The sequence below is a fragment of the Haliotis asinina genome, chromosome 9 (genome assembly GCF_037392515.1).
Source record: "Haliotis asinina isolate JCU_RB_2024 chromosome 9, JCU_Hal_asi_v2, whole genome shotgun sequence".
NCBI lineage: Eukaryota > Metazoa > Mollusca > Gastropoda > Lepetellida > Haliotidae > Haliotis > Haliotis asinina.
In genome coordinates this window covers 50,158,263-50,230,351 of record NC_090288.1, presented here as the reverse complement: position 1 = coordinate 50,230,351, position 72,089 = coordinate 50,158,263, and the positions used below count along the sequence as shown (strand labels likewise).

Here is a 72,089-nt window from a genome sequence, read left to right as displayed (position 1 = left end):
AGTAGGCAAATCAAGTGGTTTCAAAGTGCTTTCTTGTCATGACAAGGACCTGGGATCAGTTCCCTACAAACTGCTGGAATGTTGTTAAAAGAGTCATAAAACCAAACTTCAACTCACTCATTCACTTTTCTTTTTAAAATCATGATATACTTGTAGATTGTAGCAAGATAATATTGGTTGTCCCAGATTCTTGAACTGTCACAGGGGCCAAAGGTGGTGATATGATTGTCTGCCGCAGTTTGCTGTTTGCTGAGTTATGTCTGGCAATACCAAAAACCTACCATTTCAATCTCTATTCAGCTGAATAAATTTCAGTGTTTGTTAGCACCAAACCTGTGAGTTTCCTGGGACAGTAGCCTAGTTGTTATAGTGTTCGCTCGTCATGCTGAAGACCAAGGTTCGATTCGAAGCTCTGCTGTGGTGTCCATGATATGGCTGGAAAGTTGCTAAAAGTGGTGTAAAACTGTCATTACACTGTGAGTTTCCTTAATAAAGTGATAAATATCAGATCTGCATCATGCCTAGCTACCTCTTTCTCCAACCCCCCAACCCCACAAAATAATGCATAAATTAAAATGGTAGGCTATGATGAATGCAATACATTTGAAATAGTCCTTAAGCATATATTAAACCATTTAGTGGCATTTTCATAGAATTTGAAGAATAAGTCCTTTATGCAGCATTTATGGTATTGTTCAGCCATTTTCTATTACAACTGCCACCTTCATCCAAATAACCCACTGATCAAGCTGACACAAAACAGTCAGATTTGATAAGATTGCAGCACTTCAGCATGCAAGGTGACAATAAGTCCAAGATATACCCCCAGTGATACAGTGAATTAAATATCGCTTACTTTGTACACTGGACATACACTGAACCATTCCACTGTACTGGGAGTTTCTGAACTAGTTGTAAACTGTAAACCTTTGATACCATCCCATTTTGCTTTTGATTTTTACATTGTTTTTGACTTCATGTATTTTTTCCACATACATGATATGTGAAATCTGTAATCCGTGCAACTGTTCCTGCATGTTACTTATTAATGGCACCCACATCGTTTTGGTTTTGTTCAGGTGTTAAGACCTTTGTCATTTATGTTCATGTAATATCTACACTCATAATCCCCCAGTGACTACTGACACTTAATATATTTCATAGTAGTGCCAAAAACACTCTTTATATTTGTTTCACAACAAACCACAAGTTTTCTGAGTAATATATTATGTCTGGTTGTACACACCCTACCTACTGCTGTTCGAATCTTGGATCGTCTTCCTAACTGCTAAAAGGAAATATGATTTACCTCCCTTTGAAAATATTGAATCCTTGACGTCTCTGTATGTATTCCCTAATATGAAAGGAATATTTGCGCTTTGACTGACTGACGAAAAAATATTAATTCAGTGGTTGCTAATGGTTACATAAAGTACACAAATATATATTTTTTGCCCACAGGTTATTGGTATAAACATGCTCAAGTATATCAAGTAGAGTTGTCTGTCTCAAGATCTGGAACTGCTGAACCGTATTGCAGATCTGTCACACCACCATTTTATTCTGTACTATCCTCAAGAGATCAGACTGACATTCAGATTTTGTTATATTCCCAGTTTTCAATTGATCAATATGATGACTGTTCTAAGGTCATCTTAGTGCTTGACACTTATCCTAAACTGCTCAAGATCTTTTTGTATGTGCAATATCAATGCACTTAGATTGTACCATATTCATCCTGTCTGTACTTTCTAGATGAGCAAAGGGCAATCAATTGTGCATATTTCGTACCTGTATGTTTTGACCAGGTGAGGTCATCTTACCGTTACTGCTGTTACCTGAACAGAACAATCAACCAATCAGTAGGTGTACTAAGTTGTTGAGTTACCACTTTTTGTTTGACACACATCATTGTTTTGATATTTTACCTGGTTACAAAAAACTAAATATGTCTTAAACTGAGATACATAATGCTGCATAGAAAATACTTAAATGTTTCTCGGGCACATTAATGTTAATGAGTTGTACATTTAGTCACACCAATTCTTACAGACACACATTCTTATAGACAAATGGATGATTGGGATGCGGCAAAGTCAAAATTATCTTTTTGAAATGACAATAAAAAATTGATGAGCGCACAAGTAGAAGTGACGCGCCGAAGCCCGATAAACATTTCACTTTTTTAATTTAGCCTAAGAAACCATACCATATTTTATTTAGATGAAATTTGAAAAAAGTTTTGTAAAGTTGGATTATGTGTCTTTATTGTTTACTCATTCTTGCATAGACTTGCAAATAAAATAATATGACTGTGGGTCAAATGTGTAAACAGTATAGGTTATTGAAGATGGGATAAGAAATGAATTTGATTTAAATGAAAATTTATGCAGAAATAGTCAAAAGGTTGGGGTTTTCTTTTTAAAACATTAAATCAATGTGAGGTGTTCAACTTCTTGACTGAAGGTCACACAATTTGACTTTGACATTTGTTAAATTAGCCTTTGTGTAAGAGGTTTTTTTTATCAGTATAATGTTATCACGTGTAGCATTTCACATATTTGTATTTTGTAAGTTTACAAAAGTCAAACCAGTTGTTTGTACAGGTTACTGCAAAGCATGTAGTATTATGACCTTTTCATAAGGTTACGTTCAGTCATATTGGCAGGCTGACAGGCCTGAGGTGACGGAGGCACTTATCATACTAATCGTTACGAAATTATGACAATAATCAATACATGAGTTGGCATGTCTTAACATTACATCACCATTGAAAACAAGAAAATAAGTACTTCCTGAATTTTGCATATATTCTTAGAAATAATTTTACAAATACAAACCAAAAAAGTGCCAAATCAGTGTTGTTCAATATGCGCATCAGACATATTTTCAACTAATGTTTTTTGTGATTTCTTTTCAAATATTGAATTTCATTTCCTCTAAGGGCTTGTGCAAGCCACTGAATTATTTATCTGATTCTGAGGACAATAGGACCTTGATCTTTGTTTTCTGTGACCTGGTCCATCCTTTTCAGGTCAGGTCACTTGACCTGACTTTAGTCAAATCAGTTTGAGGTCCGTGCTATAATATGAATTGTATCGACACATTGTTGCTTTTGATGTACACATACCTAAACATATTTGTGCTCATTATTGTAGACCTATCAGATTTATTCATGTTAACAGGTAGAAACTTTACTAACTGGAATACATCCTGTTGTGATATTGACAGTTTCTTTATTATATATTTTGTGAAGTTCTATGAAGTTCTTGTTAAATCATATTTTGTTCTTGTTGACTTTTATCCAACATTTTGTGGAATACTAGGACATATATCCTATAATCAGCACCTATATATTACAAGTGGCCTAGAAGAAAGTGTTGTCTTTCATTTTGTATCTCATACTTATAGCCTTCACAGGAGGTACACCCTCATTGTTCAATGTATCGGAATAAAAAGCATTGAGTTCACATTGAGGTGGGTTTTTTTCAATGCCACACTCGTAATTTTCTCTCCTACGCAGTGGTCAGTGGTGATCGAGTCTTGACCAAGCAAACCAGTGATCTACGAAGTTGGGATAGGATGACATGTCAAACAAGTCATCAAGACTGACCTCCCAATTACGTTTGTTGCCTTTTACGACAAGCCTGGGTTGGGTTGCTGAATACCAAATCTAACTTGGACCTCGAGGGTCGAGTTGACATGGAACTAATATGCTGTGTTTTTACCTGTAGGGAAACGTGTTATATTAAATTACCATTCATCAACATTGTGTTCACGTGGGTCAAAGATACAAAGTCTCAAAGACCATCATGGTTCAAGTGACACCTTCTGCTTGCATATATATTGGAACTGGTAGAAGAATCGGGTTTTACTCACAACCCGAGCTAAGAGTGAGGCACAAAGTGATGATGATGATGATGATGATGATGATGATGATAATGACGACGACGATGATGGATTCGTTCAGCGCCTGGTTGCCACCATTGGGTCCTCACAGCGCTGACATCACAATCTGATCAATCTTTATCCGGGAGAACCCATGCTGCCTGTGAGACGCTTAAAGGTTAATAGTGATATCACTTATCTCACCTGGTACTCATTTTCTGTTGGGTAAACAGAGGCAATTTTGAACAAACTCAATTGCCTAAGGTGAGATCACGTACTTCGTTGTTGGCCAGGAGTGAAGTCTGCTGAAAACTTTCAGGTGTCAAGCTGCCTGACACGTTCCATCAATGGACACTCTGAGCCTTGTTTAATTTCAACTGATTTGTGAGCTGAGCTCTATGCACAGGATCACACGCCACCACAAGTGGCTGTGTATTGCACGGGGATGCATCCCTTTGGCACCCAAGGATCCAGTAACCAAGATGTAACCTCGACTGAGGAACGGGGACCCCCAGTTATTAGTTTTTGAGGTCCTTGCAGGCGGTATGAATGCCCTGTGAAGTAAAGGTGCTGAGAACTGTAGATTTTGATAATTTCTTTACAACCTGGAATGGATCATTGATCATGTGGACTGATGGACGAAATGATGTAGGGAACAAACAAACGCTTATCAAAGTTATAGGTATGATGACGATACAATGGATAATCCCTAGGGAGACAGTGATTTTTTTTTCGGCGTCCAAACACTACTTTTGTTTCATGAAGAAGGAAACGCGCGAGATCTTAACGGGGTGAGTGAGTGAGTTTAGTTTTACGTCGCACTTAGCAATATTCCAGCTATATGGCGACGGTCTGTAAATAATCGAGTCTGGACCAGACAATCCAGTGATCAACAACATGAGCATCGATCTGCGCAATGGGGAACCGATGACATGTGTCAACCAAGTCAGCGAGTCTGACCACTCGATCCTGTTAGTCGCCTCTTACGACAAGCATAGTCACCTTTTATGGCAAGCATGGGTTGCTGAAGGCCTATTCTACCCCGGGACCTTCACGGGTCAGATCTTAACGACTCACTGCTTCCAGACTTAACCGGAAGACTGGTCAAACTGGAGTTTAGAGTGAAACATAACCGAATACATAAAAATCATATGTTGCACACGTGTAATAAACCCTAAAACGAATTTCATTGGTCAGTTATCTGACCATGACCTCCATGAACTTTTTACTACAAATTTACTACGAATGTTCAGTCTCGCTAGTACGAGAACAAACCAATGAAATGCGATCAAATACAAAACGTTACAAACAAACAATTTTTCACACACCATGTTTATTGGTATGAGATTTCAAGAAAAGGTAAAAATATACTCGTCTCGATAAAGAAAAATGGAGCACACGTCACTGGCGACAAACGGCTAACTAATCACAGTGATTTGTGAATTCACAAACATTTGATTCAGAAGTTGGAGACAATAACGTAGCGTCAATGCAAATCTGGACATAAAAATGTACGGAGTGTGAACAATTATCCACGCCTTTCTGGTGCACAACACTGGGGAAGTGGGAAATCTGTTGTCCTCGACCGGAAATCAGCCTGCCATGTTTCCATGCTCGCGTAGCGCGTCTTCAATCGTTCCGTCATCGTCAGTTTGTCCGAAATATGTCTAACATCCCAATGCATGTTGTTCACAAACACAAGCAAAACTACTTTGTCTAGTGCTGTTGTTCTCACTATCTTCGGACGTCCAATATACGGGCAGACATTCCACATCAAACTTGACAAGTCTTTTCTGGCAGTGAGGGAGACCCTGCCGTTACATACCGTCGCCGTGTTGCTCGCTCTCCTCTCACTGACTCTTCTGACGACGAAACACGTGCCTATTAACAGTGTTTCCAGCTATACAATTTATTCTTACAGTTACTTAAGTTGATAAAGATTAAATTTGAATTCAAAATGTGTTTGTAGTTATTGTCTTCGTGCAAAAGTAGCTAGTCAATATGTCGCGCTCATTTCTTAGTAGCATTACACAAGGAGTTTACGTCCATAGTGCCGTACCACTGTATTGTTACGCGAGATTGACCTTAACGTCAAGCGACAACAGTTGATTTCGTGTCAGAAAAATCCATATTTTCTGACACTCGTTTCGTAAAAACAATATGAGACACTCTCTCGTGTATTAATATCTATATATCACACCCACATAAAAAAAATACATGTTTATTACTCATCCGTTGCATATACTGCAGTGTAATATATATATACGGCAATATTTCACTAGTGTAATACCGCTTGACGTATGACGTCAAAATGGTTCAAAGTTGTGACGTCACAATGCTAATGTCGCTGTCGCAATTTTACTAGACCTTGCTTGACTCGCTGAAATCCTCACGCTGTAGGCAATTTCGCCTCAGTTTCTGTCTATTTATGTTGGCGATTAATAAACAGAATACTAAACTCCCTTCCATGAAATACCATTTTTATTAAACTCGTTAAAGATTTAGTATCAAACGAGCGAAAGCAAGTTTGATACCAAATCATTGACTCGTTTACTAAAAATGGTATTTTACGGAAAGTCGTTTAGTGTCTATTTCTGTTTATCTATGGGATAAATATGTTAGTGGGTGTAATTTAACACGGCCTTTAACAAAATTCCATCAGGGTATAGCGGGTTAGATGGACTTAACATATTGGCAATCAATTCAGCTGACATCCAATAGTTTCGTAGTGATTAAGGTATTCTAAATGCATCTGCACTGTGTCAGAAACAAGGGTTTTAAAAAAAAACCCAGTAACCCAAAACATTTTCTGAAATGCCTGGGTTTTTCACGAGGAAATGGACCCGAATGCGTGATGCTGAAAGGTGAAAGAGTGGTCTAAGCTTGAGATTTATAAAGAATTGACACAATGTTTTTTTCTAGTCGCACTTTTGAGCTGACACGGAGACTGTTGAAATTCCAAGATTGGGAAAAGAAGATCGAAATATTGAAATTTGCCGTCCAGAGGCCAATTCCAGTCACAGTGGTACGTCACTTCCATTTTCACCGTGACACTATTTCATGACTTTGGGGTCGTTGCTAACAACTTGGATCCGCCCGTGACTGTCCGTGAACTGGTAGGCCATTGGTTACCACTGCGGCACAGGATCGCCACATCCGGTTGTTCCATCTGGTAACAGAACTGTGGCAGCCACAGAAACGGCAAGAAATGTCCCAGGACTACAGAATGTTTCTGTCCCGACTATTAGAAACCGCCTACGACAGTGGACTTCGTGCAAGGAGACCATACGTTGGATGTGTACTACGACGTCATCACCGCCTTGCTCCACTTCGTTGATGCAGGAACGTTCAAAGATGGAACTGAAGACAGTGGCAAAGAAATTGTTTCAGTGACGAGTCTCGTTTCAAAACAAAAAACAAAAAAAACAACAACAAACAAAAAAAAGAAAAGAAAAAAAAAGAAACGCAATGCTGAATTCCGATGTTCAAAGTAGATTGTATCGAAAAATATGGCATGGGATGACTGTCAATGTTAATGTTAAGTGTGAATATAGCCCATACAGTCATCCAACACACACAAACTTTTGGTGATTATTCGCCAAAACACAGCACCTTGAAAAAATCCCCCGTATAATCTGCATGTAGAAAAATCTTGATACTGATGGGTATTAAAAGCCAGCAGTCCTGTTGCGATTCATTCTCCGAAATTCTGTATATGCGACCCTCAAGACTAAACGAAGAAAGCAGAACTTGTTTGAGTGGCATTTTAGAAGTTGAGGTGTACAAATACGACAAATTGTATGGATAACAACATCTTTATTGCGTGATAGCGACGTTTCGGTGCAGCGGTACAAGAATCTGCACCGAAGCGTCGCTATCACGCAATAAAGAAGTTGTTATCCCTACAATTTGTCCTATTTGAAGAAAGCAGAAACAGAGCCATTGGACACCTGGAAGCTGGAGAAAGCCAGTCCTCAGTTGCCAGACATTTATACGTGAGTCACAGTATGATTTCCTGTCTCTGGCAGCACAACTCGACCAGTGACCGTCCAAGGAGTCAAAGGTGACAACTCTAGCGCAACACTGCTTCATCCGGGTGTTACATCTGCGAAATCGGACCATCACTGCAGCGTACACCGCCGACAATGTCCCAGGGCTGCGTCGAGTCTCTGCACAAACCATCAGGAATCGCCTAAGAGAGCATGGAGTCCGACCGGTGCGACCACATACAGGACCTCTTCTGCGACAACACCATCGTCGTGCACGTCTTCAATGGAGCAGGAACGTTCGACCATGGGCCCTCTTGAACAGGGGCAGAATCTGGTTCAGCGACGAGTCGCGGTTTATGCATCGACATGACGGCAGGATGCGGATTTACAGACGTCGAAATGAAAGATATGCCCAACAATGTGTTCGTGAGGTCGACAGGCACGGCGGCGACAGACAGAATGACAGAACAGAGCTGGTGCATGTCCAAGGGAATTTGAATGCAGTGCGCTATCGTCATGAAATCCTGGTACGTCATGTTATTCCCGTAATTGACGCTAGAAGAGAATTTGTTCTGCATGACAACGCAAGACTGCATACAGCACGCATTACAACAGATTCCCTTGCCATCAATAACATTATAGTTCTTCAATGGCCTTCAAAGTCTCCGGTTCTTGACCCAATTGAACATTTATGGGACCAATTGGATCAACGTGTACGACGCAGACAGACGCAACCGCAGACACGTCAACAGCTTGTCGATGCGTTGCAGAATGAGTGGAAAAGAATCCCAAATGGCGGATCCGACGTCTTTTACATCCAATGCCCAGGCGATGCAGAGCATTGAGGCTCGTGGCGGTCACACCAGATACTGATTTTGTGACCGTGCCATCAAAAACGGTGACTTTCAATACCACCGTGATTGACTGTATATTTTTGGATACACATGTCCCAATACCTGTGTGAATTTTTATTGCTCTATTATCATTACCTTTTCTGTAATTTTATTTATTAAAGCATCACTGATAACACTGGATTTTCACCTATGCGTTTCTTTCTGGCCACTGTATATGTCCTGTTTCGATTTTGTCCTAAGGTGGAGACATTTTTGTCAAACTCTACTATCATGGGTTTGCGCGGATTCGTTGAAAGTTGTTTGAAGACGCCCGGGGTACATTATGAATTTTTACATCAGGCATCTTAATTTCTTTGAACAAGTCTCGATTATCTGCAGTTCCGTAGACCATCAAATTCTGCTCCCGAAAGTACACTTCTTGTTTCAAAAGACTGTCTTCATTTTTGACGTATGTCACCTGTTCTCGAAGTCTATTGGCTACAACCTCGTTGGTAAGGATGGTTTCGCAGTTAAAGTCTGCTGATTTCAAAAGTTCATCTGTAGTACCCTTGACCGATTTCCGTTGTGACGATTCACCGTACTTCTAGTCTATTTCACTCTAAACTTGTACCTCTAATGCGGTCGATGGTGTAGATGAAGTTCAACTCAGTTCTGTTTCTGAGCGTCCAAGGTGACATTCATCTGCTTGGCAGGTGACCTGGCACCTGGAGTCGATTTTGGTTACCTGGGTTGATTCATATTCGCATTCCGGTCGGTTTCTCGCGACATTGCAATTGGTGTCCAGTAAAGTCTATTGAAGAAAATAATCCGGTTTTCTACATCATTTCTGCCCCTTCAACCCCGGGCCAGTTTGAAAGATTACTACGACGGGAACTCATTGATACACACTGCTCGTCGCGTCACAACCGAATGTTATGTGATCGTATGGTTGGAATATTATTTGACTTCAGTGTGATATGAAGCCAGGGGTCATACGGCAATTTGGAGAACGGGTGTCTTAGCTGAGAATTTTGATCCCATAAAAAATGGAGAAAATCAAAATTATACTATCCAACAAAGGAAACTCATAGACGAGAAATCTGTTGCGAAAATGTATTTTCAAGCATATATAATTCGTCAACAAATAGACTTTAGTGCACATAGAAATCGCAGATGTTCTGATAAAACTGCCCCCAGTTATAACCACTTGAGGGTAATATTTAACATCAACTGTAGAGTTACTTCTACTGTAACCAGTTGGTGTTTTCTTTGACAACAGTTCACTGAACATATTTATCATTTCCGTCATTTCATATTTCTGATGTATTTCATAATAACAGATAGTTAAAACCTTTAAACAGCTCACGGTTTTATTGCTTGCCTTTCACTTAATTTGTTCACGATATTGTTGGGTCGGGCACATTTGGGTGCCCTCCATCAATGACCTGTTGTACCGTGAATTAGGGGGCAGTGACGTAACCTAGTGTTTAAAGCATTCGCTCGTCACACTGAAGACTCTTTGAAGACTCTCTGAAGACACCTCATATGGATATAGTTGGTGCGACCGGCCGTGATATTACTGTAATAATAATACTAGTGCTAAAGGCGGCGTAAACCCAAACACACTCACTTTGACTTACGTGTATTCACTTGTTAGGGGTGGTATAAGTGTTTTTAAACATCTTGCCGTGATAGGCGACTAACGGGATCTCTTGGACAGACTCGCTGACACATTTCGTAGTATCCCAGTTTTGTAGATCAATGTTTATGCTGCTGATCACTGGATTATCTGGTCATGACTCAGTTATTTACAGACCACCGCCATACAGATGGAATATTGCTGAGGGCGTTACACAGTGAAACCCACCGACCATCCTCATTATAATTAATCTATTATTTATTCTTTCAGGTACATTTGGGGCTAACACAATTCGTCGAAGAGTTGGTCAATTATTGTTAATGTGTAGCGGAGAAAGAACACACCCTGGGCTTGTCTTTTCTGGCATGGTGGCTGGATGGAGAGGCACAACGTCCATATGTACAATGATAATATATTCTTCTAAAGTTTCAGTTCCATTTGAGAGGCACAACATCTCCATGTTGTTAAATGATTTAGTCTTCGAATGTTTAGCTACTGTTGTGCTGTTGAACAATGGATTGATTGACCGAGTCACGCCAATATCGACTCTAACTTGTAATGTTTGAGATTCACGTGCGTGCGGTATAATGAGTTATTCTTGTAATATTTTTGAGTTTCCGTTGAGATGCAATGCCTACATGTCAAAAATGATTTAGGCTTGTGTACCAGTTACCCAAATAATGAGCGTGTTTTATATTTCCCACTTCTGACAGAGTCGTAATTTTCAAATATAAAGATTCAGTCTTTTGATGTTTCAGTTCCCACTGAGAGGCACAGATTACTCCAGACATAAGTTTCATTTTAGTTTTGCATTTTCAGATGAAATTCGCTATTTCCTAAAATTTGAATGGAGCTAAGTTCCGTTTATGTTCATATATAATTTAATCTAACAATAATAGTAATAGTGTTTATTTCCGTTTGAGAGAGGAGTAAAGGATCTACATCTACTTTCATTATTCCGTCTTTGAATGTTAAGTTAATGATGATGTATCAGTTCCAGTTCCTGTTCAGAGGCAAAGCTTCTCATGCTTAAGCGTTAGTATCCATCATCTTAGCTCCAATTGAAAAGTACAATCGTTTGATGTGAATTAGTTTCAGATGGTTTAGCTCTGGTTGAGAAGTGGCGAGTTCGGCTGTTGTCTTTCAGGTCAAGTTGGGATGCATCAAGTGCTATCACAATCAGTAATTCTAGTTGAGATGAGTGGTATCCTTTGACTTTATATGCGGGTCATTTTGATGGTAAGTCTCCAGTTTGCGACATGCCACTTTCCATCAATCTGTCAAGCTTGATTTCAGTACTAAAAAGGCCTGTAGTACATTTAGAGTTCACATGAGTAGATAGAAGTCATTTATAAATTCTGTTCTGTAACAGTACATTTTCGTAATCCCATAGGGGAGTAAATGTGCATTGCCAGATTCTGTAATAGTGATGTGGTAGTATCTGTTAATGGTGAAGTTAATTTTCTTACACTTGGATGCTTATAAAAGTATCAAACGTTACGATATTCAAGGCTTGTTTTGTGTGTTTAGACCAGGGAAGGCTATAAGAAAAAATACAGACCAAGGTACTTATAAACACTGGTAGTTTGGAGTAGTTGCCCTCTATAATACCATTTTTCTAATTGAGAGAGTTTTCCTACTTTCTTAAAGACGATAATTTTAGTTTTGTCTCTGTTTACACACAATTCATACTGGTCAGAAAATTTGTCTAATTCGTCTATTTGTGTCTGTGAACCATTAACGGTACTAGAGAATAATACAATATCATCGTTGTAGTTTTATCTTTTCTGAAGGAGGGAGGAAATTACACCGTTCTTTTTAAAATGATTACATTTATCATCATACCAGATATTCATGTTATGTTTTTTCTGAATAGGCACCTAGACCGGAGGCAGCTGGACACAAGTCTTCTACGACATAATCTACACACTGACTTATGAATGCTACATCAGCAGATTTATCAAATATGCCTTGCATATCTTACGATAGTAAATTATTTCTGAAGAGCGACAGCATACAAATTAGGATCAGGTTTAGATTTACCATTCATGGTCTTTGGCTGTACTAGTGAGTGATGCGCACATACATCTAGGGTTAACGGGAGGTGGGAAGACTCTGCCTAAGTGGTTATAGCAAAATCTAATACTTTGTCAAACAGATGTGCAGAAATTAGGACATGGTTTATGACGCTTGTGCCACGTGTACCTATAAATGTAAAATAAATGTGAAATCTTGACCACATCTGCCATTCATAATATGTATATTTAAAATGCTGAAAGGCATGTACCGAAATGATTGAAGACTTTGTCACAGGAGAATCGTTCTAAATTAAAATAATCCAACATGAAATCCCATATTGGACTGATCTATACTTTCCATATGATATATTATATCATCTCATCAACAAAGTCGGGAAGTGCAGCTGTCCACGCATTAAAATCACTCCCACGAAGCAAGTGTACATTTAGTAGATCAGACATTATACCCAACGGTTTCTCCTGGAAAAGTGAAATACCATTTTTACAATGTCCACTTAATTTCTCATAACATGAGTATCCCTCTGGTATACCATTTTTACAATGTCCACTTAATTTCTCATACAAAGAGTATCCCTCTGGTTGTATATATACACAGCTACATAAAAATCTCCTTCGATGTCAAACAGACTTCTCAAATAATATGAAAACTGCATTTTCTGTGATCTCGGTACTTATGCTGTATTTAGTTAGTGAATGTCTTACCAATACAGTTTACCTCCGGAGAGTCTCCAAGATGAGGTTATCTTATCTCCATCTTTATTTAAACAGTCAAAATCTGTAAATACATCATTTCCACAATGATCATCATTCCAAGTCTCTGTTAAACCAATAATATCAAACAATTTAAACAAGTTAACAAAAACGATGTCCTGAAGTTTCTGAGTAATACCTGAAATGTCCCGGAATATGAATTTTATGCTCTTACTAAACTACTCAAATAATTTTTTTTAAAAAGAATGACAATAACAAAATATAGAAAAGAGAAACGCATAGGCAGTATTTTTCCATGTAACGGTTCGAATTTGAATCACTGGTGTCTGTAATCACTATAAGTATGGTGAACGCTGTCTGCGAACATTTCCGAGTTGGAATCCATTGTCGTTGAGGACAACTCGACAAAACACACCAAAATCTGTTTTCCTCAATAAATGCAATAAATTGTGAACGGGAAGGAATTCGTGCGTTTCCTTTTGCACTCACATTCCATGCATCATTTCCAATAAATCGTCGGGGGTTTCAATGCTCTTGCGACAGCTGACAATCTTAAAGTTAGTGTTGACGTCATGCCTAGACTTACAGAGGCTCAGTGCAACAATACGATTGGTCATTTGGAGGTTGGGGAGTCTCAGTCTGCGATTGCAAGACAACCGAATGTGTCACAGAGTACCATAGCAAGACTTTGGCATCGCCACCAGCAGCAAGGGTCAACACGTGATCACCCAAGGTCAGGTCGACCCCGTGTGACCACGCCCGCTCAGGACAGGTTTATTTGGCTTCGACATTTGCGGAACAGGTTCACCACAGCATCCTCCACAACATCGGTAGTACCAGGACTCAGACCAGTTTCTGATCAGCCTGTGAGGAACCGCTTACGTGAGACTGCTATTTCGTTCCAGAAGATCTTTGGGAGGACCTGTCCTTACACGTCAACATCGGCAACAACACGTGTATACCGACGACGTAACAAACGGTACGCTGCAAATTGTGTCCAGGAAGTAGACAGATTTGGTGGTAGAAGGGAAATCTGATACAGTGGCTGGACAAATCTCATTCAGGTACAGGGCAATTTGACAGCTCGACGTTACTGTGATGAAATCATCAGACGTCATGTCCTTCCTTTCGTGAACTGCCAGAACGTCATTTTTCAGCATGGAAACGCTCGGCCGCATCTCGACTGGCCCCGGTTCTCAGCGGGTATACCACATAGAATCATATTGGTTCTACGATTTCGTCTCTCTTGATCCACCAAAAGTCACAGTGTTCTGAAATCTGATTGGTTGAAAAACATGATGAAATGGTATTAGATGCCCGGAAACTGCAAGACTATTCACTGCGTATTGACACGTAAGCAACTAATATTGTTTTGTTGTGTCATCAAAAGTGGTCAGAATGATGTCACAAATGAGCAGCTCCAGATGCTACCATGGGAACCAGCTGAAACGGTCTGTTGATGATACGTCACTGCTGTAACTTTACTCGATGTAAACGAGTGCAAACAGTAAAACCCTTTGGTTTACTTTTGTGCTTACAATGTCCATAAACACCATGTGTTGGCCACTTTCCGGGTGTTATTGAGTATTTGAAGCACGGGAATATTTCATTTGAAACCTCCGACTGACGCCGTCTGTTCCAATGCATTCCCGTGCTTTAAATACTCAATAACACCCGGAAAGTGGCCAACACATGATGTTTATCTCCTAATTCTATCCACTTATAATGAAGTTTGGTTGTTAATGCTTCAGTTCATGCTGAAACTCTTTACTGAACAAAAACAGATTGCTTAACCTCACAGGAGCGTGTAAACATACTGCTACCTTAATTCGATCTAGCTTCCAAATCCTGTTGACTTTGAATATGAAATATCATCCTGTCATAGAACATGTAGGTTGTACCTAGACGGCCAAGGCACCTGCACATAGGTTACTCGTTACAACTGTCCGTGGTCACCATTCCGAGAAAGCCATAGTATGTTGGACTTTCCTTTGAAGAAAGTCGGTAGTCAGTATATATAGGGTGTGTATTTTGCTTGTCCAAATGTTCTGAGCAGCGGTGAAGGTATTACCCTCCGCATGCATAGTGAAGCGTACGGTGTTGTTGCGGACACCCAACGATACCCCAGTTACCATGGATGGGCAGTTGCAGTATCAGCTGAGGAAGTATGATGGTATTTAAACATGTTTTTGTAACTATCGAATAGATCTAAATATTGAAAGGGTATTTCGCCTTGAGAAACAATTTACACAGGAGTCAGTGCACAGCGTTTATGTTTATCTTGCGTAGTGGTAAAATATTCATTAATTATTGTTGTAACTTTTACAAACCAAGTTAGGACATTCCACTTTTCTTATTTAGTTCCGGCTGAGAGGTACAACTTCAACATGTGGTGCAATGATTTTTTCTTCTGTTTATTTCCGCTTGAGACTGACAAATAAATGATGAGGAAAAAGGTTTTCAATTTTCCATTTCCAGTTGAGTTCCTGAAGTTATGGATGAATACTGAAATATTTCATTTCAGATTGAAAGGTAAAATGTCTGTATATATTATAATGAACTACTCTCTAAATGTTTCAGGTGTGGTTGAGAGGCACATCCTCACAATATACAAAAAGGATTTAGTCTTCCGTTGTTTAGCTGATACTAGAGAGGCACATCCTCACAATATACAAAAAGGATTTAGTCTTCCGTTGTTTAGCTGATACTAGAGAGGCACAACCTCACAATATACAAAAAGGATTTAGTCTTCCGTTGTTTAGCTGATACTAGAGAGGCACAACCTCACAATATACAAAAAGGATTTAGTCTTCCGTTGTTTAGCTGATACTAGAGAGGCACAACCTCACAATATACAAAAAGGATTTAGTCTTCCGTTGTTCAGCTGTTACTAGTTCCAACTGAGACTTGCCACATTAGAGCTAGACTTCCATGTTTCAGTTTCGGCAGAGAAACAGAAAATTCTACGTGAAGGTTAATGGTTTACTCTTCTGATTTAGTTCTGGGTGGGAGTAACGACTTTTATATTTACAATTATGATTTATCATCTAATGGTTTAATTCAGGCTCAGAAGTACCCTTTCTTCATGTTTCATGTTTCTTGTTTCATGTTTCTTGTTTCATGTTTCTTTTCCGGTTGAGAGGCACCACTTCTACATTTGCTATAATACTCCCATAATGCCTTTCGGTTTCTTCAAGAGGTACAACGCCAACGTCTACAGTAGTGTAATGATTTAGTCTTCCGAGACAGTCACCACGTTAAAAAATACACACCAACAGTACAGAGGCTAGTTTCAGGTATTAATGGTTTAAATATCCCTTGCTTCACCTGAGAAATTAGTTCATCTGTTTGCAGTGGTCCCACCTACCGTTGTTATCCCAACTCCCTCCCTGTTGAACATGTCAATCTGTGCACAAACTTTTACCAATGATGGGTTTAACATAAACAAACAACAGAGTTTGTTGGATATAATATATCCATTGCCATTTAACAAGGTTTCTATTCTCATTTGGTAACAAAAGGGCCGCGTGCTATTCTACAGATATTTTGTTGCATATGGCGTATTAAACATTTCCTTATATAATTTGAAATTATCTGTTGATACAACGTATGTTATATTTGGGATTTCACTTCCTTAGTAAATTACAAATTCTAGTACTTTTTTGGTTAAGTCCCATCTGGGAATCGAACCCGCTCCACCAGAATCAGGTACCTAATGGCCAGCACATCTGTAGATAGCTCTACACAACTGATGCTCTGTAACGCAATGTTGTATGCAATCCGCGTGAAAGAGCATGCGCATTGCAAATATCCATTAGCCCCTCATGTTTGTTTTGCCTCTTCTTCATATGAAAGTAAGTTTTATCATTTTGATGAATCAATTGAAGCATTCGTAATATATTGTCCTATTGAATAATACCCTATAACCTAGCGTTTGAAGAGCGGTCTCGAAGGTCATACGGAGAATAAGTTCATGTAACGTCCAGGCACGAAGGATAAATTCAGATACCCCATAGATGAGAGTGTGGTAAGTAGTTAAAGAACAGCACTGCTAGAGTGTATACAAGAGAAGAATGCACGAAATGCACGCAAATGTTTCTTTCGTTTCATTTCTCTGATCTTCAGCAACCCATGCTTGTCGTGTGAGACGATTAACGGGATCAGGGGTCAGGAGTGCACACGCCATCGTACCCCAATTGCGAAGATCATGCCATCGATCACTGGTTTGTCCGATCGAGACCCGATTATTCACAGAACGACGTCATATAGCTAACATACTACTGAGTGTGACTTTAATCAAACGGACAAACTAGTTTCTCAGTCAGTATGCGTAGATGAATTGTTTTTAGACCATTGAGTGACATACCTTTCACTGCGCCATGGGTTGCATGACACGTTTTAACCTCGTGAATTTCATGCAGCACATACGCTCCAGTCTCTCTGTGGATCGAGACCGTTGACGAAGTGGCCTTACCTCACTTACCAAAACTGGACGGAAAGAAAGGTTGGCAGTCGAGATAGATGTGGTACATGGAATTAACAAATTCGATTGCGGGAGGGCAACCCTAGGGAAAATTTTAGTTCAAAAGCCTCCTAGGACTATTTGTTATAGTAATTCTTTTCTTGATATTTCAGATGCTATATGGATGTTTCAACTAAATGTTGCCTGGAAATTTCAACTTAGTAACTTGAGTTTTCAAGATAGCATGTTAAACTTTCAATCTAGTAAGTCGAAGTGCCCTGGACAATTTCTGTACTAAAAGACTTATGTATATTATTAGTGTAGATTCATGTTCACACGGTCGAAGACCCGTGAAGATCCGGGTTAGAACTGTTCTCCATGTCGTAAGAGGCGATTAGCATTATCGTGTGGTCAGACTCGTTGACATGACACATGTCAAATTAGATCGATGCTCATAATGTCGATCACCGGATTGCCTGACACAGATTCGACTACTTACAGTTGGAACAATGCAGAGTGCGGCGTAAACCTGAACTCGCTTACTCTAATTAAAATCCAAACCAGCCAATCATGCGGTATGAAAATCTCGCAACTCGCTGGCACAGCGTTGTTGTGGAGCTTAGGTGTGGAGAGTTGCGTCGAGAGGAAGTGTTTGTCAGGTTGTTAATATGTTGGTCTGAGAAGTGAGCATTGATCTGATCATCATGGCCTGGTTGTAATTGTATGCGTCTTTACAGGAGTTATGGTTTCAACCCATAAATCTAGCAAGCCTAGTAATGTGGTCTTCATAGCATTTAACAGTCACAAGATCACCCTGATTCCGTTTCCTGGTTTGTCTGCATCATAGCAAACTCGATTAGGAAGGGTGGTTTCTAAATGTTGTCTTTTTGTCAGTCTGCTTCTTAATAAGGATATTTTTCTCAAAAAGTGTTCAAGTGGAGAACGCAGATTTTTCAACCTGATGTTACTGGTCACGATCAACAAAAAGATTTGGCCCTTACTCTGTGCTTCTCAACTGTATGCAAACTGCCACAAACTCTCAGATTGTACCCAAGTTACAGAATGGAACTTGTAGGCGTATCGGAGAGATGGTTATCAAGATTGAGCTCGATAAAAGTGACATAGATGTCTTATATTCTAGCTTGACCGCATACAGTCCTCGGTTGATGTTAGTTTTGCTCAATGCATAGCTGCTGTAAATCACTGGATTCCTGGTGCAGACTACAGAACGCCACCATATGGCTGGAATGTTTCGGCGTTAATTAACTAGCAAGAAAAAAGAGTGCAATAGTGTCTGAATAGAGACAAGTAGTAACTGGTGCCATTAACACATTGGCCAAGTTACCTGTTCGTCTGACAGAGCATACTGTGCCTCAATCTTTTTGTCACACGTTTGTCCGACCTGTATTATAACTTGACAGTCAACAGTCATGTGAGTGCTAGATTGCTGACAGCGGACCTTCCTCACTGATTATTGATTTCTTCAAGTAATCACCCATCTTGGTACCTGGCGTGACACCTGTCGAGGCCAGTCAATCATGCTTTGATGTTGTACACAGTATCTTCCCGCATGTCAGATGGCTCGGCTAATTAAGACGTATCACTCTATTTTCTGACTTGGTTCCGGTGATAAGGAGCTTACTGCACAACGCGTCTGAAGACGGTGTATTCAGATGGGCAGATATCCTCTTCATCAATATTAATAGCTTGCACTCGCACTCTTGTCGGTAAAACGTATTGATGAAACGCCTTGAAGCTGTCGTGATTTGCTGAAATATTCCATTGACCAAACTGTATTGTTCCATTAAAGCCATTATGTCGGGTAGACAGTTCCAGTGTCCAGCAGAATCATTCACACTATGCGTTGTTACTACTATGCTTTCTGACCTATCGTTGGAAAAATACAAGGGGTGCTTAATTAAGTGCATTGTGTATTTTATCTACAGTTACTGCTACATAGGTAATACGTTGAGAGGTGGTGGTATTGTCTATGACTGATACAAACTGGGCTCATTGTACATATCGTGCAGTCCATCCCTGGGGAAATACCTGCCAACAAAAGGTGTGAATGGCGTCATTTATTCATTGATAGTCTGCATTATATATTCCTTTTACACGATAAGACGTGTGCTGTAAAATCAATGACTTCACCCATATTAATATTATTCTGAAAGCTTCATATGTTTTACGTCTCTGTTAAACCATGTTCGAGAATGACTGCAATTTTACGCCGTTTTAGCAATATAAAAGCAATACAATATATCCGCACATTCGAAATGGGCTCCATTGTACCCCGATAGGAACCGAACCCGTGACCGTAAACCAACTAACGCTTTAACCACTAGCTATATTCTACCCCACCGCCTACACACACCATTGTCTTGTGTGTGTATAAATTGAACAATAATTATATTATAGAATAGCATATGAGTGTAATTGTGACTGTTATTGTTTTAATACATTAATGTTATCAGTATTGTAGTAATGTGTTTCTAGATACATCCATCGGGGTAGCTGGGAATACCGGTGTGTGTGAAGCACAATTTTGGTGTTGCGTAATTACCGAAAGTTTTACATGCATCATAACATCACATCCACTCTAAAACACATACTGTAAAACTATATTTCCAATTCATTATACAGGGTTAGATTGGTCATCAGCGACTCACGTTTGTCGTCAGAGGTTTCTAACGGGATCGGGTGGTCAGACTCGCTGACTTGGTTGACACATTCCCAGTTGTGGAGATCGATGCTCATGTTGTTGATCACTGGATTATCTGGTCCAGACTCGATGATGTACAGATCGCAGCCATATAGTTGGAATATTACTGAGTGCGGCGTTTGACAACAAACAAAACAATCAAATTTATTAAGTTGTTTTTGTGTGTGTGTTAAAGTTAAAATAACACCTCAGTAATCTTGATACATATGTACCAACGCGATGTTTCACTCTAATGCTCTCATAAGTGCATTTGCAACATAATGAAAATAAACGAAAAGTTTCTAACTAAATACTACAACTTGTTGCAGACAATGGCAGAATTTCTGCCCTTTGTAAACGATCACAGTCTTTTGACCCTGTAAGCTTACAGATACCCGAGCAGTAAGCGTGACGTCTACCTTGCCACTTATTCTTCCATTATAATACCTACTGAGATCCTTTCTGCTTCAAAGACTCCGATTAGCTTCTCCAGCGCTCTCCTTGATGCTGTAATCGGCACAACTAGCTTTCTCTCCATCCGAGAGGATTGCTTCAGTTGCTCTGCAAGTACGGCTTCCCTCCAGCTATTTTTAGCCCTGACTGTCCCCAAGGGCCTTGATCGAACGTGTTGACTTCCCCGGTCAGTCGATGAGATTACCGCGACCAAGCAGCACGGACTGTTAGCATCCACCTCGCTGAACAAGGTAAACGATTTTATACAGTTCACACACACTGTTTTGAAATATCGTCATGCCCAGTCGACACTTTAGGGGTTAAGTGCGGTGAGGCAAAGCAGTGCGTATAGATAGGTGAGTTGACGGGTTGATGTTACTGTACTGGGACGTACTGGGGTGCGGTTGTTGGCATACCTCAACAGTGTCACCCACTGAACAAGGATCGAGTACCAATTCTGTTTTGAGGATAGGATGTTCAGGTAGGGTGAGTATAGATCTATGTGTCTAGTTATTGAACGACTGATGATGCATCACAATGCGTGTTATCAACACCCCTTGAAATGATATTACAGATGAAGATGTATATGTAGAACTGCATTCATTGTGAACTGCTATACTGGCAGTACTATTCATGCATCACCTGGCGCGTCTGTATATGCGTGTCTTCATCAAAGTACAACCAACCGACAGCTTGCGTGGTGATATGACAAGCGTATTATCCAGTATTGTTCAGACCTTGTTTAAGTCCTTCAAGGTCGGGTTTTAAAGGTGCACGATGCTTTTATTCCTCGTGTTTAAGGTCGAACATGTGTCTCAAATACAGGGTAGTTATTCTAGGCATTAGCTAGATCCATCTATCGTAAATACAGCAACCATATCCATTCATTCATTCATTCATTCACTTTCATTCATTCGTTCATTCACTTTCATCCATTCATTCACTGTCATCCATCATTCGTTCATTCACTTTCATCCATTCATTCACTTTCATCCATCATTCATTCACTTTCATCCATTCATTCACTGTCATCCATCATTCATTCACTTTCATCCATTCATTCACTGACATCCATCATTCATTCATTCACTTTCATTCATTCATTCATTCATTCATTCACTCATTCGTCCATTCATTCAAAACTCTTGAACACGATATGACAATGCAATACGAAATGTCTGTACTGAATACAACATGCTGATGGAGTGCAGTAGTAGATGGTTGTGTTAGGCTAGAGGCAAGTACATCTTGATCAGTCATGTCAGAAATATCTGTCCAAAAAAGAATTGTTGTGCAACGTTCTTTTGGTTCATTTTCTCAAAATAAATGTGTTTTTTCAAGGACAACGGATAAAACATGAGTCAATACTCACCTGTCAAAACATCACTTAAATTACCCTAAAAATTGCAAATAATCTGCCAGATCCATAACGGTTAAGACACCCGTATTTCTCCTTTACACTGACATGCATGAATACATCATTAGATGTATTGGTCGAACATGGCGTCGGGAAAAAAGAAACAATAGCCGATTCATTAACACCATTGTCAAAGACGCCGCCCTTTCTCAAATTATTCGATTTGTATAACTGGATGGATTATTTTGGCTACCCCAAATGACAGTCTGTGAAACAAAAGCGACAACATTACTATTCGTCCAGGGATGCCGTTTATAACAATAGCTCAGTGAAGATGGATTTAAACTGTGCGTCATAAATACTCCCGTGTTCTTTCCACCATTCACTGAAAATCTAGATTACATCTTATATGTCACAGTGTCTCCCTGTCAATCAGTGACCCCGAGGCTTTACAATACGTGTCGATAAGGCATTACTTATTGTGAAAACAGTCGATGCACATAGTACAACTTATGTTGTCAATTTCACCTCGGGGGAGATTTCGCAATTCCTTTTCCCCCGGAGGCAATTAATAGTATTTTTTGTGTTTCATTTCCTGAAGTGTTTATTTCGCACCATCGTAGAAAACACGCTAGTTCTATCCAGTGGAAGCATTTCCTTACTTAATCAATGATAAAAAAATTTTGGACAGTGCATTTTTTTCAAAGTTGTCTACCGGTTGTTTTCCTACCAGTAACGTTTCCACGATAAGTTGTCTCCCCTTTGCATGTCATCTATTTCCTTTGCGGGACGAGCCCCACATTCTCGATTGATTCGAAGCGACACGGGTTTCCTCTTGACAGAACGACACGTAATTTTGGATGAAAATGCATGAGATTTATCCACAGCATGGGATTTCTTTTTCCGTCTCATGTGCCCCGACTGTGGATATCCTAAATATTTTTTCCCACTTTTTTCTGCAATGTTCTTGCATAATCGTTATCCGTTAAATGTTTAAACATCCGAGGGAGGCAGGTAGCTGGTGCTTATCGGAATGGCAAGCTCGGGGAACAAAAGACTTCACCATTCCTTAACCAAGTATAACCTGTTGTTCGATACTTTAATACTACCTTAATGCTTCACTGTAATCCGTGTAACCACAAGCCTTGAATTTAACATTGGAGTGAACATCAGTTGGAGGTGGTGTTAAAAGCATGCAAAGCTTAACTCCACAGCCTAATCCAGTTGAAGTCGATCCCGCTCTGCCCCTCGAGTAAGATGCATGTGTAAGATATTTTGAAGTTGTTGTGGTTTAGGAATGTAGGAGTGTTCCGGTTTCTTTCCTGTAGTATCTGGATAGCCAAGGTCGTTTTGGGGTCGCGGTGCGTCCGGCGTTTTACGTCATCCTACGTTGAATCAAAATGGATGCGATGGGCTGATTATGAAGCCGAAGTGCTGAGATGGGTGAATTTTTGAACTAGGCGTAGATATTCACCAGTTTAAGTTACAGTCATCGCATGGATTAACCGAGGCACAGTAGAACCCTTTATGTTTTTTCTAGAAACATACAAGGTAGTAGAATTAAAACCCTTTAATGCTGGGACAAAAGGGAGACGTTGGCTTCTTTTGAGTGCCCACTACTAGGATTAACAAGTGTACGAAATAGCCACTTTCCCACTTGCCCGTGGTTAGTAAAAATCCAATCGGGCCAGTAAATATCCATGCCACTGGCCGCTTAATATTCATGGTGTGATATTTTTAACATATCACTCTCTCCGACTTGTTAAGCTATAATGCAATCTTAAAGCATGCGGTATTATGGCTTGATAGATGATGGTATTTAAAGTTAGTGTTAGTGCTTAGTTTCGACATTACGATTTTGAGCTAGTGAATTATTTTGTGGGCTGGTGCTTTTCAAGCATAGCTAGGACAAAACTTGGGAACTTCATGTACTTCCAACATTGGGTTTAACACGAGACTATGTGGTTAACAACACAAGGTACATAGCTACATATTTAACACTGAATATAAGGAGACGGCTCGATGTGAAATGGTTTTACTTATGGCACAATCTTGCCTTGTCTAGGAGCACAGTGACGTGCCTTGAAACACAGTCCTACATCACGTACTAGTTGGACATGAGACGCTCAACACTCGCCCAGAACGGGGTTACTGCCGAGACACCGAAACACAATAACTTATATAACAAGTATTCTGGAAACGACAATGCGGACGTGTTTACATTTTTCCTTAGGGCACTCTGGTGTTACAAACAGCAGTTTTAGAATTAGGCCCTATCGTACGTTAATAGATGAATCACTTGAAATAATATTGCAAGTTCTGGTGTGCCGTCACAGATACGTGTATATCCAAAGGATCCAAACAAGGAACAAAGTTTTCAACTTTTCTTTTTAGGGGTATTTTTTTTACTTAGGTTACTATAGCGTTCGTTCGGGTTTGATTCTCCATAACGGTACAACATTGCGAAGCCCATTTCTGGTGTTCCCTACATTGATATTACTGGAATATTGTTAAAAGAGACCTAAACCAAACTCATTCGCTTACTCTTTCCATTTGATTTTCAAGAACAAGTGGTTCCTGGTAATTATAATTACACTGGAAGCTGTTTAATCCGGCACTCATTGGAACTGAAACAAATAATCCATTTTAGACAATGTGCCAGATTGTAGAGCTGATGATAAATGCACAAGCCACAGAAGGGACTTAGATTTTATGCCAATGTTGACGACTTACTGGATTAGACAGATGCCGATTTTGATAGCTTACGCTGTACATGAAATCGCTATAATATCATTATTTTGGTGGTTCTATTGTAGTGATCCCATCGACAGGGCATTTTCAAGAACTTTCTACATATCTACACACGGTCGGTTTTACAAAAGGGAAACCTTCAATTAGGTGCAGGTCATTTACGACAAATAGCAATACTATGTTTTCAATGTATCCATTATAGCAACTATGCGAGTCATGTGCTTGTGATGTCGTTATCAAACTGCGGAACTGCTCGCCTGTTTCTAAAAATACTGCTGAAAAAAGCGGACAAGGATACTAAACAGAAGTGACACCATAGTTACAAAATGTGCATTCCTCTTGAAACATGACAATGACCTTACCAGAAATATAACAGCTGCGATTGTGTAACGTGTCCATTTGTTTAGATGTCGAGGCGCCATCCAATGCCTTTGGTGGTTACATATATGTGGAGAATGCAACAAACAACATCGTCGTCATCGACCCCGGCCCTCACCGCCTCACAGGTGTATTGACAAGAAGAAATAAATAACAACAACGGACCTATGACACAACCTTGTCACTTCCCAGGAACTGTTTAAAACGGCAATCGAAGACATCAAAGCGTTTTCATTAGCTAATATTTGTTGTATGTTCCCAGGAACCTGACACGCACGGCCCCGTTTCACAAAGCTATCGCAGCGCTACGACCGTCGTACCATAGACTGTAACATGGACATGTCAGAGTCGTAAGTTACGACAGGGTTACGAAACAGGACTCGAAACCTTTGAATATAGGACAGCAGTCAAAACCACAAACGCGTCTTGTCTTACTTGTCTTCCGGTTATTGCTATCATTTAAATAATATGATGATGGTGCGATGTCAGATATATTCAATCATGATAAGTTAAGAAATCGTTATCTAGAAGAAGTCTATCTGTTAACAGTCTAAGCCACACGTTACACTCGCGTGGCCTCAGACTTAACAGCGTTCAACATGAAACGGTCGCGTAGCTATTAAGGTTGATGTACGTCATGCACCACGCATCGGGATGAATCAGCATCACCAGTTCTTTCAAGAAGTAAATTATTCCCCAGAACATGAATTATCCTGTCAGTTATAGTTAAGAATTAATCTTTGTGAATGTTCTACACGTCTATTAGAGACAAGAGCATAGACCGCCACTCAGCCACTTGTGTTCCCGTTACAAAAGGTCAGGAACAGGTTATAGACCCAAGTGATAGCATCCAAAGTTTGCCTGTTCGTATGTACCGTTACACCACCCGGCACGCTCGACTGCCACAGAAGCTAGATTAGGGTTAGATCACCACTTCAAAGGAACCGTCAAACGCAGCGTCGACCTGACCCGCCACAATTTCCATAACACCGAGTGGTCAAACAGGGTCTGGGATCTGAGTAAGGTCATTGTTGAATCTGTGTGGTCTTATCACTCATTCATGGTTGTAATGAACATGTCTCGGTTTCTTCATGCGTGTCTTCTAGGCGCAGTGTATTAAACCAGAAGAATTGACGATGTCGATGAATTAATACTACAGACTTCGGTTTCTGGCATTGACATGAGATTGGGCTTATTCAAGAATTTATATGGCCTGATATTGGTTAAACTGAGAGTAACTGACCATGTTGTGTGACATGCGTTATGTCGTATATCAGATCACTTTTCTCAGATGGTAAGGAAGGTAACGATGTCAAGTGAACATCTCGATGTATCCACTCCTTTATTTTATAATAAACCAGTTTGTCTAATAATATTGAAGGATAAATTAATAGTAATATCTGTAAAGCAAATCTAGTATGTGTGAATAGTATCTCGCTTGGGCAAAGGTTTCCAACCGCTAAGGCATACATTTGCTGTTGTGTGTAGGTATTAGTATTTAAAAATACGGACACGTTGAACTGCAGATACCTTTACGTTGTACCAATTGCAGCTGGGGTTACTTTAGTATTAGTGTTGTGATCCTGAGCAATTTCCTCTATAAACACGATGAAATCGCTTCATTGATTGCCACGATGAAATCGACTAACAGTGTATGTCATATGAGGCTACCATTAAATTAGCGTAATTAAACCTCCACACAGCCCAGTTCTACAATACACCGCCATAATCTCTCGGCCAGTCGGGTTGATGGGGTGACCGAATCCCTAAAGTGTTCTCTCGTCACTCCAGCAACATTACTAAGTGTGTGTAAGGATGTAAGGATATGTTAGATCATGTGCAGACATCCTCCACATTCGAGTTTAGATTTCTGGATATGCTATCCGAATAGGCTGCGACACAGCGTAAACTTTATAACGTATGGAAACATTGTTTACAGCGTTAAATGGACTTTCTTTCTCAGTTTCGTCGACATACATGTCATGAAACATGTTAAAAAGAATGTCACAGTTCTACGGAATACGGGTAGGTCTCTCGTTTAAGGTGCCACTGTATGTTCTTTGGAATTGCTTTCCGAGTGTGTGTGCCGGGATCCGATCATCGTGTCCTCGAGTGTCAAATTACGAACCTTGGGTTGTCGGCACTTCACTCTCTCTCTGGGAATGTTTCGTTTACGTGATTGCATATATTGTACGCTGCTTTTTATTGCCGCAATATCACGTCGGGACACCGAAATGCTCTTCATACGATTTACCCTTGTGAGAAATCGAACCCGGGTCTTCGGCGCGACGAGCGAAGGCTTTTCTCCAATAAGTTACCCCATTGTCCCCTTCCCAGGTGAAGCTGCCTGACGCGATATACGTAAAGACTGGCATACAAATATATTCAGTGAGACATACAGTTAGACATACAGATTTTCGCAGTGCATAAATAGAAACAACAAACCCCGTTCCTCAACCATAAGAAATCTCATAAAATCATGAAATTTGGACCATTTTATTGTGCAGTGTGTACATTAAATTTCAGATTACGGTTTCCGTCTTGAATACATCATTCCAAATACAGAGACATATTCGAAGGGTTAGTTATCTATGCTTAATTGTTCAGATTCACATTTAAGAACAGTACCTTTCCGTTTCTATTTGAATTTTATTACCTAGTCACATATGCTGACACTCATAGGTTACAGCCATGCATATTGTTACCTCCCAGCGTTTGATGATTTTTTTTGTTATCGTGCATTTAATGTTCAGCTTTAGATGTGTTTATCGCCGTCACGATTTACAGAAGAAACATGAACTTTAAAACATACAATGAACTATTGTCGTGTAGTCTTTTATTGTAAAATACATATTAAGGCAGGCTTGAATATTTTAACAAACTATTGTTAGGTTTCCTTGTATCCTAGACATGCTTGTAAACATGGATTCTGTAAATAGAATATATTCATGAATTATGAATCATACAGTCGTGGTAATACATGCTATTATGAAATCCGAGGTTCATTGAGTTCAACAAACGAGGCAGCAAACCTGGCGACAGAAACTGACGACAGATGGTTACACAACACATGTTGTCCACAATGGCGGGCTGTGTAGATGAATACATACATATATTGTGAAGTCTCGTGTTTAGAAGACTATCATTAATAGTCGTTTGTCGCAAACATCTCTCCATCATGTCATTAAGAAAAGCACTGTACACAATGCCCATCAACTGTTGTATTCCTTTAACAACAGACACTTATTCCAATACCCTTGTACGGCTGTGTTGTGCTATGCCATCTAAAATTTGTTGTGCCTTATGTACGCCATGTAAACAATAACGATTTTCTTTTTACTCTCGTGTTGTATCCATTGTATAATAGCTGTCTCTACAAGGTGTTGTGTGTCGTGTAATAACTCAGTCGTTGTGTTCCATGTATAGGTGTGTTCTCCTCATGTAAAGGTGTGTTGCACTCGTTGTGCACCAGTACTGTGCAGTGTGTAATTTGTGCGCCAGTCTGTTCTTGTACTCTGTGTTCAACGGTGTGATTTTCCGTGTAAAACTGTGTTGTATTTCGTGGAAAATACAAATATTTCTCTCTGCGCTGTCAGCCCCAACGGTTATCTTACACATGTCAAGATTTTCACCGCCATTTTAATTTTTACGCTCACCGAATCCGGATCTCCGAGGTGACGCTTCACATACACCCTCGAACGAAAATCTTCCTCATGCGGCATTTACAACGATACAAGAATCTCTAACGAAACGTCGCATCACCTGAACACAAACTGTTCATCCATAAAGTTTGTTCTTATCCCAACTCACGAGTTTTGTACATCCGATCCAGACGTATCTTTAACGCGTTTGTCAATTCACCACTACTCTGTTTAGAAGTCACACACCTCTTGGTAACATGACACGCCATGACTAAACACATTGCAACCTCGTCACTGGTGAATTAAATGAAATATTATTTTTATACTTTTTGTACAAATCATGTTTTCATATGCCCTTGACTAGCGTCGTTCAACAGTTGGCGGAGTTGCAAAGCAAAATGAAATCCTTGTGTGGCTTTGAATACAGTACTTACATCCTGTGATACTTCTGACCCTAGAATAACAGCCCTCGACAGAAAAGAGATTTATCTTTTTTGTGGTCATGTTCCCCTCACCGCCCACTGGACCGCGGGGCAAAAATACTGCTCTATTGACAAATAATGATCCCCGGTTCAAAAGGTACCTAAACCTTTCAAATGTTTGAAATTCTTGCCTCCATTACCGGTGGGTAGGTCGGGTCTATGGCGTGTTTCATTTCTCTACGCATCGGGAACTATGGAGGGCAGGGAGCCAGCTGTGAACAGAGATGTCTGTACTTGCACTGACACATGCATTTATGTTGATCTGACATATATTTATTCGTCTAGTCGAGGTAGTTGAACTCAGTGGGTGTGCAAGGCGGGAGTGTTTGATGTTAAATGATACATAACTGTAAATCAAGAAATGTTTGCGTCATGATAATGTTGCGACTTGCCTAGTTCTCAAAAATAAATGTAGATTGCAACTGAAAGGTTTACCTATTGTAAAACCATTCACATATTAAAGGCTCCAGCTAGTCTTGAGTTGAGTTTGGTTGAGTACTTCCTTATGTAATGCAAACTGATGTGTGTTTTTTTCAAACAAGGGGGCGGTGGAGTAGCCGGGTTCGATCCTACACGTTGATATAATGTGTGAAGACCATTTCTGGTGTCTCTACCCTCACAGCCCCCACCCTCGTCAGCCCGACATTGCTGGACTATTGCTATAAGTGGCATAACACTAAACTTACTCACCCCTTAAAACAACACACTCTGCACAGGCCAGATAAGTTGAAAACAGTTCAATGTATAAAGTTGAAAACAGTTCAATGTATATATCTGCAGAATCCTCAGATGAACCGAGCTTTCTCATATACACATACGTTTGTTCATAGATATTTAAGATTTAGTATGATTACCAGACAATGAATTGCAATCATTTACTTGACTCGTGTTTTTTGAAGAAGGCAACCAGTTAAGTTCCACTATCTACTCTACCATGACTTCATTGGATTGCGATTGGTTAATCAGAGGTGTATAATCACGTTATATACCTCTGATTTGTACGTATGTATTTTTTAAAAATCTTAGCGCGGTTATGGTAGAATGGAGATACACAATAATTATTCAAGGTCTACAGTCTTGTAAAGAATACATTTTGTGATAGTTTGAGATAGATACCAGTGTATATAATTCTCGGATGATAGGCAGTTAACTACCGCTCACTGCCACAGATGAACGATGTACTCTTAGCCAAACATGTCCGCTGATGCGTCAACAGTGTTATCTGTTGAAGAGGAAGTTGATTGTTGAACAAGATAATTTGACTTGAGCTGAAGCTAAGTCACTCCCTGCAAATCACAGGCAATGGGCGCAAGTGTGTTAGTTTTGGTCAGTTATGTTTGTCCTCCAATCATGGTTAGGCAGCGATGACGAGTTGGACTCATTGTCTGAACCATGTTTGTTCCAGGTTCACATACCTGGTAACTTTTGTCGTTAACGACACAACTGGGTTCAAACTGGAGCAAATGTGTCTTTGAAATGTCAATTGCGAAATCTCCCCTGTAAACACAGCATTACTGGACCATGTATTCTGGCCAGCTGAAGGTTCTGCGCAGCAGGCCGCAAACTTTGTATGCCAATTTGACTTGGATTTTTTGTGTTTTAGCTTTGGCTTTGATATTTGCTGCTTTCATCAAACAGTCTCACATTCAGGTATAGATCAGAGTGCGAACCAACATATTTGGGTCTGAGAGAGGGTCCGAGTTTGTGTGGAAAACAAGATTATGTCGGGACATGGCAGGGGGCTGTAGTGGAGAGATTATTTATGTGTTAATGTAGAGAACAATGTTTGCTCAAGAAATTACATTGTTGAAGCACCAATACAGGTTATTTAGCACATGCAGGGTATGTTTGAGTATCATGAAATATATTAGGATGCTCTGTTATTGCACGTATTTGGTCAATATTGATGTCTCATTGACATTGACATCTGTTCACGAAAGAATTCTCAAACAAGTGGATTACTTTTGCAGTTATTCTACTTTCAGATAGTTCTTCAAGGTAAGACGTGATTCACTGGATTGGTATTTACACTTACGAGAACACGTGCACTGAACAACTTACGTTATTTTAAGATGTATTTCATCCTGCTCTAGGTAACATCTCAGTTTGAGTTTTTTTTGTTTTGTTCCTTTTTGTTGTTTTCTTGTTTTTGTTCTTGTTTTGGCGTGTAGAAATATCACATCTGGTTATCCATTCATGTACTGTTTTGTGGAAATATTTTTGTTTAACCTCAATGTAGTTTGTTTCGGCAGCAGCACGAGGCGTGTTATGTTCTGTCATTGACGTTTAATATATACAAACAAGCTACACAAAAGGGGAGTGGGACTTTGGCCAATACTTTGAATCGTCTCAGGCGCATTAACGGTTGGTGCATTTTGAGTATGCTTAGAGGCTCGCAAAAAGCTGTAGCGGGTTGCCTTTAAAGTTAAAACATAGCTTACAGAGTTTAGAAGTCTCGAGACACTCTTCCTCCATTGTGTTGACGATGGGAAGTTTGGTAAAAGAAGTTGAGGTTAGGGAATATGTCTGAGGCGTTATATACACTGACATGACAAATAACCCAGCCGTCTGCATACAAACTATTACTTTAAACTTACAAACTTCCCGTCAGGAAAATAAAATTCTTACTAGAATTATCAAATTAATAACATGTAGTTCGTGTTCGGCATATAGGAAGACGGACAAGAAAGGACAAGGCATATATAAATTGTGCTGAAGGATTTCGTGTTTATTTCCTGTTTGTTGGGCATCACTGTTCCCATGCCAACGTGTCTCGTAACATATCCACGTGGTCTTGATGTTAAAGAGGAAACTAAAAACACCAATACACTTGTGATGTAACATTTACCAGACTGCCGAGGAAATGCTTATAAGTTACACAAGCATGGTTTGATCTTTCAAAACGGAACTTGCTTTGAAACAGAAGGCAGGCCTGTCATTCTACATTAGAGCCCTGGTTTATAACATACCATTTATTAATATGTGCTTCTTTGTGCTTGCCATATTGCTAAACGCGCTTATGTAATATTTTTGTTTTAAAAAATAAAAATCTTATCCAATAAATTTTAAAATTTACTCGTTAGAATTATAGTCCTGTCACTTAAGATGGCCTGTTCTGAGTACACGGTGTGATGTAGAAGGTTAGCAGATCTATAATCACGGCATAGTTCAACTCTCCTGGCTGGATACTCTTACATGCGTCACTCATACGATGGTCGTATTTCTGATGCCGCTTTGTGGAACAAAGCCTTGTCTTAGTGTTGTGCTCACAGTGGGTCAGGTTCTTCCCATCTATCTATCTGTCTGTCTGTCTGTCTGTCTGTCTATCTATCTATCTGGGATTGTTTGTATAACATGACAATTCCTGAAAGGTGCATTTCTCACTTACAATTAGTACTACAACACTATCACGACACTGACCACTGACGATAAGTCTCATTCATGGCCTTTATCTTTGTTGTACATATCCATAAGACCCATGAAGATCCGCGTTTGAAATGATCTTCAGTAACTCATGGAGATCGGATGGTTAGTTTCGATGTCTTGGTTGACACATGTCATCATATCTTTACAAATATTGCTACAAGGATACTTTTTCTAGTATGTCAAATCGCATTGAACCCCAACATTGATTTTCGCCTTATAACTTATATCCGACCTACTGATGAACATGGCGAATGGTGTACCGAGGACACCTGCACTAAACATAAACGAAACTGTCATAACGCCATTTCGACAACGGCGCCGTGCTGTCTAGAATAAGGTAATTATGAACTGCTTTTGGATAGATCATGTAGTGCAAAGGCAACTCTTGAGGAAAGGCATTCAAAAGTATTGACTGTTCACAAAAGTGAGTACTGACAACCCAGGATTCGTAATTTATAACACATTATATCATATAGAGAATAGAACCTGGGTCTTCGGCGCGACAAGCTAACGCTTTAACCGCTAGCTTACGCCGCCGCCTGGACAGACGGCAGGAGGGGAAATACAGACTGAGTGCAATTTGCCCGAATGAATTGTATTTTTCTGTATCCATTTTACCCTAATGCTGCCAACCTCAACATACTAGTAACAATCACACATCTGTCACGTATATGTTTTTGTTATTTTCTGGGAACGTTTCTCAGATCATTCAATATTTGATAATCAAATTCCTCCGCGATTATGCAAATGTCGCCTTTGTGCTTTCATATTTTTTCTGACGCATGGGCCAGTGACATGATGTTTATGATATTCTGCACATGCTGTTTGCCCTTGCAGATCACGTCTTAACCATCTATCATTTAAACCTTCTGAGATATTAGCACAGGAATTCCAAAATCGTCTCAATCGAAACTTTCAAATAAACATATGACAACCACCTGAAAACACGCCGTCTTCTCATTCATTCGGACGCCTTCCCAAATGAACCGTTCTGGGAAAAATTTGCTTCTTTACAAAAAGCGTGTTTATTCGTAAAAATGAACATTTGTACCTTAAAGTGCGATATCGACTGACATTAGAAAAGGTGAATGTGTGTTTTAAATGTTTTTGTATAACAAGTTCCAATAATTGAGCTTAATATTGACTCAAGACGAACGGACTGGTGTATACGATTAGCACATGGTCGTCAATGACTCAAACCTCAACGCAAAGTGTGCTACGTTATTTTGATAACGTGCTCCCGAAAACAACAATACAACGCTGGCAACACCAACGAATATTTCGCAACACTTCTAAACACCCCGAACTCCGATTATATATGGATGATCACACAGTTAAACTGTATCACAACGGGAGGCAATTTATATAATAGCAGGCAGTCAATGAACCGTTGTCATCGAGTGGTTCGTTGACTTTAACTTCGTTCCTTTAAAAAATATATAAAAGAAATATTTCTTTGGATTTAGTCTTAGTTGTCGACACACGTTTATGTCAACAAAGGCGTTTTGGGGGTATGTCAAAAGAACACCTGTTTCAAGCTAAAACTATCATTTATGAGTTTTTGGACGGATGCAATTGAACTGTATTCACAGTTCATGTTGACACACACAGTCAAGTAAACCATTAAACAGAAAATAGTCTAACATTAGACATTAGACAGTGAAATAGCCTGAATGCTCTAAGCTAATTATTTCCAACAGAAATAGAAAGGTTTTGCTATTTAGCTCACATGTCCATCGGTACAAATTGACTCCAAGGTTGTAATGCCCAAGTGTATGTTTTCGTTGAGTCAGTATTGTGTCTGTTATTTTGTGATAGTTGTATTGCCATGCTGATTACAAAGAATACTACATTTCGTGTATTTTTTATAGCTAAATACATTGTCATTTTTGGGTTTTCTATTCGGACAATATATGTTTACTTAAGTACTCCGATCTTGTTTTTTATATTCGAAATGCAAAGTAATGAGAAATGTTTCTTATCTAATGAACACTTGTGGAATATAGTTATGTCTATATTCCCTAGCCAGACATTTTAAAATTATTATCATTAGTCTTTAAGTTCAATATTTGCTTCTTATTTTCTATATTTATCAGTTCGGTTATATTATCATATGCCTTTCTGTAAGTGACGAACTTGAACTGACATTATTAAAACATAAATACATTAAATGCTTAAACTACATAAAACCTCATCGTTATCTCTTGCAGTACAGAACCTGTTATAACAAATGGACTCAGGAACCAAAAGGTGTTTTTCACAACATCCGGTCTTCATTGTTAGGTGTTGAGTAATATACAGCAGAGCAAGCTTAAGATCAGCGACAAACACTACACACATGCCATACGTCAATGTACTGAGAAAATTTTGAATCAAGTTCATGGAGTTACTGTTGACAAATCGTAAGATACTACAATCAAACGTGGCTTTGAGGAAAAAAATAAGTTTACATTTTACCCTCTGTCCCAAATCTGTATTTAATCTACATTGGTGTTTTCAAGTCTATCTGCATTGGTATGAGGAAGTGAAACCGCTTTGACTATGAGGTTACATATTTGACACGGAGAAGTTGTTCTCAGACCAAGATCGACCAGGTTCACTGACAAATCTCAACCAACAATTACCAAAGCCTTCTGTACTTTTATTAAGTCTGCATTCCCTCATTACTGGCAAAGATATAATTGCCTCAAACCAGGAAACGTCCCCCTCGTCCAATTGGCAGAGATACGAGACTCAAAGCTACTATGGATGTACGTGGTCGTCCGCACCACTGGGTATTAAAGGTGCTGTTCGTCCCCCTCTTATCTTCTTCTCACCGGAAGTTGCTTTCCCTGTGTTTTCATGTTCAGCCTCATCGTTTCCTTGGCTTCTTCAACAAATAGTGCATGTGCCAAGATGAATCCAAGTTCAAATTTGATGGCGTACCGCGAGATTTTATTTTAACCTGTCTAATCTCACCCAATGTCGGTTGTCTTTTCCTGCCGTGTACAAACAGGACTATATGTTTGCTTTGTTCAACACTGATTACTATAGTATTCGGGGTTATGTGGAGTGTTTTTATCTGGGCAGTCTTTGTGGTAAAGGCCGCTTGATGAACCTGTAAACGTTAGTGATCTATACTGGCAGCCCCCTGCCGGTAGCAGTAGCTGTAGGGGTTTGGCAAGGAGGTATGCTGCGATTAGCATTATCTCGGGGGATACACGTTTCCTTGGATATTTGAAAAATATTTACACCTGTCATGCAGGCTAGCCGAGGGTAAGGCTTCGGGCAGGCCCAATTACGCAAGAATTATATGTCGTACTGCATTATATGTACAGGCAATGGCCGTATGTGTCAAGTCTTATTTCCGAAGTTTTCCTGTTGACGAGTTGTTGAGAACTTGCCAGAGGCAGAAACGTTATGAACAATATGAAAAGTTCGGGAGATAACTCATGTGTTCGCATACTGATGACATCATGTATGTACAGGTTAAGGTATGTTACTATTCACGCACGGAGCTTGTTATTGTTCTTAATTACAACTAAGAATCTAATTATAGTATTTACATGTAAATAAAGCTACTGCTTTGTCAGTACTATTGGAGCCGATAATCAGCGAACCACAGCTAAGAGGGTTAATTCTACACTGCCAATTGGCCCCCTTGAATCCTCATGATGACACAGTGTCGTGACATGACATGACATGACATCACGACGCTGTCTCAAGAGTCATGGCCTCTATTCTTATGAGCTTTTGAGGTACCTTTTGCCAATAATTCTTTTGTTTCTGTTCGAAGGTTTTCGCTGTAGGTCCTGCCAAAGCGTAGTGTTTACGTCTGTAGTAGATATTGGTTTTGTATTTAGTGCAGTAGCGGTTACACGTTAATTAAAACGCTTCTCGGCACTGTTCTATCTGTGCAAGGGTCTGCAGAAATCTAGCCAGTCAACTAATGGCTGACGTTATGAGCATCGTCATACGGAAACTGTATACTACATGTATCACATGTCGAACGCGTCTCACCAGTTTTGCATCTTTCCACTAGGAAGGTTTTTGGAGACCAGTCCTAACTCTGATCTCAGTTTTTAGCAGTTGTTATGGTGTGGTGCAAGCGATATTATCATCTTCAGTAGAAGCAGTAGTGGTCGCAGTCATCTTAGAAGAACCTGTAGTTCTTTGCGGTAGTAATAGTTGTGGTAGTAGTAGTAGTGGTAGTAGTAGTAGTAGTAGTAATGACAGTGGTGGTAATGGTGGTGATAGTAGTAGTAGATGCAGCGGTAGTAGTGTTGATAGTGGTAGTAGTAGCAGTAGTAGTTGCTGGAGGTTGTAGTGGTAGAAAGCCCCCAATCAGCACCACTTATTTAGTAGTAGTCTGGAGTCGCCTATTCTATGGTCGCACATTAAACAGAACAAAACTACTTCCTGTAAAGAAGAAGTCTCTACCTTCATGAAGTTCATTGGTGTTGGTCTAATCTAATGGCAACAACCTAACGCAATAAATGTATGTGTATGTTTCAAAGAGCAATAGTGATATGAATCGCCAAAGCAATGCCATTCCGCAAAGCAAATATTTTCACATGGTTAACACGAGCGATTCTCAATGACAAAACGAATATGAATTGGTGAAGTCATGTCAATTATCAGTAGGTTAACACAAATGCTACATCAATCACGACGTAGGCGGTATCCTAATGCGCCTAACTGTGTGTTTATTGTCGACCAAGAATGTCAGCGACCGTATATAGTTGACAAAATGTCACGGATAGCCAAACGCCACAATTAAGAGAAATGACAAAACTTAAATATGCTGTCCGAAGTACAAATAGCAAGCAAGGGCTATCATGTCGGCTATGTATCCTGTTGACCAGAATTACTGGAACGTAGGCGATGTCTGTTGGAGATGTTTCCATCCCTGACATCGCAATGGTTGTGACGTCAGAGAAGTAAAATGTTTGGCGTATTTTCACCATGGCAGTTTGCAGTTGTATCATAATGGTGAACGAATAGCAACAACAATGTCCTCTCATTGATTTCTTAACAGTTTGGCTTGTCAGTTGGCTGTTGATTTGAGCCGTTTGAATTAATTTGATGTCGTTTCTTTGCCTTTCCAGACGACCAAACATCGTTGTTGATATGTTGTGTGCATGACAATTACTTGAGCGCCGTGAGGGATGTTGATCTAAGGGACTCGGCAGTGACGAGCGCAGCCAAGACCCGGGCTTTCTCCCAGCAGACGACGAGCAGACGACACAAGCAGCAGACGTGATTTCTTCCATCAGCAGACGTTAATGACTGATCGCTGGGATAACCACACGTGATGATATCTTTCATCAACATGATTTCGACGAGGGGAGTTTCGGTGATTATTGTGATATGTTTGATTTTCGTACATATAAGTGATGGAAACAGCCATCATCCGCCAGTGATGGCGACGCCTGGTACTGTGAAAATCGTCTGTCTCCTGGATTTACATCGCACGACTTCGGACACACATCATAACATATGTAATACATCGAATCCATACGTTCTCCAGATGGCTTTCGTTGCGTTGTGGAAACTGGATAAAATGTTAAAACAGATGGGATCACTCTCAATCGGTAAGTGAACTCTGTCACTGTCATTTTGTAGACTATGTTTATTTGTGTGTACATATGTGTAACTTGATATCGGTAATGTATAAATATACATTTTTGATACTTCCTTTGCTTTGAGTTGTCTAACTTGTTATATCCATTTAAACAGTTATCCCAAATTTCGATATCATCATAAACTTATTTTTTTGTTTTGCACGTGACACTGTTCTACTGATACACGACAAAGACCTTTTAATATTCAACTGAATCATTGGACACTTTAATCGTGTTCTGATTTTCATCTAATACATTGATACCTACATTCGATTTTCGTATACCAAAATACATTCATAAAATATTATGAGTATCTTTAATAAAGATGAGAGTTAATTTTTGAAAAAGTAAATGATGGACAGCTTCATTTTCTGCCATGAATACAGTAGATGGCAAGAACAGAAGGTACAAGATCACAAGTCTTACTTATTGCGTTGATTACAGGTATTTCTGTTTACGACACCTGTGGATCCAAGGAACGCGCTATCCGTATCATCAGCTCAGCTATTAGTGATAATGTTAAAGTGGGAGGTAAGTACCTTCAACCACTATTAGTTGTGCTGATACTCTGTATGTGTAGGCCACACCTGATCCTGATGACATTTCATGTACACCTGTACACCTTGCTCACCCGTCGCACTGGATGTATATCACTGGTCATAGTTCCACCTGCTACCGTCACTAACATTTAATCACATCTATATTGCATCAGGGATATTTTACGTCGTTTCCAGAAACAAATCTTGCATTTGAGACAGGTGTCAGTGGACTTTTCTTGAACACCTGGTGTTCTTACGTGCTAATGGCGATTCATTAATTTTTGCTTATGGTACAGCCGGAATTCCACAAAGATGTTTAGGGGACATTTCTGATGACGATGGAGGTGTTACGGTCGGTGGTATTTCTAACGTTGCTATTGTTATTGTTGTTTAAGAGTGAGTAATTGTTGTTTAAGAAATCACGATGGTGGACACCAGAAATGGACTTTACGCATTTTAGTTTAAGAGAGAGGCACGAACCATCTTTAAGGTTTACTTTCAGGTTATGCATATCAGCTTCATTTAACTACATACCACGGTTGATGCTCCTAATATCAACCACTGTTTTGTCAGGTCCAGGGTGGATTATGTTTACAGGCCACTGTACTATAACATAACGGTCATGAATTTGGCATTCTGCTACGGTATCGTGTATTGATCTTAGTGATCTGGTGGCTAATCCGATGATTCGACTCACTACACAGAGGCAATGTCACAATTAGATGCGACTAGATCCACTCCAGTATTGGACAGCAGGCCGTTAGTGATAGCATTCTTCAGTTTGTTCCAGCGTCGTGATTACAATCTGAAAACGTGAACATTGGGCGCTGACATTTACAATTCAAGTACTGTCCGTCCTTCTGTGCTGTAGAAATTCAGCTATACCAATTATTTGTGGCTTTATGGGAGGATCGTGGATATACAATGATTGAGTCTTGACGTAACGTTGAAACAGATGGTGGCCTCGCGGCTAAACAGAAGTATTGCAGCCCAGGGGTATGTAAGCTTTTCAGTTGACTTGAGGACATCTCCTGAGGCTGAGCTGTTCGGAAAACACTATGCACGTGTAACTTGTGGACACTATTGTAATCTATTGTGGCTCCTTTACACATGCCACACAACAGTGAAGACCCGACATCCTGGGTTTCCCTTCACGAAGTATCCTTTACTATGGTTAACCTTAACTCCTTTAACATTGCTCTAAGGTTACCTTAGTGACCTTAGTGACTTACGATCACCTTGGCGCTTTGTGGAAGGATGTTCTGAATACACCAAGCGGGATTACAGGGCACGTACACACAGGTCGCACTGGGTGTAGCCTAATGGTTGAAGTGTCCGCATGTCACGCTGTAAACCCGGGTTCGATTCCCATATGGGTATAATGTGTGAAGCCCATTTCTGGAGTCCGCGGCCGTAATATTGCTGAAAGCTGCGAAATGCCATACTCATTAATCGGTTGCACGGACATCTACGAGTTGTTTATTGTTGCTGCTTGTTAAATGGCGACTGATATCTCCCAAACACAATGCACCTAATTACATTCGTCGTTATGCTTGGTACCCGTGAAGCTCCGTTGTAAAATTGGTCTTCGGTAACCTATACTTGTAAGAGGCGTCTAAGGGGATCGGGTGGTCAGACGCTCTGACTTGGTTACCCCATGTCATCGCAGCCCGGTGACGTAGATCAGTATTCATGCTTTAGATGACTTCAAGTTGCTTGTCTGGTCCAGATTCTGTTAGTTTCAAATTAACGCAACGTTTTTGACTACATTACACAACAACAATAAAAAAAACAAAAACAAAACAAAAACAAAACAACAACAAAAAAAACCCCAAAGAACAAAAAAACCCATGACGGATTGCAGAGTATCGCTAAATATGGCGTTGGGCGTTACATAATTAACGGTCAAACAGTATATGTACTTGTGGTTTTAAGATGTCATTCCATCTTACGAAATCTTAGATAACCGCATCATAACAGAAGGCGATGACTCATGTATGGGGCCAGTCAGATTACGCTCGACCACGCACACAATGTGAGCAGATAAAGCTACAGGACAACCAAACATGTTACTATGATGATGTTAATATTGATTGTACTTTTCCCAACACCACGTTAGCGACTTGGTGACCCGTTTTTACACATTTGTTTCCACGCCCCGCGCCAGTGCAAACCCACCAACATGATCCAGATATGATATACAACGTTATTCCACAATAGAATACACCAATGTTAAATCTTGACATGCATTGGAACACAAACACCAGTGTGTGTTCAGTATCTCCTGGCATGGTAACAATATTTCAAATCTTTTTGTCAAATAATACACGCCTGTTTAAAATAGTATTTGACATTCGCTTATGGTTCGTGATAATTGTAAAGACCTTTTTCCTTACAAGTGCGTAAGTTTAACCCGTGGAATGTTGCTGGATCAAACGTGAGTGATCCCAGCCCCGACGAACAACAAGTTGAATAGGTTACAACGACGTTGGTTCAAAAGCGTGCAGTTTATCATAGATATCATACAGCATTATGGAAACCCTTCCATCAACAAAGGTCGACTATGGCTAAACAACGACCAGCACGTGTGCTCCAGGAGGAGGGCTCGGCTGACAGAACCAACCACAGCCTGAACACGGGTTTAAGTTAATCCCTATGTCAAGCTGCAATACAAACGCGGTCGCATAGCATGAATATTGGAAGCTGTGTTTGATATATGACAGACCCAGCTTTAGCGCTGTCAGCCATGCACGCACACTCAAAACTTGTCCATAATGCTGGATTTCAGCCACAAATCTCATTACACAAAGTGAGATTCACGTGTTTGTTTATACCTGTTTGATAAAGTCAGGTGATCGTTCGGAAGACTTCTTTCTAGACCCGTGTCATTTCTCTTTGAGCTCTAACTTCTCTCTGAGAAAACAACGATAAATGTAAGAAGACTGAAGTAAATTTGTGGTCTTTAGTGTTTCAGGATATAAACTATTTGAAAAATTCAAAACAGAGATGTGTTTGCCACTTCCTGATATTTTAGTAGTAATGTAGTCTCATCAATGATTCTTTAACCTGAATTGATGATATAATACAGGTGACAATTGAGATAGCTGTGATCATTTACTGTTTCATATACAGGTCTTCATTTCAGACCCTTTTCCCAAATATCTTCTTATTTTCCCTTTTTTCATTCCAGAAAAGCCAAACTGAATGCTTATTATTGACAACGTAGGATTGAAATGCGATATTATTAATAATGATTGTGTCCGGAATATGGAGTATACGAAGTACAAACTTTCTCACATTACTGATTAATGACACTCAGTATTTTTTAGCCCCTCAATAGCAGGCCTAAACAAGACGATGGACATAACGGACAAAATTCAGGATAAACGATTAAACCAACAGCACTGTTTTAAGCGCTTGAACAGAAGCACAATGAGCATTTCCTCACCCAACATATGACATTTTAAAAATGTCAACTGGCTTGATTTATATTTCTGAGAAAATACCGTTTGAAGAGTGCTGTAAAGAACCATTTCTCATGCTAACAGCTGTGATATTGCTGAAATGTAGCTAAATGTTGCTTTAGAAAGATCTTCTTAAAACCACAGTCACTCATTCATACGAAGCTCGCAGAGAATTTCTTCAGTAGTCTGTATGGAAGATGACAAGAGGCAATCCTTTGTCCGATTACATCCCAATGCATACATATCTGGAAACATTGCTTGAATTTCCTTCCACCGAACGAGGGGATTTGGTGAAGAAAAATGGGAATTGGCAGTTCTAAGTTTAATGTCATGTTGTGCACACCGTGTCAGATAATGCAATCAACAAACAATTGATTCACTCCTGTTTGGTGTTAACTCGAGACCATTGTGTCCAATTTACCGTCACAATCCAGTCCTGCACCTCTCACTTACACTCAAAACATGCAACACGATATAAATACACCTTGGTAAAAAGATACTATGGCACAACACTTCTCGTGGCACTTCAACCGCTTTACGGCATCTCGAAACCATATTCCCGGTATTCCGTCGAAGAAAGGTGTTCATTGAAAGTGCAAAGATTCCCGACGAAATACTTTAGGTTCTTCCCCGTGGCTAGCATGCCTAGATGACTTGCCTTGGTATTGGTGCATGCCTGGGATACAGTCCCCCGACTGGGGCATTGTCGTGATCTCGTTACAGCGCGTGAAGGTTACGAGATTTGAGTTGTGGAATTATCGGCTTTATGGACAAGGCTCGAATCTCTGCCGGAGATGAAATGTTTTCTGGCAGAAGGACATTCTAGGCAGCCAGCAGATCAACTGTGACGTTACGTCAAGGCTTCTTCTGTTGAGAGAGTTGCAGTGTTTGTCCACGTAGTCCGATTTCACACGTTCTCGAGAATTAATCCGGATTGTATGATTCATATCTCCGTTCCGATTGTGTCATTATACGCGCATCTGATTAAACAGGATTAGTTTTACATGTTAACAAACTTCAAAACGATATGCAGGTTTTTGTTTAACAGCATTTCTGCTATGTTACAACATGGTAGCTTTATAAGGGATTGTCACGATATGGCTGTAATATTGCCGATGTGACGTTAAATATTAACTCACCCACTCACATTAATGGTACAACAATACGTGGAAGTGCACCTGTGAAACGTGCAAGGCTATTGAGCTGATAATGGTATTATATGTGGTTCGTTGAAGTGGTTGACAGTCCTTTATTTTCCTCAAACACTGTTTTAAACGACCAGAGACCCAAATATCTCACTCACTCACTCACTTACTCACTGACGCACGCTTCCTCGTCCTTTATTTATGGTTTAACGCCGCAATTAGCATATAATCACTGTTACACGGAGGTATGTAAACAGATAATCCAGTGATTGGCATCACGGGCATCGATATTTATAATTGAGCTACGATTACGTGTCAACCAAGTCCGCGTGTCTGGTTCCCGTTAGTCGCCTCCAACGACAAGCTTGGTTTACTGAAGACAAATTCTAACATGGTTCTTCGCTTGTGTTGTTTCCAAAAGACGCCTGAATACTTCGCCACTCACTCACTCACTCACTCTGTTCACTTCATCGTATCGATTATTCCACTGAGACATCAGCGTAAATTGTCATCGATGCTAATCTTCCTAAACACAACACAAGCTGTTTCAGGATCACCTGCTGTGCCAACGTGACATTTATATATTTCTGGAAATAGTTAACGAAGAGTGTCATAGGCTGGATAAATTAGATCCGATGGAAATAGTACTTGATCAATAACTCAGCTCCACGTGTTATTAATATCTATCTCCACACGTGTCACCAGTCTTCGATATAAACTATCAGACAGTCTTAAATGGGTATTGTAAGGCAATGTGTTGTCCAACAGATGTATGTCAAGCAGCGTATTGACTGACTATGCTTATCAACCTATCAACAACGGTAAACTATTTTCACAACTTCAAGTTCTAGTTATTTTGGTATTAGGACATTGGCATAAATTCCGTGTTACCCAGCAATTTAAAAAATGGGTGAGAATGGAAGAATTTTCTTTTTATTTTTGATGTATTATTTTCTGATTCTCTATTCAATATTAGTCGAAACATTAGAATGTAGGAAGCTGAGACGGATTTCGGAAGTATGCCTGCTTTATACACTAAAATTTAGCAGTGCAAAAGATTTTAAAAATACGGTCGGATGGTAATGAGAAGCAAGAAATTATTTGTATCAGCCTTATGTATCATTGACTCACAGAGGACCACGCAGTATATAGTGTCATATTGATATGCCGTGCATTAATCCGTCCCCTGTGTTACAAGGCGGGATGGCCACACTGCCGTTAGTGGGTCACCTTTGCAAACATTGGGCGTGAATGCAGTAACCGAGGGACAGTCTTCAAGTGTTATATACTGGCTTTATCACAAATATTTTTGTGTATTTTCCAGCTAGACATGGTATTTTAAGATTATTCCTACAGGTTAACCTTAGGCAAACTGGTCAAACTTTGATAAGGATATTTCTGTTGAGATATTTCGATTTCTGTCCTTTTTCTCTTTCTATAAGAAAGTGAAGGGAAAAAGACGGATGTTTGCTAGTAAAAAGCGCATATGGAGACATTATTTGTAACTTTTCTGAAATAGTCATGTAGTCAAATGATTAGTTATTCGTGACAAATACATGATTAGGCGGTGTTGGTCTACGAAAAAGCTATCCAAATATGTACATATTGTCAACTACCGTCTCGGACTACTGCTCTGAATGAAACAGTCTACTTAGTCTGTCGTACAGACCCTGAAGTATATATATCCAAAAAAGCCCACGCAAGTCTAGAAAATGTGGCAAGTCTAGATTTCCATAGCTTCAGAAAATGAAGAAAGCCTCAGGGCTCCATTTCATTATATTATTTTTTTTTCACTATGAACGTTTTTTCAGTAAAATATGATCATTTCAGAGACTAGCTGTTAGTCTGCAGTCTACGCAATAAGACGTCGGAGTTTACGTGTACGTGTAACCATGACGCACCAGATTTGGGATGTTTTCATTGGTACTTACATCGTTTCAGATCATGAACTACAAATCAAAGTTTATTATCCAATACTTTTGTAGGATTAGCATGACATTGTCAAGCTGAAATAAACTCCGAGAATTCTGCTCAATTGGGAACCGATGGCATGTGTCAACCAAGTCAGCGAGCCTGACCACCCGATCCCGTTAGTCACCCCTTATGACAAGCATAGTCGCCTTTTGAGGCAAGCATGGGTTGCTGAAGGCCTATTCTACCCCGGGACCTTCGCGGGTCCCTTCTTGAAAGTAACACTTCCGTTTAATAATAACAAACTATGCGTTAAGGTTATCCCCTGTGTTGACAAATGTGTCTGATATATTCAACATTTCAACACCTGTCAAGTGAGTGAAAGAATATACTGTTTTACGCCGTTTTCAGGACAGGGGTACCTGAAATAGGCACCCGACGTAACCGTGTGGCAAATTGAACACACCCCTTTCCTTCTGAGAATTTATTAAACAATAATAGTTAGTCCTGTGTTCATAAACAAGCATAACTTCTCATCAAAACTCTTTCACATCAGAAAATATCCGTCTCGAACATCCGCTGAGACAGATTCCATTAACCTTAAACGTCAAACAGTTGTAAATATTACTATAAATGGATCATTTGAAGATACAAATACATATCTTTCTAATTATTCTAGTTTTATATTTACAACACGAAATATGTCAGGCAGATCCATTATGTATCGAAATGACAGGTATTGAGAAAATACGTTTTCGTCGTAATTTCTTAGACATGTTACAAGATATTAGCATTACGGACATGAACTGACAAACAAATTTACTACATTGCCGCGACATCTAAGCATACCTCTACAGTTCTATGACAATATCAGATTCTGGACAGTGTTTGTACATGTGGAGTCAAGCGTTAAGCTGCATAAAGACGTTGTCCTTGCTTGACCGCTGTCCGCCATCGATTGCCCGCACGTGTCTGAAGCTGGAGATGGAAGCTGAGTTTGACTGTACCGGGCGCAGTGACCATCCCCCTGCAGACTGTCTGGTGTCTACTGGTGGTAAGGTAGTCACGATAAACAACGAAGCAAAGGACCCCTTTGTTGTGGGAGCGATGACGGTGATGGAAAATTGGTCACAAACAATTTAGATGGGGCTGTGTCTGAAGAGCCTGTCCTTTGGGGGTACAACTGAGGCCGTAAACAGCATTTAGAAAGGCGATTAGTTGAGTGCAACTAGCTATATACCTCTCAGACAGAGCCAGCGGGGCATGTTAAAGTGGTCTGAAAATATTGTCAAAAATCGTAATGACGTTTGATAAAGTTGGTATGTGACCTTGCCTGTATGAGTATACATTATTAAACACTGCCTAACACTATTTATATCAACTGAAATTTGAAATTACCTGCTGAAAGTACAATCAACCATTTCTAAGTTAAATGTTCTACCAAAGTTTTCAAATAGTATGTATGGAGGTAGGAGATAAGTAAATGACTGAAGCATCAGTCGGGTTGTGTGACTGTTTTATCAAGAGAATAATCTGAATAGTAAGACTGATCATCTCCAGTGTCTGATTTCGCGAACATCTGTTGTCGACCCACATTTACATCGTTGAGTATTTTGCCTTTACGTCGGCAGATAATTCTATGGCTTTTCACATTTCAAGCCACAGACACAAGAACAATTTTCAATCACCAATGCTCTTCAGTCACTATAACATTATCAAGCCAGTTTATGTCAAGTGATGACGTCATATCTCCATACGGCACAGCATTATTCATTCAGTAGTAATTGGCATAGGCAGACATAGGCAAAGGGCTTTCTCAGAGACAAAGGCAACGTAACATGCAACATGGTCTGACGTTCAATCATAGTATTGCGCGTCGTATTTGTGTCGCATTGACCGTATTCTTATATATAAATCGATTTCAACAAGAGTACTTCATAGACAGGCCATCATCATGTTACATTGTGTTTATCACAATACCTCGGAACATGTTGCATGGTTGATTGCATACAACGTGAACTAGATCCTTTTCCATCGATTGTTTGGCATACGACTACACCACAGCAAGATGGCGCCATGAGTATTTCCAAACCTCATCGACATCATCTTGCCCTAATCACATAGAGAATTACGAACATGTTTAACGGCAATATAACTGACGTTTGAAAATAAATATTACATATAATCGTTAGGTAAACTTCCCCTTTACTTAAACCAAACCATCCACCAATTCTTCCTGACTGCCCATTCGCAGGGTTGTTTTGTACCATTCCTAAACAGAAGACGTATTCAAAGAATGCCAGACAGCTCGCCTTGTTTTAGTTAGGTCGATTCCAGTGTTGGGCACCCGCACTTCAAGGCACATTGAAGAATAGGCCCCAGTCGATCCTCATATCAAACAGCCTGAGTTCAGGTGGGCACTGAGCTATGGGACAGCAGGTGGAATCTATGACTTGTATTAACCAAGGCCTCCTTTAATTGTCCTGACTCACGGAAGGAAAGCATGTTGTTTGAGGAATCTGGTATTGATGAGCTGAGTGTTGTGGCATTGGACAAGAGAATTTGAAGTAATTGCATTACCGGTGGGACCTTGAATTTCAAACAATATTTAGTTTCTTGTGTTGTCCAAATGCATCACTGGTGCTTTGAAAAGTCGTGTTTGAAGTTCCACTGCGTGGTGCTTAATGTGTGATGGGCATTGTTTTATCACGTTTAGTTTAATTTATTTCTTCAGCGCTTTGATATAATTTGTGAATTTTCACGTATACATGATTATTTTGGGGATTCGACAATCATACAATTACAACGTTACATTGTGTTCCTGGTTGAAATTATTTGTTTTAAAATATTTGACCACAGCATACGATGTTTGTGAACGTGGATCACACTGTGCTGTTTTGATCGATGTCAGTGTTGTTGTAATCTTGTTAGCACCTCGTAACCTGTACGCTCGGAGACTCCATGCGATGTAAGGAGTTTAGTTATCACTGTTGGCGCTATGTGGCAACAATTGTTCAGATGTGGCCTGATCAATTCGTGTCAGTTTTTGTTGACATGCATTGTTCCATGCATCACAGTTACACGTCTCTCCAGCTATTAGTGATATTCAACGACATAGACGTCAGTCTGAGGAATGTCCGGCACAGTAGGGTAGTCACATAGGTACAATGTGTGAAGCCCATTTCTTGTGTCCCACGATAGTGCTGAAATATTGCTAAAAGCGGCGTAAAACTTAACTCCCTCACTCACTGTAAGTTGTCCCAGCGTGAGCATTGCAAATGCTTTGCAAGCTTATCGCGTTGGATTCAACTGATATGCTTTTACATCGTTTACATTTGAAGTGACCACATTAACATCATGTATGTTTCATCACTTTACACCAGTTTCAACATTTACATCTTGTAGGTTTCAAATAATATGCATGCACGTGGTGCAGGTTTCAAATTGTATGCAAGGACGTAGTATAGGTTTCAAATGACATGCAAGCACATCATGTAGGTTTCATATGATATGCAAGCACATCGTGTGTGTTGTGATTCATATGCAAGCACATCGTTTAGATTTCAAGTCTCAAACATGCGTATTGGTCAGTTTTCAAACTATTCACATGTACATCGCGTCAAAGGGCATGTATGCATTTGTTCATGAGAATTCGAATACACCCTACAGGCGCAGGATGGGACATGCTCACCTGTTTTGGCGAAGACCTGGTTCATAGTGATATTTTTACTATTTCGTACATGTGTTATTTCAGATCTAGTTGTAACTAGACTAACTAAACTCTGGTAGACTGTCTGGTTTTTGTGGATGCTGTATCTGACGTGCTGCACATGTATTGTACACGTGTGTATCTGCTGGAAGCCTGTTTCTGATCACATTAAGGTGAGGCTGGCTGTGGCAGATGTGATGACCTGGCAGAATACTCTCACAAACCAGACACACGTACAACTAATCAATCTAGAACAACACACGGCAACAACACTTGAGCCACTTCTCCGTTGCACAGTTGAGTTAATGATTAAAGCATCTACAGTTGGAGCTGAACGTGCTATGTGGATATCATATGCTGTATGTTGTGTGGGGTCAGGATATATCTGATTTTGTGTCAGTGTGCATATGTCTTAGTTTGTCTGTGTGTTTGACTCAGTGTCTTTGTGTCTCTGTGTGGTGTAGTGCATATTGACTCGTGCCATATATTTCTTATTTGATATCACGCTGCAATGATCATTTATTGACTAATCCATTAACTGACTTGACCCGTGAAAATCCGGGTTAGGCTTGCTTGTTGTAAGAGGTGACTAACGAGATCGGGTGGTCAGGCTCGGTGACTTGGTTGATATTAGTCGTATCTCGATTGCGTAAATCTATGCTGACGCTGTTAATCATTGGATTGCCTGGTCCAGGCTCAGTTGTGTACACATTACTGTCATATAGCTTTGCTGTTGGTCAGAGCGGCGTTAAATAACCAACCATCCAACCAAATTTAACTAGCTGCTAAGATTTCTGTGTGATTAACGGTATTACAGGTCGGATGTTATGTTCTTAACGCTTAATCAGGATTACACTACCAACAAGCAGACTTTAGTGACATGTAGAGGATTTGGTTATGATGTCCAAACTCTCTTATACTGCTATCGCTAACAAAGTAGTTTCAGTTTGGTCACCATAACATATGTGAACGACAAAATCTTGTTTATAAAGAGTGGATAAACGCTGTGCCTGTGTTTCTCGAAACATCTGAGGCCAGTGAAGACCCGGGTTTGAATTGGTTTTCAGCAGTTCATGATTGTCATAGGGGGCGACTAAGATTGGATGGCTAGGGTCGCTGACTTGGTTGATCCATGTCATCCCAATTTACGTGCATCGATGCTCATGATGTCAATCACTAGATTGTCTAGTCTAGTCCAGTACAGACCGCTGTCATATAATTGGACTGTCACTGAGAGCTGCGTTAAGCAAAATGAACACCAACCAACCAACATACAAACAAACATATTCACTCGAATAACACTTGTCGATATAATATACACCTGTACGACCAATCGACCAATCCAGTGCTTCCAGCAGACACTTTCATACACTTCACCTTAGTATGACAGAGACGACATCAATAAATAATTCAAATATACAATAATACAATAATTGATATAGCGTGTTTCAATTAGGTCCATAGCAGTGTTAATACCCATTCAAGTGATATGGATTATATGCCCTATTTCCGCAGCGTTCGTCACACTCCAACGACTTTTGAATCACCCTTTTAATATCACTCCCAATGAAACCAGTCACAGTCTACTTCCCTCGATCTTCTATCCCACGAGATATAAATATAAATCGTTCGGTCTTCTGTATGGGAAAATTGTTTCGACTTAACAGTAAAACGTTCTATCAATCTATAATTACCAATGACACGGCGTTGCCAAGCCCATTCCCTTCTTGCACTACTTTACTGCCCTGTAATCACAAGAGGCATTCCTATGGATTGATTGTAAGGGAAAGAATTTAATTTAAAAAGTATTTGGGGGCGTGCTTAGCTCAAATTACATATACACACTATGTTTAGAAGGAGTAGTTTCATTCAGCACCTTTTCTATGTCGGTAAGATGTTTGTAAATACGGTTCTGAGTCCTACAAGAAATGGCTTCTAGGCGTCATTGATTTGGGACGTCGGCGTGTACATTTCAGTCGCTTCATTACGCATTTCAGCCACAGGTACCGTTAGACAAGATTGACGGTATTTGTTATATGAAAACATACTGTTTGCCTAAACCTCCCATATGCTTTAATACAACAGACAAGCAACAATAGCGGAATCTGAAGTCTTCTTGTTAAATACAGCGACAAGGCCGCTGTTAGTCATATGATATTGAACGCGCAGAGATCAAGGATACTGCGACTTCCTCCTTTGATTTGAAATTAAATATCCCCTTGGTAAATATGTACTCTCCATACAGGGTTAGTCCAAGACGTCGTGAGATACGTCTTGTTGGTTATTGTTAGAATTTAGGGAGTAAGTCATTTGAATTTTATGACGCTTTTAGCAATGTTCCAACAATACCACAGTTTGTATACCAGAAACTGGCTTTACATATTCTTCCCATATCTGGAATCGATCGCGGGTCTTCAGCGTAACGTGACAACCGAATGTCTTAACCACTAGGCTACCCCCTTCCCGTAATGCTTTTACAATGCATGTTTAGATTATATCTATTTCTTTGGAGAATATTTATGGTTGATTCATTCAGATACATTTTTGTACTATTCAACATCATTGAGAATCCGCCTTACGGTTGAAATCAACCTTTTTTTATTAAATGAAAATTTGTGTCGTTTCTTTTCAGGTGTCATAACGTTTACGTCCCCAGGCGTGACGTCAGCTGTGAGTGGTGTACTACGTCATTTAAATCTGCTGCACATCGACATAACCGATGACGTAATTTCATGCAGAGAAGATGTTAACTGCATCAGCATGTCCCTTGCATCAAGGGCTAAGTCAGAGGTAAGAATATATTATTGCCTTATAGTGAAACCCCTTTGTTTCAGTCGAATCTTCCCTATTATCAACTGTCTGTACTTGGTACCACTGTTCCAGAATGTCATTCGTGTATGTACAGCTCATACGAAGTCAAAGAATGCCCTATTGTTTCCTATGGCTAAACTAAATCTTGAATGTTTTGAAAAAACAACCCGAGTGGTTTTTTTGTAACTTTATTTTAGCAGTACATACAGACGATGTCTTCAGTAATGACCAGAGAAGTTTCCAGACTTACATATGGATTTGTTTATGCATGTCTGTTGCCGGAACAAATGTTGTCTTGCCTTTGCATGTGTTTGTGTCGACAGCAACACGATACCTTGACAGTTTCATCTGGTATCTCCGCTATTTGATTGTGATTCATAAACATGAATAATGATACAGTCGGATTCTTACAACTTCACTTCAGTGAATCGCTGGAATATTGCTAAAAGCGGCGTAAAGCCAAACTCAATCACTCTCTCACTCACTTCATTAATTTTGCAGACATTTACAGTTACTGTGGATAGACTTTTGTAGGTTGTAACTGTTCCGATTAACAAGGCTTTGCTGATTGTTTTTTGTTGGTTTTTTTGCTGATTTTTTCATAATCCCAGATGTAAAGGAATAAATGCAACAGTACTGATGTAATGTGTATATGATTAACATTGCTAACAGTTTCCAAGGTGACATGGTGACGAAAGTCAGCTCTGTCGTTTGTACAATACACATCTGCGGCAACTAGAACAAGTAGATAATAGTGACAGAACGATTTCCACATACTATAGAGTTATATCATAATAGAGTTATATCATGATCATGTGTGTATGATCATAATGGTGTCGATGCCATGTGTTCTCGAAAAGGAGATCCGTGAAGATCCGGGGTATAGTTGATTTTCAGTAACGTACGTTTGTCACACGAAGCGACTAACGGGATCGGGTGGACAGGCTCGCTAACTTGGTTGACACATATCATTCCTATTGCGTAGGTCGATGTTCATGCTGATGACCACTGGATTGTCTGGTCCGCATCCGATTATTTACAGTTCCACGCCATATTGCTGGAATATTGCTGAATCCGACGTAAAAGTAACCTCACTCACTCACTCACTCGAAAAGGAGAACGTATCCTATCCCATTTGAATCACCTGTCACAGACACATGCAATGGCTAGTCAATTGTTTACCTGAAATACAGTCGGGTACCAGGTATGAGGAAGTATGACACATACACCTAGGATGTATCATGCTGATCTCTTCAATACGAGAATAAGAAAAAATTGGAATCTACCATGACGTTTTTATTGTTGTTTTTCACGTATACAACAATGGTAGATACCTTGTATCGTACCTGCTAGTGCACTGTAGGTATCTATTTCAGACGGGGACAATAGACGGTCGTAAAATGCATCAGAGAAGAGGCAGGCTATAAGGACTTTTGTGTGGGTGCACGTCTCATTACTGATAAATATGGTCCGACATGTTGTTAATACTCTGTTCATGATCTTTGTATTAAACAGACGAGTCATCATTTGACGAGATGATGCGTTTTTCTCTTCATTTAGCGGGAGGAGTGGGGTTCTAAAAGCACTGGTGTTTTTGAAGAATGTCGTAGGTGTTCATTACTCGATGATATAGAGGATGTATGTGTGTATTGATGCGTAGAAAGAGCGTATCTGTCGATTTCCGAGGCTGTGCATGTGATCTGTTTGAAAATAGCGGAGGTATACGTTATTTGAATACCGAGACAACACAGATTAGTAGGATTGTAATTTAAGCGTTTGTCCAGTGACCATATGAAATTAAAGAGGATACTATCACTATACGCTCTGCATTAATCACATCCTGGTGCACCAATAAGGGGAGATAGTAAATATTGAAGTAGGACGTGGTTAAATATGGACAACTATTTTTTAAGAATGAGCGTAAGTGCGTTCGTGTTTGTGTGTGTGTCCTTCACGTTTCTTAAATCTAATTTAAAGTTCTATTCTAAATCACAGAACAATTATCTCTACGGACATCGACAAAAAAAACCCACTTTTCATTGCCATTTTCAGACGAATAGAACATACATTAATATTACACACATTACTTCTTTTCAGGCAGTGCTCGAGCTTACACGTCATCTCAACTGGACTTACGTCAGCACCGTGTCACTCTCCAACACCCGGGCCGTCGCCGAAGAGCGTCTTTTTGCAGACATGGTCTCTATTGATAAAGTATGTGCATCAGAACGCCGTGTTGTCAGCAACATACAAGCCATCACAAGCGCTGTCACCAGGAGCACCTCTGAAGGAACTGTTGTCTTCACCGGAGATGCTTCTCTTGATGGCGTCTTCACCCTCACACTAGAAACCCCCAAGACCGCAATAGTTGTATCTAAAGAATTATTGTCCAATAGACGACAGCAGGACAGATACATCGAAGTTACAGATTCAAATATGAACCTTGAAGGCTTTGAAGAATTCCTCAATACCTTTACTGAAAACACAACCTTGCAATGGATTCGAGACACCAGTTATTTCCAAGGAACGTGTTTTGTGGCCGGAAGTGACGTCACGGCCATGATATCGTCATGCATCAAACCAGAATCGAACCCAGGATCTTTGGCAATGTTAGACGCCGTAGAGATTGTCAGTAGTGCTCTGGCAACAGCATTGACTATGTTCTGTTCAGAGTATGACGTTCTCACATGTCCGGCATTGTCCATGGCTGTCACACCTGTGTCCATTAGACAACGAGCCCACCACACACAGAGATCTGGGGAGCATGAACAACTGTTGGTGGAACAGAACACACAAGTTATTATTGCAACTACATCTTCATGGCCCGTTAACCTGACAGAGGTAGGTGTTTGTTGAGTATCGTGTTCTTAAATATATTAAATTTGCTGAGTCCGTGTTGATCAAATACTTTACAAACAAAAAAATAATAAATGGTTCTGATTACTCATACTTCGGTTCATATAACTAAAAATCATGTGTCAGCATTAGCCACATACAGCGTTCCATTTCAATGTCTCGTGTTTCCAAATCAATTTAATTTTTATGTAGAAAATCCACTGTATTATGGAATCGTTCAAAGTTGATGTGTACTCTTAATATCACGTGGATTGCTTCCCTTCAAAAAGAGTTTGAAAGGGTCACGGGAACGGACATTGTTTATTTATTGTTTTTGCATCTCAGTATTTTCTTCCGTAGGTCCAGACCAAACATGGCACTCTTCAGCTTCCGCAGTCCCTCCCCGAGATGTTCTACAATTCACACTGTCACGGTTTCTGCTCTGGGTGCGACATCTGCAAACCAATAATCACGTCCAACGAGAAAGTCGTGGTTCAAGAGGGAACACTTTACATCATAGGAGTATTTCCCATCCACAAGTCAACATCCGGTGTGGCATGCGCTGACCCCAACGTTCCAGGATTTCGAGTAGCTCAGGCGTTCACCGCGGCAGTTGGTCGGATCAACTCAACAGATCTCGTGAAGGATCTACCAGCTGGTGTGTCAATTGGTTGGGTTATGTTCGACTCTTGTGGCGACACAACTTGGTTTGAGAGAAAGTACCATGAGATTGACACATGCCTGTATAAATATAAAGATGCGAACGAAAAAGATGTCATTGTTCAACCAGCTAGAACCATTGCCTATGTCAACCTCGATGGAAACAGGAACCCCAAAACTTCACAACCAACGGCAATTGTGTCAAATTTCGGAATCGGTATGGAAGGACAGGCTGCTCAATATTACACTGAAGCTGTCGTATCTACTCTTATTAAAGTGCAATGGACATACGTATCACTCATACATTCAAACGACGACCATTCATCCAATATATTAGGCCTTCTCAACAGGATACGTCCCCAAACACCCATCTGCTTTGACAGAGTTTATAACACCGCCACAACACCAGCATCAGAGGCTCTGAGAAAAGCTGCAACTGAAACGGAAACCGTTATCCTCCTCACGAATACCACCGACACCGAGATTATCCTAGCAAGTCTGACTCCAAGGGGAAGAAAGTATCGCCTTCTGATGTTCACTTGGAACGTGGGAACAATCTCCGGCAAGAATCTCAGCTCTGTTGTGGAGGAAGTTCTCATTGTGTGGCCTAAATCAATGTCCAGTTCCCACGATGGCGGTATAGACATGTCTGGTAATCCTTGGTTCGAAGGTTTTCAAGAGTCCGCCAACACCTCATCCAAACCCGAGTTCTTTGCTGCTCAAGAGATGTCTGAATCCCTTCTTGTATTTGATGCTGTCAGTGCTCTTGCAAGGCAGATAAACCTGGCCTACACAAAACTGTGTCCGAAAAAGGACGGACTCTGTGATGCTTTCACAGATTTTGAAAACGTGAAGTCACATATCCAATCACAAGATAATGCTATTCGGGCAGAGTATGAAATCTCTGTCCAACGTTTTCACAAGGATGGAACAATCGTGTCTGAAAAGGTAAGGTCATGACAAAGTTTCCGGATCCCTGACGGGTTTTAACACGACTTTTCAAAAGTTGACAAATATGTCTGTATACGAGTAATATAAAACTTCTTTGGCTGGATTTATGAAACTGGGAAGTACAAACTAGACAAACTATATTGATAATTTCTTTATTTCGTGAGTGCGACGTTTCTACAGAGATTCTTCTTCCATTGTCAAGCAGGAATGTTACAAAGTGAGTGAGTTAAAACTTTGGTCGGCAACATTTAAGCGATATTGTGACAAAGATTGTAACATAGAGCAGGGGCAAAGTATTCTGAGTGTGACAAAGAAAACAAGAGAACAAGATAATTAACATAAGTGACTTGGAAGTGAGGTGATAAAGCCAGTGGGTTGACAAAAGAGGGAGGCATAGAATAACATAAGCTGTATTGTTTCAGATCGGCACAGTTGGGACAGACGGTGAAGCCGACCTCATTTTGGATGGTACAGCAGTTCTACCTTCCTCCAGCGAATGTGACGGATGGTGTCCAAGGTGTCAACGATGTCAGGGAGACCCGTCCCCTTCCAACAGATCTCTGTATCTCCCCGGTGATGTCATCGTGGCGGGAGTTCTGCCTCTCAGGAACAGCGAACAAGGAGGCCTGAAGTGTGGAGATCTGTCTACATCAGCTGAATCCGAACAAATTGTGGAAGCGTTTATGTTCGCAGTGGAGACTTTTCGCAGACGTTACCCATATCTCCTGCCCAATGTGAAAGTTGGGGGCTTGGTGATTGACTCCTGTTCAGATGCAAGCACAGCAGTTCAGAAAGTTGTGAATTTTGAAACGTGTACGACGACGTTCAACACCAACGTTGATGCTCCACCACATCCTTCCCAGACTCTCGGTTATCTCCTTTACGGCAACAAGGGTGACCTACAACAGCTGGAACAGTGTGTATCCGCAGTTGATAAACTGTCAGTTGCCACTGTATCAGATTGGGGAGAAAGTGGCACTAACACTTACTTAACCATCGACTACGAAGCCAGAAGCGAGGTATCAGCAATCGTGCAAACATTAACCTTCCTCAACTGGACTCAGATAGTACTAATCATATCTGACAAGGACATATTCAGATCGAAATCGGACCTTATTTTATCTCAAACGGCTGTGAAGTCAATTTGTGTTTCAAAGCTCATACGGTTTAATGGCACAATCCTAAGCTCGCTGCAATACGCTACAAGCCAGCTAACCTTAACCGGATTTGTTCCCATAGTAGTGATGGCGTCAAAGGAAGACACCGTCCGTTTGTTCCAGGACAGCAGTGTAAAGAGAGTTCCTCGCACATGGCTCATAAGCATATCGGCTACAGACTGGTCAGTCCTCAGTGACTTGAATGTCCCAACGGGAACACTCCTCATGGACAGAAACGGTAAACTCAGTCCTGCTTTTACCGACTTCTACACGAGCATGCTTGTTGGAAGGAACGCCTCGTCCTGGTGGCAGCAGTATTGGGAGGACAAGACCAGATGTTCTCTGACAGACACATCTCCGTATCTACAACCGTGCTCGGCAACCGCTGTTCAGAGACCGATGCCATCCCAGGTCGCCACGAGGATCATACTCGGCGTTGACGTCATACTGCACGCGGTCCACAATCAGTATGTGACGTCATGTGACCAGAAGAGGGGCTTCTGTAGGCGCTTCGCTGACGAGGGAGTAGGGCGAGTCCCAGCTTCAGCTAAAACCGTGGCTTTTGAGTTTGAGGACGAAATCATCAAGTTTGCGGAATCAGGGAAGTTGGTGTCATCCTACAGTCTTCTCAGCGTCCACCCCCAGGGAAGAGTGAAGGTATGTACAGGACGCTGAAACCTATTTGAATAATTAATAAACTCTGCCAACAGTACATAATCAAGGCGCTGGTGCCCTCGATGATTTGATATCAATCTGAGTGGCACATTATATTATCATTCACAGCTCTCTAGAGATCATACACATCTAGGCGCAAAGTGTGATTGCGACTTTCTCTTCCTTTGGGCTTTTCTTCTTTAATACCAACACGGGGACACCCTGTACTAACCACACTAGCTTTGTGAAGCTGCTCTTTGAAATACTGTTCGGCATAATGATATGGATATGGTGTAACTCCTGTATCAGTGGAGATCATGTATCTTTACACGCCAAAGTGACCACTCGCTAGCTCGCGAAGTAATAATACACACGCAAATGGAAACATTTTTCAGTTTTGACATTATGTTTTTGTTTTATTTCAGGCAGGAGAATGGCGGAGCGGTCAGCTTCAACTGGACGCCAGCAAACTCTACTACATCGACGGACAAACGTCTGCCAACGTTGCTCACTGTCAAAGCAAATGCATCTGCCTCAACAACGTCACCACCAAGCGCAACATCACACCGGCGGATGCTGTTTTCTACGAAACCTCGGGAAGATTTAACGGAGAGCTGTGGGCCACAGTCATAGTCACCATATCAGCCGCCGGGGCCTTCGTCACCCTCATTCTCATCTTCTACGTCATCTACAAAGTCTGCGCAGGCGCACTTGCCAAGCGTTACGTCGGACTAGGCCTCCTGCTGCTTATGGGAGTTCTCCTCCTTTATCTGGCTGTTCTTCCATTTGTGTTCACGCCCTCCGATACGGTGTGTGGCCTACGGTTTTTCGCACCAGGTTTTACATACTGTTTGTGCTTTGCTACCGTCTTCATAAAAATGACGTCCATACGGGACTATAAGCTGATTGGTTTAGGTGGGGAAGTCTCCAATCTGAACCAATTCTTATCCGTATTTTTCGTCACAAGTGTCCAAATTGCGATTGGGATTCAGTATTGGGTTTTAAAAGCTCCTTTCATCACAGAAAAATCAACCGGATCTCAGACATTCTACGCATGCGCGTTCCAGCGAAGCGAGTTCCTTGTGTATTTGGTGTACGTCATGTTTTTGCTCGTGCTCAGTTCCTTATATGGAATCGGGGTGCGCAAAGAGCAAAAGAACATGGGTGAAGCCCGTCTCCTGTTAACGAGCAGCTGGCTGTGCGTGTTTGTGTGGGTAGGGTGGACAATTGTCCTCATGGTCCTCGACGTGACGCTCATTGAACCAGTGGTCAGCGCGGGAATCATGGCGTGCGCGACACTCATGCTCACTGTCATATTCATTCCAAAAATACATATGGTCGCCAGGCTGAAATATGACGTCTCCAAGCAGACAACTTCCATGCAGAATGGATACAAGGTGGATCCAGATTTCATGTTCGAGAGGCCATACTCTCTTCCAGGAACCTTAACAAGCTCATACTCGTCCGTGAAAACCTACCCCAAGAGCATTGAACATTTTGACTCGTCATTGAGTTATTAGTGATACCTGCAGACACTAAATCTAATCGAAGGCTACAGTGAAACCTCGTTAAACCGGATGTTCGTCAATCCGGACATCCTCTCTTCTCATTATCATTTGGGAAGATATCCTGCATCGTTATTTATTAAGACACATTGTAATTACTGTTCACTGGACACCTGTTTATGCAGATTCGGAGAGAAACTTATAGTCCTCAGTCCAGATTAACGGGTTTCACTGTACCTGAAAACTTGACACTCAAAAAGGGAGGCAGAAACTCGCTTTTCAAGTGCAAGGCCAGAATTCTTGTCATTTGTGTTGATGATACCTCACTACTGCAAACGTGTTATGTTTGTCCACCTTTTGTATTTCCGTTAACTTTGTCTGCTACCATATGTTTGGCGGTGGATCGTTCCGAAGATACATATTTCAATCATCATCGAAGACTCCGCTTCGATTCTCCTCTCAGTGAAGTCAGTGACTGATTTCCATATGTCGATAATGGAGCTTTACATTCTCTACATTTTCTCGGTATATGTACAGCAGCGACGGGCATTAGCCCTTCCCGATGTGCATTTTACCCACAGGGCAAACTGCTTTCCATTCAACCTACTGAGGCGCAGTGCTTTCCATATACCAAACCTGATTCCATATGCTATCCATATAACCTGAACCATGGTTCTTTCCATTTCTGTATCCTACTCCATATGCTTTCCATTTAACCTGCTCGAGGCCAGAAGCTTTCCATTTAGCCTACTCGAGGCCAGAAGCTTTCCAATTAACCTACTCGAGGCCAGGAGCTTTCCATTTAACCTACTCGAGGCCAGAAGCTTTCCATTTAACCAGTTTTACGCCAGAATGCTTGCCATTTACAATCTACTTGAAACCCCATTTTCACTTCACATACGTCGCAATCAACCATTCATCGACTTAGGTTTAACATTGAACATAGCAGCCCTGAGTGGATGTACATGCATGGAAGGGACACTGTGTTACATTACCTTGTGTTACTGGGTATTGTATGTTTGTACATTAACATTGTTCTTCGTCATCTCCCTGTTAGTACCTGTGCATAGATCTGACTCTTCATCTCTTCCCTTGTGTTCACGCTGTCCAGGTTATTTTGACAATGATGATCAATGACAATCAGATGACTTCTTTGTGTTGACCTGCATCCATATGCATCGATCTTAACCTTCTGACGTCTTCATAAGTCTAGAATGAGTGAATGCCTGTTGCTTTACGCTGTATCATTAAAGCTGCTCTAGCAAGGCAGGTATAATTTAGTCACGATATAGGTCCCGTTCCACAAAGAAGTTTCAGAGCTAAGCTCATCCTATCTCTAAGCATTGCACATACAATGCTTCATCACATGTTGGCTACGTGGTCCCCATTTATGATCGTACGAAGTTGCCCTAACTGGTTTTACAATTGGGATGAAGTAAGCGTAAAGCCGTTACGCCCATGCTGTGGAATTTGGCCGAGTCAGAACAACAACAAAAACAACAACAAATTTAAGAATACCACCTATTGTTTCTGTTCAAATCATTATCTGTCGATTGTTACTGTATCTACAGCCTATTCAAGTAGTTACATCATTATTTCATCTACAGTAGAGATTGGAACTCCAATAATCCGTCCCCCGTTAATCGAGATCCTGTGCTATCCAGACGATAACCATTACAACGAACCCACGATTCGTCAGGATTTCGGTATACCGCGCGATTTTATCCGGATCTGTACCGTCCATATAAACGGGGTTCGCTTTAAGTTTGGATTGAATGCATAAGACCATTTACACGGCTGGTCGTCGTCCCTAGTGACGTCTCTATTCTAATGACGTGACGTCGAGTCCATTATGTCGAAGTCGTCCACTATAACTAGGTTTCTCTTTTGTTTAGATGGCGATCGAAAGTTGACAGGGTGTCATCTATTCAAGTCGTAATACCGAATAGGAGTGCGAATATTATGTGGTCATAAATGCTGACATTGCGTACCAAGACGAAGTAATTGTAGTTGATGTGAATATTGCAATGACAGATACACTGACATCGACATAGGATATGATGACGTTACGGAGCAGTATATGTGGACATTATGAAGAAGGATATGCTACGATTGAAAAGACCGAAATGTAGACCTTACGATGACGTTAATGTGGGCATTGTGAAGAAGTAAATGTGGACACTATGCAATAGGATATGTGGACATTTAGAAAGTAGGATATGAGGATCTTGTAAAGAAGTAAATGTTGACATCACGTGGTAGGACATGTGGACATTACCGAGTGAGAATGAGGACCTCGTGAAGAAGTAAATATGGATATTACTGAGTTGGATATATGGACATTAGAAAGTAAGATATACGGATATTGCAGACATGAAAATGTAAACATTACGAAGTACACGATGCCGATTAGGAAATGATCTCCCAACCTGACGGGGTTGGACCAGCGTCTCTTCCACTTTGTTGTACCATATACTTGCCTAGACTTCCACACTCCCGTTTCTGTGTTATTCCTTATTTCATCATGACTTGTTATCGGGCGATAAGATATCAACACAAACATGTATGTATCATATGTAAATAAATATTTATACTTATAACTTACATGTGTTCATTGTTAGTGCTAAGGGGTAAGGCCTCCTTTGGAGTTACGGAGTCCAAAGATTTGTCTGTGACTGAGGCCAGTGTAGATAACAAAGGTTAAACTTGACTGCTTCACAAAATAGCATAAACACATGGGTATAATGTTATTCCTGCCTACGGGGCGGTTGGTAGCCTAGTGGTTACAGCGTTCGCTCGTCAAGCCGAGGATCCTGCTTCACTTCCCTACAGGTCCATGTCTGGTGTCCCCCGCCGTCATATTGCTGGAATTTTGCTACCACCTGAGTAAAAATGAGCTCACTCGATCAATACTGAACACTATCTCACTACCAATTATATCCTTAAAAAACTTACGATGGAGGGATTTTTTAAAGTAGAGAAAATATACACACTTCAATTGTTATGGTTGGGCATATACAAATGTGCACGTGTCTTTACATACAGGTTACAGATTCAGTATTTATAAAATGCATCAATGTGAATGAGAGGGTGGTATTCAGATATACCACGGAATGGCTTGATGTAGGGTTATGACGTAAAGCGATGCACTCCTTGGATGTGAACCACTTATGAAACTCACAGGTTCCTGTCGCGGCCAAGGGACAGCCAACAGTGAGTTGCAGACCTGCTTCGTGAAATATATTTAAATATCTTTGTACAGCCAAACGTATTCACTTTTTGCACGAAGATGCAATTCTCAGGCATTAATTGCAAGGATGCCAAGTTCTTGTTCCATTTCAAGATACAAAGCAGCGCATACATAAAGTATGACATGATATGTGTACAGTGATGATGTGATGACAGTCATAATTATAAAACAGTAGACTGAAAAGGTTGTTTTACAGTGTTTGAATTAGAGACACAGTAGCGAACATTTATGAATACTTCACTTGTTGTCATGGTCACGGAGAGATGGTTGTTGTGAGTATGTCCATCGTGTACAATCAACACGATCTGTATGACAGAAAAAAAATAAAGGTTTGCGTTTGGATTTTTACTTAACGCCGCACTCTGTGATCAACACCATGAGCATCGATCTATGCAAGAAGGTTACAAGGACAGGCGTCAACCATGTCAGTCAGCCTGATAACCGGATCCCGTTAGTTAACTCATAAGACAAGCTTTCACGACGGTTCTAACCCTGATCTGAAGAGTAAAGGTTATAACAAACATCGATCCTTGCCTGACCCCACGCAAGAGCCGTTGATATTACGTCGTCAGTGTTTCTTCGTCTGTGCTCGATATAACTGACGTATATGTGCTAATATTTGAAAGAAACAGATTGTTGTTTACATTCAAGCCTTAGAGCGAATGCTGTTTGGGGAAACTGCCCTAATTCCCTGAATAGTACCTGAGCTTTCGCAGATTAATTCTTACCAATTAATAGGGGTATAGCAAATCCATGTATTGTTAGATCGAGGTCTACACTTAAACCTTTAGAATGGGAACTATTAAACGTTAATTTATGTATTGGTAATCGTATTTGCGGAAAACACGCCAGGATACGCTAGAAAACGTATGTGTTCGGAATACATCCCCGGTACAAACTATATGTTGCAAGTTCCAGCTAATGAGGATTAGGTGGTTAAACTAGAGCTGTCTGGCACCCCGCCTTGACGATGTGAACATCATGTGCCACCATGACATGTTCTGAAGGGGCGGTGAGGTAGCCGAGTGGTTAAAGCGGTCGCTCCTCACGCTGAAGACCCGGGTTCGACTCCCCACATGGATACAATGCGTGAAGCCTATTTCTGGTGTCTCCCGCCGTAATATTACTTGAATATTGCTAAAGTGGCGTAAATCTACACTCACTCACGCATTCTGAAATAACACGAACATCATCGTGGAGTGGACAACTGTAGGCCAAGGTCGGTAACTCTCTCAAAGACTGACGCAGACACCTTTTAAGTTTCTTGTAACTGTAATTGTTGCAGAGAAGATGAACCCATCTCATGTTGCTGTTACGTGAGTATACAGTTCTGTTATAACGAATGTGAAACAAAGTCAGTATGAATACGTAGTTGCCAGTTGTTAGAGAAAACACCGAAGGCGACAGTGTGCGAAGCGGCCTAGAAAGAGCAGAGGTAGAGCAATGATGACAACATTTTACATCGACCGGATTGGGTTTAGTTTTTACGCTACATTCAACAATGTTCCAGTTATATAACGGCGGTCAGTAAATAATCGAGTCTTGACCAGACAATCCAGTGATCAACACCGAGAGCATCGATCTGAACAATCGAGATGCGATGAGAATCAAGTTAGCGAGTAAGATCACTCGATCCCAATAGTCACCTCTTACGACAACTATATGTTCCTGAAGATCAATTCAACCCCGGATCTGCACGGGCCTCTTCACCAGATGCGTTCGCGGAGTATATACTGATTACAGTGAATAGACATCTGTATTGTGTGCGGTGATACGGGTGCAAAGTTAAGCATATGCAAGGTGATCAGTTTCATCGCGATTTATTCCATACGCAAAAAATAGCTTTTTGTATTTGTAGCACGCGTGTTGTAAACTGTATTATATGCAGAAGAATAATTTCTATTCAAGCAAAACTGACTATTCTGAAGACACGTTTTTGTTTGTCATCAGGACTCAGTGTATACACTTACAGGTATTCAGTATCACGGCTCTAGTCCTAGCACCGCGGGATGCCGGTAGGGGGGCCCATTGTCGTGTCACGCACAAACACAGGTCGCCTTGGGTTGCTCATTGTAGATATTTTGAAAGTTTGAGAAATGTCAATGTTCTATACTACTGCGTGTAAATTTAAGATGTCTGACACACGAGCAGAATTGCAGTGTCCGAGATTACATGGTGGATGGTTGGACTGTATGGCACACGAGCAGAATTGCAGTGTCCGAGATTACATGGTGGATGGTTGGACTGTATGACACACGAGCAGTGATGCAGTGTCTGAGATCACAGGGAGGATAGTTGGAGTGCTTGACACACGAGCAGTGATGCAGTGTGTGAGACCACAGGGAGGATAGTTGGAGTGCTTGACACGCGGACAGTGATGCAGTGTGTGAGACCACAGGGAGGATAGTTGGAGTGTTTGACACACGAGCAGTGATGCAGTGTGTGAGACCACAGGGAGGATAGTTGGAGTGCTTGACACGCGAGTAGTGATGAAGTGTGTAAGGCCACAGGGAGGATAGTTGGAGTGCTTGACACGCGGACAGTGATGCAGTGTGTGAGACCACAGGGAGGATAGTTGGAGTGTTTGACACGCGGGCAGTGATGCAGTGTGTGAGACCACAGGGAGGATAGTTGGAGTGTTTGACACACGAGCAGTGATGTAGTGTCTGAGACCACAGGGAGGATAGTTGGAGTGCTTTACACGCGAGTAGTGATGCAGTGTGTGAGACCACAGAGAGGATAGTTAGGGTGTTTGACACGAGAACAGAGATACAGTGTCCATGACTACATGGTGGATAGCTGAAGTGTTTGACACGCGAGTACAGATGCAGTGTCTACAAACTCGGGATGTTTAACTGCCGAGAGTTGATGAAGTACTTTTGACTGTACAGAGGGGACTGTTGGTGTCTTTGAAAGACGAGAGGAGGAGCTATGAATCAGACCTCAGAGGGGACAAATAGAGTGACTGACGAGAAGACATGCAATGCTAGGGGGTGATGATTGAGAGTTTTAAGAGTAGCAGAGATACATGACTGAGATCACGTTATGGATTGAAATACATGCATGGGATTACACTGGGCAGTTGGGATAGTGTGCAAGTTTGATTGTTGCTCAGCAATATTCCAGCTATGTGGCGATCGTATCATCGAATCGGACCAGTCAATCCTGTGATCAACATCAAGAACATCGATGCACGCAAATGGGACACGGTGACATGTCAAACCAGGCTGCTGAGGACCATTTTTAACTTTACGGGTGTATGTTAGACAAACGGAAAAGGACGGAACAGACGAGATCACAGTTATTGACGGTTAGGCAGACGAACGTTCGTACAACCGTGTAGGCACGGTTGCGTAGGTCTGACAGTGTCTCAGGTGAGCAGAGATCGAACAGAGAGTGAGGCCATAATGGATGGCAATGTTTGACGGGACTGAGAGGACAGAGTAAACAGTAGGAAACGATTAACACGATCAGATATATAATGACAGACCACATCATGTGTAAAGTTTAGAGTATTAACCCTCACAAGCAGCAAAGTGGACCAGATCATGTTTTATATGCACCTTAAACGACAAGTAGAGTAGAACACATAGCCATAATTGAGGAAGGTTAAGTAGACACTAGGTGGAGTATAAATCTTGACATAAAATGCATAGACATGGTTAGATCGAATAAAGTAAACACTGTCACATATAGACATTAAGTGAAGTAAACATTGCCACATATAGACGTTGGGTGCAGTAGACATTGTCACATATAGACGTTAGGTGCAGTAGACGTTGTCACATGTAGACGTTAGGTGCAGTAGACGTTGTCACATGTAGACGTTAGGTACAGTAGACATTGTAACATATAAACGTTGGGTGCAGTAGACATTGTCACATATCGACGTTAGGTACAGTAGACATTGTAACATATAAACGTTGGGTGCAGTAGACATTGCCACATATAGACGTTAGGTGCAGTAGACATTGCCACATATAAACGTTAGGTACAGTAGACATTGCCACATATCGACGTTGGGTACAGTAGACATTGTAACATATAAACGTTGGGTGCAGTAGACATTGCCACATATCGACGTTAGGTACAGTAGACATTGCCACATATAGACGTTAGGTACAGTAGACATTGCCACATATCGACGTTAGGTACAGTAGACATTGCCACATATAGACGTTAGGTACAGTAGACATTGCCACATATCGACGTTAGGTACAGTAGACATTGTAACATATAAACGTTGGGTGCAGTAGACATTGCCACATATAGACGTTAGGTGCAGTAGACATTGCCACATATCGACGTTGGGTACAGTAGACATTGTAACATATAAACGTTGGGTGCAGTAGACATTGCCACATATAGACGTTAGGTGCAGTAGACATTGCCACATATAGACGTTAGGTACAGTAGACATTGCCACATATCGACGTTAGGTGCAGTAGACATTGTAACATATAAACGTTGGGTGCAGTAGACATTGCCACATATCGACGTTGGGTGCAGTAGACATTGCCACACATAGACGTTAGGTGCAGTAGACATTGCCACACGTAGACGTTGGGTTCGGTAAACATTGCGACATATCCAGTATAGCACACATAGTTACAAAGAGGTAATGGCATCGGCGTCGGCGTCGTCAGCATCATTATCATCATCATCATCATCACAATTACACCACCGCCCGGGGTTATAGGGCAGCATAGTGATTAAGGAGTTCGCTCCTCACGCCGAATACCTGGATTCAATTCTCAATAATTGCACAATGTGCGAAGCCCTTTCCTGGTGTTCCCCGCCATGATGTTGCTGGAATATTGCTAAAGGCGGCGTAAAACTCACTCACACCACCACCATGCTATTCTTCACCGTCGACATCGAAATCCTCACACATCATGCATCACTAACATTATCGTTGCCAACACCAACACAATCATCAAATTACTTCTTGTAATCAATAAATAAATGATAATGAGAATGTCTAGAACGCGCTTTTTCCAGGCTACACATCCCGCTCTAAGAGCACAATCTGATCATTACTACCCGGATAAACCAAGCTGCATGTTAGGCGCTAGAAGGTTAATAATCTCACGACTTATTTCTCCGGGAACCCATTTTCCTGCTGGGTGAACAGAGGCAATTTTGAAAGTCATTTGACTAAGGTGAGACCACATGCACTTCGTTGTGAGGGAGGACTGAAGTCCAAAACCTAGCAGCAGTGAGAGTGTCACCCATCCAAAGACTCTCCGCACCCAACGCTGTTTAATTTCAACTGATTATGACCTGAGCTTTATGCAAAGGATCAAACACCATCACTTAGTATATATCATAACACATTCGAGAGCACCTGCACCTCCTGTACGGTCACGTATTTGACATTAAAGCTTATATCTAACAGATCACCTAGTACCTTCATCCATTTGTAGTTGAACTCCTACTCCGCTATATTCTAGTTTTATTACTGCGGCCTGTACGTCCTCCAGAATGGACCAGACAATTCAGTGATAAACAGTGTGAGAAAAGAGCCGTAGTATGCGATGACACCGTATAAGCTGAATCCCTCAGCCTGATCACATTGTTCAGTTGGTCGATCCACTGGTTTGTTTGTTTTTGTTTGTTTGTTTGTTTGTTTGTTTGTTTAACGCCGCACTCAGTATTACCCCAGCTGTATGGCGGCGGTCTGTAAATAGTGACCACACAATCCAGTGATCATTATCATGAGCATGATGTCATTGATCAATGAACTGAAATTCCGTGACATTTGTCAACTAAGTCCCCGAGCCTGACCATCTGATTCCCTTGGCGACTGATTTATAGGTTTCTAAGAAACAATACAAATCAGGAAACTCAACGTGGAATTACATTTCCATGTTAAAACAGAAGAAGGAAAACAAAAAACAGCGTTTTACATCAATAACATGTAAAGTGTCTGTAAACACAGCGCTGTTAAACCGTAACCCTCGAGCGTATGTGCTATACATTTCAAAGAACGCATGTGAAGGCCACTGTGATTTACTACGGTGATAGACCACAAACATTTAACTGATATTTAGAAAATTGGGGATTTTAAACAATACAAATCAAGGTCATTACGTATACGTATACGTCGAAATATGCCTTAAAAGCAAGCGTAAAAAACTGTACATATGATATGAAACTGTGTAGAGAGATAATCTTGGCAGAATTCCCATAGACACTCAACTTGTGTTTAACAACTCAGGTTTTCCCTCGTAACGGTTAACGAGTGTGATCTGTAATACGTGTAAAAGACGTCCGCTTCAACCGCCTGGCCTGTCTTTGCTGGCGATAGAACGAGATGTTAAATTTCCGACCACACACATCTGGGTTCTTAACCGTTCTAGTGGTATTTCTTAAATGGCTCTAGTATCACATTTGCAACAGGACATCATATCCACAAGTTCTGTTTTCTACCCATCGCGAATGATTCTGAACGAAACGGTCCAGCTGTAATTCTGATGAACATCTCGCCATGGCGCTTCTAGTCCTGGATATCGCTTGATCTTCGAGAATTTGTCTGATATTTTCACCTCCGACACAAAACGTATTTCCGCACGACTTCCCACTTATACAGTCGTCTTTATGCGAAGCCTGAAACTTGGAGGTCTCTTTGAGATGCAGTTAACATCTCGCTTTGAACATCCTGAAGATCAAGGCTTGTTTCTTCAGGGCATTTCGTTTTGATCATACTCAAAATCAAACCAGATATCGTTTGTGCTTCTCGCTTTGAACATCCTCGTGATCAAAATATATATCTTCCGCGCTTCTTTGATCATACTAAACATCAAGGTGTATATCTATTGTGTTTTCTCGTTCGGGAATCTGTTGTGCTTCTCGCGTTGAACATCCTCAAGACAACCAACACATATTCTCTGCGTTTGACATCAGCGTGATTGAGGCCTTTATATCCTGTTCTTCTGACTTGACCGTCATCGAGGTCAAAGTGAAAATGTACTGCGCTTTTAGCCTTCCCAAATCCACGAGATCAAGACGATGTATTTGGTCTCCAATTATCGCCTGAAGCATCCTGGAACCTACCGACATGAGACATGAACGCCTGGTACTTGATCTATCCCAGTGCATACGCAGTAACCTATATTGTGCAGCATGGTTGGGCATGTCTCTAGCAGTTATAACGCATGCTACTGATTGCTCCAGTGTAGACCTTCCTGAAATAGGTCAACTTGATCTACCATTGCATCCGTTGTGGATAAGGAAGAGCCATCTTATAACCAGTGTTCGGGGCGTGAACAACCGGACAAGGGGTCACGAAACGTCTTGCATGCGCATTAAATGCTTTGTGTTTACATACATCTTAAGGTAGACGCAGCTGAAAATGACAACCTGGATTTACACGAAGGATTGATGATTAAACTACCCTGATACTGTACTTCTTCCGCATTACTTTGTGAGACCCTTGAAATTCCGGGTTAGAGCTGGCATTCAGTAACCTATGCTTGCTGTGAGAGGCGACTAACAGGTTCGTTGTCACATTACGTCGTATCCAAACTGCGTAGAACGGTATTAATGCTTTTTATCACAGGAATATCTAGTCCATGCCCAACTCGACTACTGAGAGACAATACCAACAACAACAACAACAACAACAAAACAAAACAAACCGTATATAATAGAAACTGCGTAGATCGTTGCACATGATATTGATCACTGGATTGTCTAGTCCAGACCGCCACCATATAGCTTGAATATTGCTGGGTGCGACGTTAAACAACAAACAAGCAAACAATGAAACTGTAACTTACACGAGTTAGATTTGATGGAACATGAGAAATCATTAATATAATGACTATCATTATCCTTAACAGTAATAACAATGACGATCAAAATAATGGTGACGATGATATCATGTTGATAATAACTGTAGCCATAAAAACAATCATGTTGATACGTCATCAAACACATATTGCTCGACGAATGTTTTAGTAATTTTAGGCATTATATTTCCTCCTCCCGAAACCAGCAAAAAAAAAAGAAAGTAACGTTAAACACATAGCATGTCGTAATAATATGTCTGCATTACCTTGAAATGTGAAAATGAATGGATTTAAATTATATATCCATGTATTTAGATTGCTTTTAAATATGTAAAATAAACCCTAAGCATTTGTGACAGCTCTTAGAAACATGGGTGAGAAATAGTTTCCATTAACGTAACCGAGTCAACCATCAAAGCCTTCTGTCTCTAATGTTAAGTATCGAGATATCATCTCTACATAGGTTGTCCCCCTTGACGCCGCATGGCACGTGTTGACAGCGTCATCTACCGTGACGTTACAGATGCGTGCACACACCATGAGGAGGAAACCTCTGGTGGAGTGTTTCGCGTATCAAATTTTAGATATGCTTATGAAAGAAAATACTATTTATTTGAGTCATACAGTTGGGGAAGCTTTAGATAAATAAATAATGCCTTTCTATTTTCTATTTTCTATTTTCTTTCTATATTAATTTCTAGACAGAAGTGTATTGTTTTCTTGTTTCGTGTGTTGAAACAGTAGTCCTAGCAGCAGTAGCAGCAGCAGTAGCAACAAAAGCAGTAGTGTAGGTGTATGCAGATGTTAGTACTGTACGCGGACTGAAAATGATAATGTTAACGTGGCTCCATTAACGATATCGATGAATGATGATTCCGAACATCTTTCAGTTTCTGTTTATTGTGCCACTGGACACTGATATCTGACAACTAACATCGGCGGTTTTGAATTCTGTTAGCGGAGGGTTTGCGTATCACATGATAATATGATAATAAACATGATAATAAGCGCCTGATACCTACTATAATTTGAGGGGATGATGAATTTATGTTTTGAATGGTAATCTTGACGATAACGTGAAAATAAAGTGATGGAAAGGACCGATTGAGACCGTACATACACGCGCACGCACAATACACACATGCACACACGTACATGCACATACACACATACATACAGACAGACAGAGAGACAGAAAATACACAAATATACACCACACACACACACACTCACTCACTCGAACTCATCTAACACACGTAGGCACACTATTACATACACACTCTACACATATACATCATACACACGCACATACACACAATTGCCCAACTAGTACACATATATAACACACGTAG

At 40.6% G+C, this 72,089-nt stretch overlaps 1 protein-coding gene across 3 annotated transcripts; it reads left to right on the top strand.

Moving 5' to 3' along the window:
- The first annotated feature begins 20,921 nt into the window (after positions 1-20,921).
- LOC137295605 (uncharacterized) lies at positions 20,922-62,298 on the top strand. Of its 3 annotated transcripts, none has more exons than XM_067827041.1 (8): positions 20,922-20,966; positions 37,838-38,323; positions 38,798-38,884; positions 51,754-51,911; positions 54,030-54,773; positions 55,128-56,375; positions 56,801-58,192; positions 58,615-62,298. In XM_067827041.1, exons 2-8 carry the CDS (start codon positions 38,044-38,046, stop codon positions 59,707-59,709), a joined length of 5,004 nt encoding a protein of 1,667 aa, XP_067683142.1. In that variant the 5' UTR covers positions 20,922-20,966; positions 37,838-38,043; the 3' UTR covers positions 59,710-62,298. The 3 variants fall into 3 exon arrangements, with proteins under 3 accessions (XP_067683142.1, XP_067683143.1, XP_067683141.1); XM_067827042.1 differs by lacking the exon at positions 20,922-20,966 and adding an exon at positions 21,049-21,071; XM_067827040.1 differs by lacking the exon at positions 20,922-20,966 and adding an exon at positions 21,111-21,201.
- Positions 62,299-72,089: the final 9,791 nt, after the last annotated feature.

What these genes read in the sequence shown, in the direction of transcription:
- LOC137295605 (XM_067827041.1), top strand. Translation starts at nt 38,044, where the DNA reads ATGATATCTTTCATCAACATGATTTCGACGAGGGGAGTTTCGGTGATT. An exon ending in GATGGGATCACTCTCAATCG is followed by an intron (nt 38,324 to 38,797) that starts GTAAGTGAACTC and finishes CGTTGATTACAG; the next exon opens with GTATTTCTGTTTACGACACC. An exon ending in GGCCCGTTAACCTGACAGAG is followed by an intron (nt 54,774 to 55,127) that starts GTAGGTGTTTGT and finishes TTTCTTCCGTAG; the next exon opens with GTCCAGACCAAACATGGCAC.